This window comes from Odocoileus virginianus, chromosome 3 (assembly GCF_023699985.2).
Source record: "Odocoileus virginianus isolate 20LAN1187 ecotype Illinois chromosome 3, Ovbor_1.2, whole genome shotgun sequence".
Lineage (NCBI taxonomy): Eukaryota > Metazoa > Chordata > Mammalia > Artiodactyla > Cervidae > Odocoileus > Odocoileus virginianus.
This window is the reverse complement of record NC_069676.1, coordinates 93,929,605-94,001,693: the sequence shown is the minus strand read 5'-3', so window position 1 is coordinate 94,001,693 and position 72,089 is coordinate 93,929,605.

The window sequence follows — 72,089 nt, the reverse complement described above, 5'->3', positions numbered from 1 at the left end:
TCCTCCCTAACACCTGGCAAACATTAATATTTTTATTTTCTCAATAGTTTTGCCTTTTCCATAATACTGGAGTCAATCAAAAGCCTTTTCAGATTATCTTCTTTCACTTAGAAATATGCATTTAAGTTTTATCCCTGTCTTTCCAGTTATACTTCACTGTGTAGTTACTGTCACAAATTGCATCTTTTTTGCATTACTTTCATGTTTTCATAGATATATAACTGTTGGTTTATGTATTTATCTTTTAAATCATGCAGAAAATAAAAAGTTATAAACCAAAAGTAAAATCATACCAGACTTTATATTTACTAAATAGCTACCTTTATAGAGTTCTTTACTTCTTCATCTAATTTCAAGTTACAGACTAGTATCCTTTTATTTCAGCCTGAAAGACTCCATTTAGCATTTCTTCTAGAGCAGGCCTACTTGTCAAGAACTCCTTTAGCTTTCTTTCTTATTTTTTATTTTTAATCTCAAGATGTCTTAATTTGTCCTTCATTTTTGAAAGATGGTTTGGCTACATACAAAACTCCTCTTTGACAGGTGTTTCCCTCTTTGCCTTCAATGCTTTAAAAATGCCATCTCACCTCTCTTTAGACTCCATGGCTTGAGAAATCTGCTGTTTATCTCACTGAAGACTTCTTGTTCTCATCCTTCTTTCAAGATCCTCCTTTTGTTCTTGACATTCAACAGTTTAATTATACTGTGCCTCACTACTACAGAGATTTTTTTTGTGTGTTTATCTTTTTCAGAGTTTGTCCTTAAAGAATAGATACATATCTTTGGACAAATTTGGAATATTTCCAGTCCTTGTTTCTTCAAGTATTCTTTCTGGCCACTGTTTCGCTCCTCTTCTTTCAAGATTCTGACTGTTTCTGTTGATTCACTGATGGTATTTCACATGTTTTAGATTCTACTTATTCTTTTCATTTATTCTATTTCCAAGACTGGATAATTTCAAATGGACCATCTTCAAGTCACTGATTGCTTCTTTTGTATGCTCAGATCTACAGTTGAAATCCTCTAGTGACTAATGACTTTATCATTTGAATTATCAAGATTTTCAGCCATAACATTTGTTTGGGTCCCATATAATTTTTTTCTCTTTGTTGATATTCCCTATTTGTTTATATGTTTTTCTTCTGGTTGTCTGTATGCCCTGTTTATGATCTTCTTAACTCTTTGAGCATATTTAAGACAGTTGATTTTAAGTCTCTGCCTAGCAATTTCAACCTATTCTTCTTTGGGTAGTTTTCGTTACTTTATTCTGTGAATGGGTTGTATATTTTTCACTTTTTGTCAATTCCTGTGTTTTTAAATTTGACATTGAATATTATAAACCGGTGACCGTAGAGATTTCCTCTTTCACTGTTGTCTTTGTTGGTTGCTGTAGGCTGTTGCTGTTTCTTTGTTGTGTAACTTTTATGAAGCATTTTTTTTTAAGTCTGTGTTTTTTGTCATGTGTGATCTCTGAGTTATCTGTTCCTTTAGCTGTGTTCAGCTAGTGTTTTCACAGTGATCAGTGATATCATTGATCTGATATATCAGCCAGAAGTGAATGCTTAGGCTCTTCTCTGGACTTTTCTACACATGAATTCTGGTTCTTTATGTAACTAAGTTGAAGGTAGTAACATGAACATTTTGATTGTGAGTGATTTTGAACATAGATTTTTTTCTACATTAAGATTTATACTGAACAACCTAAATATATTTTTTAAATACTCAATGATGAAATACCACCAATATTATTTATCTTCCTTTTTATAATTTTACAGCTGCAATTCATGATTTCTCTTGTATTAATTATTAAACAAATATATTAATTCAGAAGAATTTCTGGATTAATAGAAGAATTCCTAAAACTCTTTTTTTAAAGGAATTGGGACTCCAAAAGTCTTAATTATACAACACTTAAATTATATGAATTATGCTAGTGTTTGGGAAATGACTATATCCTTGTTCGAATAGATAGAATTGTATTTAAGGATAGATGTCTTTTTATTTCATTATATAGTAGACAGTGTAATAAATGTCATGCTGACAAAGCATAGTTTAATACCACATTTCTGAAGAGATTAATGAACTCACTTTCTCATATAAACAGATTCAGTGTATCTTATCTTGTTTTAATCCACCTGTTCATAGATTCAAGTTCATTTACATGGCCAATATCATGCATATAATATACTTTTTTTAACTATTTTTCTGAATATCTGGGGGAACCGGGATGTAAATCCATGGCTAATTCATTTCAATGTATGACAAAAACCACTGCAATGATGTAAAGTAATTAGCCTCCAACTAATAAAAATAAATGGAAAAAAAATAAACTATTTTTCTGAATATCTAACATATATAAATAAAAATGTAAAATTACACATATGTTTACATATATATGTGAGACAATAGTGAATATACAAATAAATGTAGCTATATTAAACATACATACTGTCCACATAAAGTGGTAAAGAACCCTTTTGTCAGTCCAGGAGACATAAGAGACACGAGTTCAATCTCTGGGTTGGAAAGATCCCCTAGAGAAGGGCATGGCAACCCGCTCCAGTATTCTTGCCTGTAGAATCCCATGGACAGAGGAGCCTGGTGCACTACAGTCTAAGGTTCACAAAGAGTCGCACATGAGTGAAGTAACTTAGCAGTCACTTTCAAACTAAAACCAATACCTCAATCACATTTTCTTTGCACTTGTTTTACTAGTTTAAAAATTATATGATGAAATAAAATAATACAGTAAGCATAAAAGCAAAAAAGTTAAATAAGTTGCCTTCAAATGAGTTAAACTGGATGAATTCTCTGTATTCATAGAAAAGAGAACATTTACATTGTGATATTTAAGAACAGGTTTGAGAGCAAGCCAGTTGGTTTCCATGCATCTTTGGAATTGAAGTATGTAAATTCAGGAGTGGTATAGTAGCAAACTTGGCTGAGATCACCAAGAAGCAGAAGTCAATGTGCAGAAAGCAAGAAAAAGGCCAAAAGGCAGAAAGTACATCTAATGTCCGTGATTACTTTCCACCTAGATTCAAAATATCTTAGGAATGATTCGTCTCTTTCCTTGTATTCCAGAAGATACTTCTCTGCTCATGTGGTGACTCCCATAGTTTTAATTTAAATCAGTTCAATATGTTCCTCTAATTTGTAACCAAGAGTGTCTTAATAATATACTGTACTTTTCAAAGATTAAAGTGTGACTGTCTCAAGAAAGTCTTGCTTATCTGTGGGCTCTGTGGTTTGACCCTCCTGTTTCTGGGGCACTCTCTTCTTCCAGGAAGAATCAGCTCCTTTGAATGATCAACAGTCAGAAAACGTCAGATCTGTTTCAGAACCTAAAAAAGCACTCTGATCAAAAATAAAATAACAGCAGGACAACATGTATTTTGAGTAGCTATAGAATTGTTGATGCAGACTCAAAGGCTATTTGGTCCTTTGCTGTCCAGTTCAGTAATAAAATGATGAGCCAAGGGAAAAGAAAAGCTATGGAAATACACTCTAAGTGTGTATTTGCTCTTCCTCCTTCACTGACTTTTATCTCATTAGTAAATCAAGAAGAGTACTGTGTTCACTCAGCATGTAAAAGATACACTCTTGTATATAGTATTTCAATTATATATCTTCTTGAGTTTTCTATGTCATCCCATAGAGCTACAAGGTGACCAAGTAACTAGCAGGGAATTTCACACTACTTATTGATCACAGTATGAAAAGAAAGCAATAAAGACATCAACAATACATGGTACTGGATGACATCTTTATAGCATGGCTAATAAAGGTGATTTGAAATAGCCCATTGACTTTTTCTATGCCCAGAACCTCGAGTAAATATATAATTTAATCTTGCTATCTGGGTTAAAGGCACTTTCTTTCTTTCTTTTTTTTTTTTTTTTAGAATTATGACATTATTCATGTTGTAAAAGATAAGGTCTGCCCCAGCTTTCAGTTTCAAAGCTCAGTTATTAAATTTGGCTTCAAAGTGAAACGTGCTGAAGTAAATGGGAGGGATTGAGAGATTGGAGATGAAAGTTTGGAGCTCTGGTTACAGAACTAAGAGAAATCAACATGTGGAGCCAAAGCATTATGATAGTATCATTTAGCACATATGATTTGGCATGCCTAATGGCATGATTTGGGGGGATATATGTGGAATATCTAACAGATAAGCAGTCATTGGAGAAGAACAACTTTTTTTCACTTCCTTGATGAGTTTTTGTTTAAAAGAGGGATATTCAGTTTTCTCCATCAGCTATTTATTTAATATCTGTCCAATACAGATTTTTGTTGGTGACAGGAAGTTGTGCCAATCCATATGATAAAATACTGGTCTTCTCTATGGAAGTACATTTTGTTTAGTAATATACTCTATTCTTATAAAGGCATCATACAAGAAAGAAAAATCATGCTCAATATTTAAAAGGATGTTTCAAGAAATAAAAGCATCAGAGGTTAGAGGAGTTCTCTGAAATTAATAAAATAAAAGTAATTCAGTGTATTTTTAATGCCACTAGACTTTATTTCCTTGTCATGTAATCTACCTTGAACCAAGCTAAAGCATAATAATAATAAATAAACCCTATATGCATATAATGCACATTTGTCCCGGAAAAAATTTGACCAAGCTGAAACACTCTATGTTGCTTTGAGAAAACTGTTTGTTGAGATGAAGATGATAGAGATGATGGACATACAAGGGCAAAATATTTTTGTTTTAGTTTGTTTGACTTTGAGGGAGGGGCTGAGTAAGAGCCAGCACCCCTAATTTGTATGCTGAGCCGGACAACCTCGTCCCCTTTTCACGTTTCTCTTTTACTGCCTCACTCCTACCACACTCACAACACTTCTGACTTGTGATGTGGGAATGTTTTCCTCACACCAAGCAATTCTGAGACATTAGCTGGCTATCTTACAATTTGCCCCACTTCTGACACTGTCTACTTAGAGCTCCAGACCCCACGGGTGAAGGACATATTCTCAGGAGACTGCTGCCCACTTCAGATATCAGCTGCAAGCTGTAGGTCCAGAGACTGTCCACAACTTCTGTCTACCTTTACTACAATCAGAGGTTCCCATGATCTCCTATCCCTTATATTCAGTTATCACAGAACTCAGGGAAATACTGACTCATACTTAGCAGTTTATCAAAGGGTGTTATAAAAGATACAAGTGACCAGTGAGATGAAGACACACAGGGCAAGGTCTGGGGTAGGAAGTTCCTGAACCTTCATGTCTCCATGAATTTTGGAATAAAACACCCTCCTTGAATGTGGGTGTATTCCACAACCTGGTGGCTCTTTGAATCTTATGCTTTGGGGATTTTTGTGGAAAATTTATTACGCAGACATGGTCGATCACTAAGCCTATTTCTAGCCCTGTCCTCAATTTAGAGAACATCCCAAGCTTCTAATTGTGGCTTTTGTCTTTCTGGTGACCAGTTGCCCTCCTGGAGCCCACCCAGTCACCTCTTAGAGCAAAGGTGCTCCTGGTGCTTTTATCACTTAGTAATTTACAAAGGCTTTAAGAACTCTATGTCAGGAGCTGGCAGTTGAGGTCAACATATATTTCTTACTATTTTGCATATACCATTATGCACATGCAATATACTGGAGATGATGATGGAGGGAGCAGGTAGCTTGCTACTTTTCAGCTTAGGATAGAATGTAAGCATAATCTTACTTGGCCTAAAATATATTCTGACTTAAATTATGAAAAAAATATTAGCAATTCTTAAATTCTAACTCGAGACCTACCTATGTTTCCCAGAGAGTTTGACCATAGAGCCCTCATCTTTCTTTAAATCCTTCAGCCTTTCCTGTCCTTATCATTATTTGGTAATTGTCATAAATTACCTTATGTTGGAACTGACCTTCATTGTGCTTTTCTTTTATTGCCCCCGCTGATACAGTATGATAGAGGACTTTCATGTAATTGCATGGTTTCATATTTTTATCACAGTTTGTACCTTATATCTTGTACATCAAATAGTAATTGGTTTATGAATACATAAAATGCTTTTCTTCTTACTTCGTGTGAAGTTCTGACAGGATTGATGACACTTGAAATCCTTTTCCTCTATAAGTTTCCAAGATACTAAAGTATCACAGAAGAGTATTTGTAGGTTTTGATAAATGTTATTTGCTCTAATTTTCTAGAAACGCATTTAACCTTGAAGTTAGATTAAATAAATGACAAATAAATACAATAAATGATATACAGATAAATGACAAATTTTGCATTTATTGTCTTGTTATATTGGATAGGAGTCAACTTTTGAATTTACAGATACTCCTTCTCTGGAATAAGGTATTTTTAGATCACAGTAATCAGATTCTGTATATGATTGCTAAGTCGCTTCAGTCATGTCTGACTCTTTGCAACCCTAAGGATGGTAGCCTGCCAGACTTCTCTGTCCATGGGATTCTCCAGGTAAGAATACTGGAGTGGGTTGCCATGTCCTCTACCAGAGGATCTGCTTGACTCAGGGACTGAAACCACATCTCATGTCTCTTGCATTGGCAGGCTGGGTTCTTTACCACTAGCACCACCTGGCCCCTTAATATTAGTACAATCCATCTCCCTAATATGACTTCATCTATCAGTACTCCCATGATCTGGTGAATCTACTACATCAATTTTGAAATATTTAGCCCCCACACCACACACCCTCCCCCCCCAAAAAAAACAAACAGAAAACATGTCTATCATAATAACCCATATTTGCTATGTGGAAAATTAACCTTTAATAAACATTCTTTTTAATGGCAAGGAAGAGAAGAAGATAAGAAGAAAGGAGAGATTGAGTGAAGACTAAATTGGAAGAGGAAAGGAGAGAAGGGTTGTTAAATATTTATCTATGACACTTGTTCGAGGCAGACTTTATGCAGGAAACTATCAGGATAGTTGTAGAAACCATTTTAATGGGGTTTTGCAGTCAGGGAGAGAGATTGGGTTCAACTCTGAATACAACAAGGGAAAAATGGGAATTCATAGCCAAGGAGCTGGCAGTGGGGTTGGGATGTGCAGTGGACAGAAAATTAATTAAGATGCAACACTGAGGGCAGGGGGAGGATTCTAGCAAAAGAGATTTTAAAGGCTACTTGCTGAAGGCAGGCTATGGTGATCAGCTATCATCTAGGGGATGGTGGAGGATGAGAAATCTGCCCAGGTATCAAGGGTGAGAAGATATCCAGGGTAGGGCGTTCTGGCTAAACTGACATCACAAGATTTCTGTTAAAATTGGACAATAGAGAGATGAACACAGAAGTCTAAAAGTCATGACCTCATTGCCACAAAGCTCAGAAGAGGCTGATTAGGATTTGGTTAAGCAGAGAATCTTTATCACACGAAAAAAGGAAGGAATACAGATGTAATTATGAAGCCTCTTTACAAATGGCATCCATGAGGTGTATAATGTTTCCAGACGATTCTGGAAAAGGAAAAAAAAAAAAGTCCAAATTAAGCAATTTTAAATTTGAGAGTGTTTGTAGCACCATGATCTTGTGATTTTTGTTTTGCTAGCAGAAATTCCCAATGAACTTGCACCTGCAAACTGCATACTGCAAAGCACATTCAGCATGTCATTCTCTGTACACAAAAGATCAGGAGACATATTTAACTAATTTTGAGGTTAAAGATACTATAATTAATTTATTATTATTATAAGTGTCTGAAAGGCATAAAAATTTGACTTGAAATTCTGGAAGCTGGAAAAGTATGCATGTTGTTTTTGTTTTATTTGCATTTTGTTTTATGCATTTATTTATTATTAAAGACTTTTAATTATTTCTGTCAACACTCTTGCTTTCCAAAATTGAAAAAAAATCATAAATTTGAGTTTCTTATTGGAGACTTGCTTACCCTAGAATATAGCTTATTTTTCTTAATATATGTATATACAAAAATAAACATTTATCTCTAGTAGGAACTACATTTCCATGATCCTGGGTCTGTCTTTTATAATAGCTCAGACAGTTTGGGAGCAGGGAGCCATTATATTACTGATTCTTTGCCAAGTTTCCTGGAAGTATTAGCATATAGAAGTCCTGGCCTCCAGATTAAAAGCGGATTATGTGTTCTGTTCTTTTACTTAAGTTTTACTTAACTCACCCATTAATTGGTCACTTATCAGGAGAATAGCACCAAACTCACAGTTGACATAAAACTTTGCTTTTCCCAAAGCCCGTGAAATTGGCTTAGCTGGTCTGAATATTTATGGAATATTACAATATCCCTCTGGATCTTGATTCTATTTTTTTCTGATTCTTCAGTAGCTAATATATTTTTTTGCATAGCAGAGGAAGATTAATAACTGATGTCCTGAATATTTTAAATGCAGAAGTATCCAGTATGTTTTTGCATGTATGTATTTCCTTTTCTGCATTTGTTTTCAAGTGTTCTTCCTTTCCAATGCATTGAAATTGATATTTCTATCTGTGAAATATATGATAATCATATGGCACTGTGTTATTTTATCCATTGATCCCTAGTATAAGTGCTGTCAAAACTTAGCATAAAACAGTGAAATCTCTGCCTTGCTGGGACACAGATGGAAATTAATTTTTATTATAAGGGAACAGGAAGACAAACTTTGCTTTCAGTCTTGTATGACTATGTATAATATATGGAATTATTAGGGAGTTTGCCTTTATTATAAATGGTAGTATGCTGAGTCACTGCCAGAATAGAAAGTGGGAGATTTTTGTGCCTAAGTGTGTCTTTGGTAAAATCTAATGACATAATCAAATGGAATTATGCCCTCATAAAGAGAGATTTCAGTTGCCTTCCAGTCTAATGCATTTTATAAGATTTCAGAGATTTGTTTTAGCCAAATTTCAGGCTATTGACTTCTTAAAAGTAACTGTTAAGGGAGAGAACATGTTAGGACCGTATTGTCTGCCTGGTTTGGCTTTGTGTTCACTTATCCTCTCCTGAAATAGCGTGAATAGTATACTCACACACAAGCAAATAAACTAGGGAAGTGAGGGGATCTTTGATCATATAATGCACATGGGTAGGTGTCTTGAGTTGAACTGTGTTTCCCCCAAAATTCATATGTTGAGGTCTTAACCTTCAGTACCTCAAAGTGTGACCTTATCTGGAGATAAAATCTTAACAGCAATCATTAGAATGGGCCTCTTTTGGGGCCCTAGAGTACCTTCAACCTGCAACCATTTCTTTGGGCACCAGCAGGATGTCCTACAGTTCAACTCAATTCCAACCCTATCTACTGGAGATATGGTCCGATCCCACAGGATAAGGGTTCAGCCCTACAGACCTGGCCCCTCTCCGGCTACATCCGAAGTCAGTCACAAGTCTAGCTTGTCACTGTGCTTCTGACTCACTAGCTATACATGGGAGCACCCACAAGCCCCTCTTGAGATTTCAGATGCTATGCCCAAATCCAGGTTGTTACCTGTACTTTTAAGCAGCTGCCTGTAAGTCAGAGGTTTCCACAATTCCCTCCTTCCTTGGGTTAGGTTAACTTGCTAGAACAGTTCACAGAGCTTGAAGAAGCATTTTATTTCCTAGATCACAGGTTTAGTAGAAAGGATAATAACTCAGGAACAGCCAGATGGAAGAGATGTTCAGGGCCAGGTCCAGGGAAAGGGTTGAGGAGTTTCCATGTTCTCTCCCGAGGGCAGCACTCTCTCAAAATCTTCCTGTGTTCACCAGCATGGAAACCATTCTAAAGAGGGCAGAGGTTGAGTACTTCCAATGAACTATGGAAAAGCATAGCTATGTGTCCAGATCTCTTGATTTTTCCTGAGAAATCAGAAATATAGATTTTTTTTTTAATTCAAAACCTCCCAAGTAATGCTTTTTAAGTTACGGAATCTGCGGAAACCTTGCCTGTGATGTTGTTTTGGACTAGCGGCTTCCAGTTAGCCACTTTATGCTACCTGTGCTTGAGACCCTCCTTCCCAACACCCCTCAAATTCATGATTTCACCTCTCGTGTACTTCTAAAGTTTGTGGAATTAGTAACGCACACATCAGCTTCCTGGGAGTTTTGTCAGCTGGCTCTTAAATCAGTGAAATCTTCTTGAACTTTTCTGGTGTGGCAGGTGATAATAAGTTCATATAAACACCCAAGCTTATAATGAAAGTGAAGGAAGGGATAAGGAAGTAGTAGCTCTTAATCATCTAACATGATTTCTACGCTGTTCTCATTGACTTCTTATTCATAAAAGGTTTCTGGAAATTTGCCTTTTGAATGCCAAAGATTTGATGTTACCAGATCCTTAAACTGTCATTAAGATATTTCAGGTTATAATGGTTGGAAATATGAGAGGGGGAACAGCACTGAGATCATCAGAATACTATGAAAATTGAATAATAATGTCACATTTTATAAATCATGTATGAATCATTTGCAACCTGAAGGTCTTAATAGAACTTCAAGTCATTCTCAAGCTGCTGTCTACCATCAGAACATCTCTGCTATCCATCTATCTTTTGTTCTTGTCTCCGCAGTGGCTGTCATGTAATGAAACATGCAGATTACAACTTGTAAACCTTTTCTTTTTTGGAAACCACATTACACAGTATCTTTATAACATGGTGAAGTGAGCTCTGGAATATATACATATATATGTATATATATGTATGCATATATGTATATACACACACATATATAAAAGAAGTGACTTATGTATGTGTATTTGTGTATATATGTATTAAAGAGGTGACTTGCACACATAATAAACATTAGTTATATTCATTATGAGTATATTCATCTTTTTAAAAAACATTTTTTTAGCTAATTTGTCCCTTAATACCCTTTTATGTGTAATCAAATGGTATGAGGGAACTAGCTAGTTAAATAAATGGAAATTTAGTTGATGAGTTTCTTTGCTTTGTTTTTTTTATCTTACCATTGAAGCCCTTTACATCCATCTTCTTTAGCTTGAGAACTTTTGGATGTAACCATGATTTATGATCTACAATGGAACAGTAGCCAGTATCTAAAAACATCTGCACTTGAGCCATCTGTTCATGCCTAAATACCAGATGCTATATATGTTGAAAATTTATATTTACTGAAATTGCCTTAATACTTGTACTTGCCTATTAAACAGAAAAAGAGACTCAGATGTATAGAACAGACTTGTGGACTCTGGGAGAAGGCAAGGGTGGGATGTTTCAAGAGAACAGCATCGAAACATGTATATTATCTAGGGTGAAACAGATCACCAGCCCAGGTTGGGTGCATGAGACAAGTGCTCGGGCCTGGTGCACTGGGAAGACCCAGAGGGATCGGGTGGAGACGGAGGTGGGAGGGGGGACCGGGATGGGGAATACATGTAAATCCATGGCTAATTCATTTCAATGTATGACAAAAACCACTGCAATGATATAAAGTAATTAGCCTCCAACTAATAAAAATAAATGGAAAAAAAAATAAAATAAAACTATATCATGGAAAAAAAAATACTTGTACTTGCCTATTAACAACACTGCAGCTAACAACAAAAAAAAAAAACACACAGACTTAGAAATGTTCTTGAGTCATGGATGGATTAAATGAATTTTATTCTCTCTCTCAGAACATTTAGCATAATGACCTGGCAGATAATAGAGGAATATAATGGAACTTTTCTAAGCACTTAAAGGTTGTGGCTGACTGGTAAAAACAATTGGTTCTGTGATTAGGTAAATTTTTCCTCAATAGAAAGCAACAGGGAAGACTCCCATTACCAATAGCCATGGAATTGAAGGAGGACCCTGATAAATATTTTCAACATGTTGACAGGGATTATGTGGGGGAAGAAAGGGTACTGTATTAGATGTATTACAAATTCAAAAGACTTTTTAAAAAAAATTTGACTGTGCCAGCTCTTAGTTGCAGCATGTGCATTCTTAGTTGTTGCATGTGGAATCCAGTCCAGGATTCGACCAGCAATCGAACCCAGGCCCCCTGTACTAGAAGAATGGAGTCTTAGCCACTGAACCTCTAGGAAAGTCCCTCAAGACACCCTTTATCACAGAAATGACAAGTATTCCTATAGGAAATAAAAAGAACTCTTTAAGCCCCACCCCCCCAACTTATACCACATGTATTGTTATTTTATCTCAGGATTCATTTTTTCTCTGTTTCCTGAATAGCTGTCCTAAGCAACTGACTCCTATGGAGTTGATTTTGGCATTTATGTCTCATTCCTCAAATTTTAAATGTCTGCTTTGCCCTTGCACTTGAAAAGCTTCTACAGAGATAATGAAACTGAGAGGGGAGAAGCAGAAACTATGGAAGAAAGGTATACTGGATAATGACTTCTTAGTTGGCATTGTACACAGAAAGATAACTAACCCTCCACATAAAAGAATTTGAATTTAAAAGATTCTCAGGAGGGCTCTCTGTCAAAATAGATTATACTGAGCATCTGTCATTGTTGCCTGAAACTTGAGATTTATTTCTTTAGTTGGAGAGCTAGCTCCAATTAATCTTTAAATCCCTTAGAAAGAGACTGACTAATGAATATTACACCTTAGAATGTCTCTCTGAAAAGACTAGTGGCCTTAATAATATGAGAAAGCAAATCTGTACTCAACAAAAAAATACATGGAAAAATGGTATGTGTAATCATATAACTATATATGTGTATGTGTTTTGCTGCTGCTGTTATACATTGGAGGAGGCAAAGCTCATCTGTTCCAGCTTCATCTCCTGATTTTACATGAAGTTAAGCTGTATTGTCTGAAGTATAGCTTAACCTTTGCAAAGTTGTGGTACAATAACCTCCAAACCATGGACCAAGACGAGTTGAACAACACTCTTTCTTCACTCAGCTTCCTGTATTGTGTGTACATATACATGTGTTATTATGAGCAGGTACATACCAATATTTTTCTAAATATATTCAGATTCAATAATTTTTATTAAGTAGAACAAAAAGGTGAGAGAAAATATGCTAAAAAAATTTAGAAATATTTTATTTTAAAAGTGGAGTGGCAAGAAATAAACTTGAAAAATTATTCCAAACCTTATGTGCTAAAAATAAGGAATGATAATAAATAAATCTGCTACTTTTATACATCAAACTGCATTCTCAAAAGGAGCCAGGGAAAACCATTATTCTATGCATTTTCCTCAACCATGTCACATTTTTTGACATCTTAACTACTCCCAAGATATTTTACTTCAGGGTGGATCGGGAACAAAACAGCAGATGACCAGGAAAATTATTTTTTTTAGTCTCTCTTAAGCTATGTGGCTGAGAAGAAAAAGTTCACATATTTGACTTTCATGTATCTAGGAAAATATTTTTTTCCCCAAGTTGAAAGATTCATGAATAAAATGAAATACAAATTATTGTTTGTTTTGTAATTTATTTTTCTACCTAATAAAAAGACTACTACTGAGAGCATAAATGCACATTACTGTTTTATGTGGTTGTTTCTTTTAAGAAAATAAAAACTCTAGAAACCTACATTTTCAATCAATTCAGTTCAGTTCAGTCACTCAATCATGTCTGACTCTTTGCAACCCCATGGACTGCAGCATGCCAGGATTACCTGTCCATCACCAACTACCCAGAGGGTATTCAACTCATGTCCATTGAGTCAGTGATGCCATCCAACCATCTCATCCTCTGTTGTCCCCTTCTCCTCCCTCCCTCAATCTTTCCCAGCATCAGGGTCTTTTCAAACGAGTCAGTTCTTCACATCTGGTGGCTAAAGTATTGGAGCTTTAGCTTCAGTATCAGTCCTTCCAATGAACACCCAGGGCTGATCTCTTTTGGAATGAACTGGTTTGTTCTCCTTGCAGTCCCAGGGACTCTCAAGAGTCTTCAGCAACACAGTTCAAAAGCATCAATTCTTCAGCGCTCAGCCTTCTTTATGGTCCAACTCTTACATCCATACATGACTACTGGAAACACCATAGCTTTCACTATACTGACCTTTATAGGCAAAGTAATGTCTCTGCTTTTCAATATGCTGTCTAGGTTGATCATAACTTTTTGTGCAAAGAACAAGTGTCTTTTGATTTTGTGACTGCAGTCATTCACTGGAGTGATCTTTGGAGCCCAAGAAAATAACGTCTCTCATTGATTCCATTATTTCTCCATCTATTTGCCATGCAGTGATGGGACTGGAGGCGATGATTTTAGTTCTCTGGATGTTGAGTTTTAAGTCAACTTTTTCACTCTCCTCTTTCACTTTCATCTAGATGTTCTTTAGTGTCTCTTTGCTTTCTGCCATATGGGTGGTGTCATCTGCATTTCTGAGGTTATTGATTTTTCTCCCAGAAATTTTGATTCCAGCTTGTGCTTCATCCAGTCCAGCATTTCTTATGGTGTATTCTGCATATAAGTTAAACAAGCAGGGTGATATATACAGCCTTGACATTCTCCTCTCCCAATTTGGAACCAGTCTGTTGTTCCATGTCCAGTTCTAACTGTTGCTTCTTGACCTGGAAATAGATTCCTCAGGAGGCAGGTAAAGTGGTCTGGCATTCCCATCTCTTATAGAATTTTCCACAGTTTGTGGTGATCCACAGAGTCAAAGGCTTTGGCGTAGTCAATAAAGCAAAAGTAGATGTTTTTCTGGAACTCTTGCATTTCCTATGATCCAAAGGATGTTGGCAATTTGACCTCTCGTTCCTCTGACTTTTCTAAAACCAGATTGAACATCTGGAAGTTCATGGTTCATGTACTGTTAAAGCCTAGCTTGGAGAATTTTGAGCACTACTTTGCTAGCATGTGAGATGAGTACAATTGTGCTGTAGTTTGAACATTCTTTGGCATTGCCTTTCTTTGGGATTGGAATGAAAACTGACCATTTCCAGTCCTGTGGCCACTGCTGAGTTTTCCAGATTTGCTGGCATATTGAGTGCAGCACTTTCACAGCATCATCTTTTAGGATTTGAAATAACTCAGCTGGAATTCCATTACCTCCACTCAATTTGTTCATAGCGACGCTTCCCAAGGCCCACCTGACTTTGCACTGCAGGATGTCTGGCTCCAGGTGAGTGATCACACCATTGTAGCTATCTGGGTCTTTAAGATCTTTCCTGTATAGTTCTTCTGTATATTCTTGTCACCTCTTCTTGATATCTTCTGCTTCTGTTAGGTTCATACCATGACCCCGTGGTATGTCAAGTTTTCTTGAAGAGATCTCTGGTCTTTCCCACACTATTTTTTTCCTCCATTTCTTTGCATTGATCAATTAGGAAGTCTTTCTTATTTCTCCTTGCTATTCTTCAGAACTCTGCATTCAGATGGGGATGTATTTTTCCTTTTTTCCTTTGCCTTTAGCTTCTCTTTTTTACTCACCTATTTGTAAGGCCTACTCAGACAACTATTTTGCCTTCTTGCATTTCTTTTTCTTGGGGATGGTTTTGATCACCATTTCCAGTGCAATGTTATGAACCTCTGTCCATAGTTCTTCAGGCACTCTGTCTATCAGATCTAATCCCTTGAATCCATTTGTCACTTGCACTGTATAATCACAAGGGATTTGATTTAGGTCTTACCTGAATGGCCTAGTAGTTTTCCCCACTTTCTTCAATGTAAGTATGAATTTGGCAATATGGAGTTCATGATCTGAGCCACAGTCAGCTCCTGGTCTTGTTTTTGCTGAATGTATAGAGCTTCTCCATCTTCAGTTGCAAAGAATATAATCAATCTGATTTCGGTATTGATCATCTGGTGATGTCCATGTGTCGAGTCATTTCTTGTGTTGTTGGAAGAGGGTGTTCACTATGACCAGAGCATTCTCTTGGCAAAACTCCATTAACCTTTGCCCTATTTCATTTTGTACTCCAAGGCAAAACTTGCCTGTTACTCCAGGTATCCTTTGACTTCCTACTTTTGCATTCAAATCCTCTATGGTGAAAAGGATTTTTATTTTTTTTTTTTAGTGTTAATTCTAGAAGGTCATCATAGAACCACTTAACTTCAGCTTCTTCTGCCTTAGTGGTTGGGGCATAGACTTGGATTATGTTGATATTGAATGGTTTGCCTTGGAAACGAACAGAGATCATTCTGTTGTTTTTGAGATTGCATCCAAATACTGCATTTCAGACTCTTTTGTTGACTAATGAGGGCTATTCCATTTCTTCTAAGGGATTCTTGCCCACAGTCATAGATATAATGGTCATCTGAATTCAAAATGCCTATTCCAGTCCATTTTAGTTCACTGATTCCTAGAATGTCAATGTTCACTCTTGCCATCTCCTATTTGACCACTTCCAGTTTACCTTGATTCATGGACCTAACATTCCAGGTTCCTATGCCATATTGTTCTTTACAATGTCAAACATTACTTCCATCAGCAGTATGTTTCTCAGTGGTATCACGATAAATTTCCTTTCAGTCATTAACACGTAAACTGGAACTCTTAGCAATAATTCTGTCTTTTAGCTGTCTCTACTGTCACTGTGATAGCAGCTGAACTTAACACACCATTTGTTTTCAGGAAAATGATGTCTTCTGTGCAGCAGACTGACTCAAACTGTGCTTTCTTACAGTTCTAATGTGTTTGCCTTTGTACAGAAATCTCCATTAGTATACTTGCTTTCAGTATTTCAAGTGTCAGATTTTAGACATTTATAAATTGACCAAAACTAAAAACATTTCATCATGTAGAGTAGGACACAGATAAAGAACATAGAAACCTGATTTTAAAAGACTCTATTGTAACATCAGACTCATGGTGTTGATATTTATATATCAAGGCAGCACATCTCTGAGATGTTTCGAGGGAAATGACAGTTCCAGGGTGAGGGAAATATTATTCACATCAAAGAATATGTTACTTCAGATGTCAAAGCCTATATGACATTGTCATCAACTATTAAGTATCAGTAACCAATCTGAGATACCGTGCTGAGAAATGAGATATCCTCTATGGTGATTTGCACAAGATTTAATGGGGCTTCCCAGGTGGCACTAATGGTAAAGAACCTGCCTGCCAGTGCAGGAGACACAAGAGATTTATGTTCAATTCTAAGTTGGAAAGATCCCCTGGAGGAGGTCATGGCAAACCAGGCCAGTGTTCTTGCCTGGAGAATCCCATGGACAGAGGAGCCTGGCAGGCTAGACCAGGGTCTCATAGAGTCGGACACGATGGAAGCAACTTGACATGCACACACAACATTTAAATTTGTCTTTGGTAAAGAAATCAGTTCCTTCAGAGGGCACAAATGTTCAGGCACAAACGCATTGGTAATCACCCCAGTACACAGACATGGGTGCTTCTATGAGAACTTGTTTTCCTGTTTGTACCAGTAAGGTTAACTTAGGCAGTCTATCAATGTGTCTTAAAATTCAATCATAGAACTTTCTAAGCAAATCCTGAAAAGTTTTTCTGCTGTGACTTCATAGTAACAGTGACATGAAGAGTTTTGCTTTTTTCTTTTCTTTTTTTTCTTAACTACAGAGAGTTAATCTGATTGATGAAAGAGAGAGAGGAGTGGCACTCACATACTAAAGCATTTATGTCAATAAGTCATAATAATAATAACAATAATAACAGCATTACTACAACAACCCTCTTAAGTCACTGTTTCCGTTTTTACAGTTTGAGAATATCTAGGAGGAGGCAACCTTACTACCTTTGCAGTCCGAAACCAGAATGTGTCTAGAACAATGATCATTTCCCTGAGATTTTGGAATTGATTCTCTAACAATAGATTATCCCCTTTAACCATTTGAAGATTATAAAAGAACAAATTAAACTAGGTGTCTTGAGATTTATGGTTCTATTTTCTTTCTAAAGGTTATTATTGGTCTCTCTATAGCACTTACTGATCAGATATCACTAACTTGTAGGCAAACGCCTGAATTCAACCCTCACAACTTTTTGTCTTCACCTCCAATAAATCCTTTAAAATAAGCTATTTTCAATTTGGTATTCTTTCATTTTTAACCTAGTTCCTTTAAAGCTATAGAAGTCTCATAAAGTAAAATGCCTACTCTAGCAGTAAGTTAAAAATATGAACTTGGTGTGAGGCAGGTTTATGTTCAAATTCATACTCGGGTTCTGAACCTGAGGGTTGTTTGTGAAGTACTTACCACTTGGTTTCCTTATAAAAATGAGTATAACAATAACCCTAGCTTATATATTTAAAGAAATTCAAATTTAAAAATATAGTAAAATCCTCTGCACAGCACACTCACAACTCAACCAAAAATTGTAATGCTAATAGTAATGAACACTCTAAAAAATACTCTAAAAAAATTTCTGAAGGGTTTGCCAAGTTCCATTTGTTATTCTTTACACTTTGTTTATACTGACTATTATATTCTATGACTTTATGAGACTGGTGCTGTTATCATCTCCAAAGTGCAGATTAAAATCTAAAGAACAGGTTCATTAGGTCACTGTTGAAGGCCTCATAGCTAATATACATTACAACTGGAACTGCAACTCTTTCTATAGAATTTTAACCAGTTTATAGAGCTTTGATTCTTTGCTATTATATTACATGTCTCTCCACTCTTGTGCCTGCTACTAAGCTATTTTTATTTTCTCTATTGCTAACTAGAAGCAATAAAATCTGAAAATACTAGAAGTTGTCATTATAATCCCTGTTTTAAAAAATGTTAAAATCTAGAGGCAAGACAGATGATAAACAGAATACAGTGGAAACAGAATGAAATAGGAGAAAGGGTTTGATTATTAATAGCTACAAAATAAAAATTTGTCAATATTTCTGAATATTGCAAGAAAAGTGTGGATTCCAACCAAGAATTTACCCATAATATAGAAGGGTTTCGAAGTACAGTGATGACAAAAAATGAAATTACTTTCTTATATCTTATCAAATTAGATCAGCAATTAAACAACTTATATATACATTATACATTTACTCCTGACAAAAAGCTCCATGAGGAGGAAAGTAAGATTTAAAAGATTCAGTATCACACCCATGATCAAACAGGTTTCAAGTCATTAAGTTAGAAATTGAGATAGAGAGCTATTTCAACAGCCTCAGTGACAAAACTGAGACCTTGAATTAAGTCATCCTTGGGGAGACAAATGGAAAGACAAAATGACAAAAAACAATAAAAAACTTGGAAAAAGAGTTTTTAGTATATGTTGTGTGAATATAGGAGGTGGGTTCCATGACTCTTCACAGTGGTCTTAGATACTTTCATGGCACCTAGGATTTAGAAAACCACTAATTTGAAATGACTGCAAATGTGGCTGCTCACAACTATGAGAGAAGTATTCAAAAATAAATACACAAGTTGTTTTCTAGAGGTTTGGGGTTTTAGACTGCAAAGAGAGGCCTATGTTCTTTGTTAGGAACCAGCTGGAAAGAAGGTACTATGGACACTGCTTTTGGCAAGGATGAGCACAATTTTCCAAGTGGTGCAAACATATCCTAAAAAAATAAATAAAACAGATAATCTAAGGCACTTGGATGAATTTTTTAAAGTTGAAAGGAACTTAGATAGCCATCTCATCTTTGCTTATTTAAGGAAACCAAAGCACAGATATGACATACCTTTATCCAAGTTCACAGGGGTGACCTTCTCTTTAATTAATGAAAGACTCAAGGCTTGGAATAAGGTCTCTTCTTCATCACATATTGTGCTGCCTTTGAGATTTGATCAACAGTACTTGGTCTTACAAAGTTGCTTCAAAGTTCAGACTGTCTTATTTTTCCATCTGGACTATTTAACATGTAGGATTGATTCAGCACTCTGATTGTGTAGGACTCTGATGCCCTTATAATTAACACCTTAAAGCTGAGCAGTGGTTATTTGGACATTTGATGTAAATCCAAAAGCAGCAGCTGTAGGAATTTCTTTCTATAACTCAGAAGATCATGAAGGAACAGTGACTGAGGTAAAGTGGATTTTTAGCATGGGTTTCACCACTTACCTCCTGGGTCAACTATGGAAATAAGACCCTAAAGAGTTGTTCATTCCTTATTTGCCAGAAAAATGGATATACAAAAATTGTAGTCTGTGTTTCTATACTTTATCTTGTAGTTGAAACTCTGTGGGTCATTAAAACTTATGGTTATTTTAGTAATAGTGCTTGTCAATATACAATTCAACAATGTGGCAAAATATTGAGCATATATATGTGATGTGTATGTTTGTCTTTATGTTAAATATATTGGTCATTGTCCTTATCTTAATTCTTTCAGACTCACAGTTGATACGGTTAGCAGACAAGTTGAACTTTACACTTAAGTTTACTTAACTTACTTAACTTACACTTAACATACTTAATTTACTTATTTGCTTAACTTAAACTTAACTTACACTTAAGCTGATATCAAGATCTATTTTTAATATGAGATAGATTGATCGGGCTGGGAGTTTGTCCTTTTAGAACCAAACTTCTCACTTTAAGATTTTTCCCTTTTTCTGTCACTTCTGCTTTTCCTTTTTTTGTCTTATCTTTATGAAGGCAGAATTAAGGATGCTTTTCTGTTGGCTGGTAGTCACCTTCAACATATCCTCTTTATTTACAACAGTAAATATATAAAATTAAGCACAATAGTGTTAATTATCATCATAAAGTCACTTAGGAATAGAGAGACTGATTCATATCATGAGAGCTAAAATGATAATTTAGTTGTTCCTAAATCCTAGCTTGCCCAGGGGAGTTCTACTTTGTGCATTTCATTCAAGCATAATTATTTACAGTTCTCAATTTTATTCTTATGGTTTGGGAAAATATTTATAAGGTCTCTCTAAATGTACGTAATTCAGCAAGCGACCAGAGGAGATCTCTATTGATGGTGCTAAAATATCCAGAGAATTGTCACAGCTTGGTTCACATTGATTTTTCTCTCCTTATTTAAGTGCTTTAAAATGGCCTCAGTTGTGTTTTCAGGACTCTGTCGTCCCCCTTCCTTATCCAGAGCAAAACAAAGCAAAACAAAAATAATAATAATTTGCCTAGTTTTTAAAAAACATTTTTAAAATTAAATTTTATGTAATTTTAGAAATAGCCAATCAGTGTTTTTATGAAAGTGAAAGAAAGTGAAGTTGCTCAGTCATGTGCAACTCTTTGTGATCCCATAGACTGTAGGCTACAGGCTTCTCCATCCATGGTATTTTCCAGGCAAGACTACTGGAGTGGATTGCCATTTCCTTCTCCAGTGTATCCTTCCGACTCAGGGATCGAAACCTGGTCTCCTGCATTGCGGGCAGACGCTTCACCCTCTGAGCCACCAGGGAAGCCCTCTACTTAGATGAATAACTGTTCAGTTCAGTTGAGTTCAGTCACTCAGTCATGTCCGACTGTTTGCAACCCCATGAACCACAGCATGTCAGGCCTTCCTGTTCATCACCAACTCCTGGAGTTTACCCAAACTCATGTCCATTGAGTTGGTGATGCCATACCAACCATCTCATCCTCTATCGTCCCCTTCTCTTCCTGCCTTCAAACTTTCCCAGCATTAGGGTCTTCTCAAATGAGTCAGCTCTTCGCATCAGGTGGCCGAAGTATTGGTTTCAGCTTCAACATCAGTCCTTCCAATGAACACCCAGGACTGATTTCCTTTAGGATGGACTGATTGGATCTCCTTGCAGTCCAAGGGACTCTCAAGAGTCTTCTCCAACACCACAGTTCAACAGCATCAATTTTTCAGTGCTCAGCTTTCTTCACAGTCCAACTATCACATCCATACATGACCACTGGAAAAACGATAGCCTTGACTAGATGGACCTTTGTCGGCAAAGTAATGTCTCTGCTTTTTAATAAACTGTCTAGGTTGGTCATAACTTTCCTTCCAAGGAGTAAGCATCTTTTAATTTCAAGCTGCAGTCACCACCTGCAGTGATTTTCAAGCCACAAAAAATAAAGTCAGCCACTCTTTCCACTGTTTCCCCATCTGTTTGCCATGGAGTGATGGGACCACATGCCATGATCTTAGTTTTCTGAATGTTGGGCTTTAAGCCAACTTTTTCACTTTCCTCTTTCACTTTCATCAAGAGGCTTTTAAGTTCCTCTTCACTTTCTGTCATAAGGGTGGTGTCATCTGCATATCTGAGGTTATTGATATTTCTCCTGGCAATCTTGATTCCAGCTTGTGCTTCCTCCAGCGCAGCATTTCTCATGATGTACTCTACATATAAGTTAAATAAGCAGGGTGACAAACTACAGCCTTGATGTACTCCTACTATTTGGAACCAGTCTGTTGTTCTGGGTCCAGTGCTAACTGTTGCTTCCTGACCTGCATATAGATTTCTCAAGAGGCAGGTCAGGTGGTCCAGTATTCCCATCTCTTTCAGAATATTCCAAAGTTTATTGTGATCCACACAGTCAAAGGCTTTGACATAGTCAATAAAGTAGAAATAAATGTTTTCCTGGAACTCTCTTGTTTTTTCCATGATCCAGCAGATGTTGACAATTTGATCTCTGGTTCCTCTGCCTTTTCTAAAACCAGCTTGTATATCTGGAAGTTCAGGATTCATATATTGCTGAAGCCTGACTTGGAGGATTTTGAGCATTACTTTACTAGCGTGTGAGATGAGTGCAATTGTGTGTAGTTTGAGCATTCTTTGGCATTGCCTTTCTTTGGGATTGGAATGAAAGCTGACGTTTTCCAGTCCTGTGGCCACTGCTTAGTTTTCCAAATTTGCTGGCATATTGAGTGTAGCACTTTCACAGCATCATCTTTCAGGATTTGAAATAGCTCAACTGGAATTCCATCACCTTTACTAGCTTTGTTCGTAGTGATGATTTCTAAGACCCACTTGACTTCACATTCCAGGACATCTGGCTCTAGGTGAGTGATCACACCATCGTGATTATCTGGGTCGTGAAGATCTTTTTTGTACAGTTCTTCTGTGTATTCTTGCCACCTCTTCTTAATATATTCTGCTTCTGTTAGGTCCATATCATTTCTGTCCTTTATTAAGCCCATCTTTGCATGAAATTTTCCCTTGGTATCTCTAATTTAATTGAAGAGATCTCTAGTCTTTCCCATTTTGTTGTTTTCCTCTATGATCACTGAAGAAGGCTTTCTTATCTCTCCTTGCTATTCTTTGGAACTCTGTATTCAAATGGAAATATCTTTCCTTTCCTCTTTGCTTTTTGCTTATCTTCTTTTCACAACTATTTGTAAGGCCTCCTCAGACAGCTATTTTGCTTTTTTGCATTTCTTTTCCATGGGGATGGCCTTGATTCCTGTCTCCCATACAATGTCACAAATCTCTGTCCATAGTTTACCAGGCACTCTATCAGATCTAGTCCCTTAAATCTATTTCTCACTTCCACTGTATAATCATAAGGGATTTGATTTAGGTCATATCTGAATGGTCTAGTGGTTTTCCCTACTTTCTTCAATTTAAGTCTGAATTTGGCAATAAGGAGTTCATGATCTGAGCCACAGTCAGCTCCTGGTCTTGTTTTTGCTGACTGAATAGAGCTTCTCCATCTTCAGTTGCAAAGAATATAATCAGTCTGATTTCGTTGTTGACCATCTAGTCATGTCCATGTGTAGAGCCTTCTCTTGTGTTGTTGGAAGAGGGTGTTTGCTGTGACCAGTGTGTTCTCTTGGCAAAACTCTATTAGCCTTTGCCCTGCTTCATTCTGTACTCCAAGGCCAAATTTGCCTGTTACTCCAGGTGTTTCTTGACTGCCTACTTTTGCATTCCAGTCCCCTATAATGAAAAGGACATCTTTTTGGGTGTTAGTTCTAAAAGGTCTTGTAGGTCTGCATAGAGCCATTCAACTTCAGCTTCTTCAGTGTTACTGGTGGGGGCATAGGCTTGGATTACTGTGATATTGAATGGTTTGCTTATCATTTTGCCTTGCCATACTCTTCATGTGGTTCTCAAGGCAAGAATACTGAAGTGGTTTGCCATTCCCTTCTTCAGTGGACCGCATTCTGTCAGGCCTCTCCAACATGACCCAGCCATCTTGGGTGGCCCCACACGGCATAGCTTAGTTTCATTGTGTTAGACAAGGCTGTAGTCCTGTGATCAGACTGGCTAGTTTTCTGTGATTATGGTTTCAGTGCGCTTGCCCTCTGATGCCCTCTCGCAATACCTACCGTCTTACTTGGGTTTCTCCTGCCTTGGATGTGGGGTATCTCTTTACGGCTGTTCCAGCAAAGTGCAGCCACTGCTCCTTACCTTGGACGAGGTCACCCCTCTTGACCTTAAACGTGGAGTAGCTTCTCTCGGCCCTCCTGCTCCCACGCAGCCACCACTCCTTGTATGAGAGGTTGCTCCCCTCGGCCACCGCCCCTGACCTCGGACGTGGGGTAGCTGCTCTTGGCCGCTCCTGCACCATCACGATGAGATCTCTAGTCTTCCCTATTCTATTGTTTTCCTCTATTTCTGTGTATTGATCTTTCTTATCTTTCCTTGCTATTCTTTGGAACTCTGCATTCAGATGAATATATTTTTCCTTTTCTCCTTTGCCATTAGCTTCTCTTCTTTTCTTAGCTATTTGTAAGGTCTCCTCAGACAACCATTTTGCCTTTTTGCATTTCTTTTTCTTGGGAATGGTCTCAATCACTGCCTCCTGTACAATATCATGAAGCTCCATCCATATCCTTCAGGCACTCTTTCTATCAGATCTAACCCCTTGAATCTATTTGTCACCTCTACTGTATAATTGTACAGGATTTGATTTAGGTCACACCTGAATGGCCTAGTGGTTTTCCTACTTTCTTCAATTAAGTCTGAATTTGGCAATAAGGAGTTCATGATCTGAGCCACAGTCAGCTCCCTGTCTCATTTTTGATGACCGTATAGAATTTCTCCATCTTCTGCTGCAAACAATATAATCAATACGATTTTGATAGTGACCATCTGTTATGGCCATGTGCAGAGTCGTCTATTGTGTTGTTGGAAGATGGTGTTCACTATGACCAGTGCATCTTGGCAAAACTCTGTTAGCTGTTTCCCTGTTTCATTTTGTACTCCAAGGCCAACCTTGCTTGTTACTCCTGGTTTCCTTTGATTTCCTACTTTTGCGTTTGAGTCCTCTATGATGAAAAGTACATCTTTTTTTGCTGCTAGTTCTAGAAGGTCTTGTAGGTCATCATAGAACCATTCAGCTTCTGTTTCTTTGGCAATACTGGTCGGGGCATAGACTTGGATTACTATGATATTGAGTTGTTTGCCTTGGAAATGAACAGAGATCATTCTGTCATTTTTGAGATTGCACCCAAGTACTGCATTTCGGACTCTTTTGTTGACTATGAAGGTTATTACACTCAGTCATTAAGAAGAATACATTTCTTCTAAGGGATTCTTCCCCGCAGTCATAGATATAATCATCATCTGAATTCAATTTGCCTATTTCAGTCCATTTTAGTTTACTGGTTCCTAAAATGTCAGTGTTCACTCTTGCCATCTCCTGTTTGACCACTTCTAATTTGCTTTAATTCATGGACCTGACATTTCAGGTTCCTATGCAATATTGTTCTTTGCAGCATCGAACTTTTTCCATCACCAGTTACATCCACAACTGGGTGTTGTTTTTGCTTTGCCTCCACCTCTTCATTCTTTCTGGAGTTATTTCCCCACTCTTCTCCAGTAACATATTGGGCACCTACTGACCTGGGGAGTTCTTTCAGTGTCATATCTTTTCGCCTTTCATACTGCTCAAGGGGTTCTCGAAACAAGAATACCAAAGTGGTTTGCCATTCCCTTCTCCAATGGAACACTTTTTTTCAGAATTCTCCACCATGACTGGCTCATCTTGGGTGGCTCTACACAGCATGGCTCATAGTTTCATTGAGTTAGACAAGACTGTGGTCCATGTGATCAGTTTAGTTAATTTTCTGTGACTATGGTTTTTGTTCTGTCTACCCTCTGATTAATAAGGTAGGAGGCTTATGCAAGCTTCCTGATGAGAGAGACTGACTGAGGGTGAAACTGGGTCTTGTTCTTATGGGCATTGCCTTTCTTTGGTATTGGAATAAAAAATGATGTTTTCCCATCCTGTGGCCACTGCTGAGTTTTCCAAATTTGCTGGCATATCAAGTACAGCACTTTAACACCATCATTTTTTTTTAGGATTTTAAGTAGCTCAGCTGTAATTTAATCATGTCCACTAGCTTTTTTGGAAGTACTGCTTCCTAAGGCCCATTTGAATTTGGACTCGAGGATGTTGGCTCCAGATAAGTGACCGCATCATCGTGGTTGTTTGTGTCACAAAGCCTTTTTTGTATAGTTCTTCTGTGTATTCTTGCCACTTCTTATTCTCTTCAGTTTCTGTTAGGTCCTTATCATTTCTGTCCTTTATTGTGCCAATCCTTGTATGAAATGCTCCCTTGATATCTCCAATTCTTGTGAATAGATCTCTAGTCTTACCATTCTATTGTTTTCTTCTATTTCTTTGCATTGATTCATTTAAGAAGGCCTTCTATAGCTCCTTGCTCTTCCCTGAAACTCTGCTTAGCATTGGATATATCTTTTCCTTTCTCCCTTGCCTTTTGTTTCTCTTCACAGCTAGTTGTAAGGCCTCCTCAGACAACCATTTTGCATTCTTCCATTTCTTTTTCTTTGGGATGGTTTTGGTCACCACCTCCTGTACAGTGTTAGGGACCTCCATCCCTAATTCTTCAGGCATTCTGTTTACTAGATCTGATCCCTTGAATCTATTCATCACCTCCATTGTATACTCATAAGGGATTTGATTTGGGTCATACCTAAATGGCCTAGTGGTTTTGCCTATTTTCTTCAACTTAAGTCCAAACTCTGCAATAAGGTGCTCATGATATAAGCCACAGTTAGCTCCAGGTCTTGTTTTTGCTGACTGTATAGAACTTTTTCTGGAGAAAGTAATGGCTACCCAATCCAGTATTCTGACATGGAGATCTCCACTGACAAAGGAGCTTGGCAGGCTACAGTCTGTGGGGTTATAAAGTGTCATACACAACTGAAGCGACTTAACACAGCACAACACATAGAGCATTTCCATTTTGGCTATAAAGCGTATAATCAATCTGATTTCAGCATCGACCATCTGGTAATGTCCATGTGTATAGTACCCCTTGGGTTGGTGGAAAAGGCTGTTTGCTATAACCAGTGCATTTTCTTGGCAAAACTTTTTGGCTTTGCCCTGCTTCATTTTGTACTCCAAGGCCAAACTTGCCTCTTATTCTGGGTATCTCTTGATTTCCTACTTCTTCATATTTACTAGACTGGTTCCAAATAGGAAAAGGAGAACGTCAAGGCTGTACATTGTCATCCTGCTTATTTAACTTACATGCAGAATACATCATGAGAAACGCTGGGCTGGAGGAAGCACAAGCTGGAATCAAGATTGCCAGGAGAAATATCAATAACCTCATATATGCAGATGACACCAACCTTATGGCAGAAAGAGCCTCCTGATGAAAGTGAAAGAGGAGAGTGAAAATGTTGGCTTAAAGCTCAACATTCAGAAAATGAAGATCATGGCATCCGGCTCCATTACTTCAAGGCAAACAGATGGGGAAACAGTGGAAAGAGTGGCTGACTTTATTTTTGGGGCTCCAAAATCACTGCAGATGGTGACTGCAGCTTGAAATTAAAAGACGCTTACTCCTTGGAAGGAAAGTTATGACCAATCTAGACAGTTTATTAAAAAGCAGAGATATTACTTTGCCAACAAAGGTCCATCTAGTCAAGGCTATGGTTTTTCCAGTGGTCATGTATGAATGGGAGAGTTGGACTGTGAAGAAAGCTGAGCGCCAAAGAATTGATGCTTTTGAACTGTGGTGTTGGAGAAGACTCTTGAGAGTCCCTTGGACTGCAAGGAGATCCAACCAGTCCATCCTAAAGGAGATCAGTCCTGGGTGTTCATTGGAAGGACTGATGTTGAAGCTGAAACTCCAATACTTTGGCCACCTGATGTGAAGAACTGACTCATTTGAAAAGACCCTGATTCTGGGAAAGATTGAGGGCAGGAGGATAAGGGGATGACAGAGGATGAGATGGTTGGATGGCATCACCGACTCGATGGACATGGGTTTGGGTGGACTCCGGGAGTTGGTGATGGACAGGGAGGCCTGGCGTGCCGCGGTTCATGGGGTCGCAAAGAGTCGGACATGACTGAGCAACTGAACTGAACTGAGCCTATTAGGTGTGCAATGGCTTATGTCTAAAAAAATAAGGTACATTCCTTAATTAAAAACATACGTTATTGGTCAAAAATGCTGATCAAAATCTGAGCTTTCAGTAAGAAGTAATCTTGCTGCAACGGTAACATCAAAGATTCGAGATCACAGAACACTGTAAGAGAGATAATAACCATGAAAAGCTTGAAAGAGTGTGAGTGTCACTAAAATGTGACACAGAGAACGCAACGTGAGAAAAAAGCTATTAGCAAAATAGACGTCCTCAATGCAAGGGCCTCTATAAAACTTCGATTTGCAAAAAGCACAGTATTTGTAAGCACAATAAAGGGAAAAGCAGCGAGGTATACATGTGAAGAACACCTGAGATCTGTGTGACAGTATTACATGATCTGACTTCTGTGAAATCAGAATCCCAGATGAAGAGCAGAGAATACAGCAGAAGAAATAGTTTTTAAAAAATGGAAGAGAATTTGCCGAGGTCTAAACTTTTCAACTTTCATTCTCTATTGCATCCAGACTCACAGTACCCTCTGCTAATTCAATTTCCTGAAATTTTATTTCATCTGATAAGAATTCCATTTCCAGTCATACCTTACATATACTGTAAAAAGCAAAGCCTAAAAAAATCAAATATTTAAATGACTCAATAACATAATAAACACACACATGCAAACTCTAAGAAGTATGCTGTATAATCCATAAGTGCACTTTCTGAAAAATATTAGAATTAACTAATGAAATAAATGGTTCTGCATGGCTGAATTAATGAATATAGGGAAATTAGGGTTAATGTTCTTCTAGAAGTAAAGCCATTGGTTAAGCTATTAATCCTATAATGTGCTTAAGTTAGTGATTTAATTTTACTGATTTGACTTTAAAACCAGATAAGAAACATTAAGAACAGAAGGTGGCAGGGCTGTCTTTGAAATGCGTTCCTGTTAATAATTGTTTGGATCATCCTTAGAATTTATTTCTGCATAATATATACAAAAAGGATCAGATTTTCATGTTCAGTGCTGCAGATATTAAAGTGACACTTTAATCACACTAGATTAATCATGCCCTTGTAACCATGACTTGTTTTATAATTCTTGGATATATATTTCCCCAATTTTAAACTACAAGAAACAAACAAAAAAAATCCTACTATTTTAAGTATTAAAAATATTTGCCAGGGGTGACTTCATATCAGTGTTAGAATGGCATGCCATCTGCAGATTTTCCCCTTAAAATCTTAATATTTATTAATAGCTTTGACAAAATGACAATCTTTTAATTAATGACTATATTTATTCTGAATAGAAAGATGGATTTCTTTCTAATGTAACAGGTATAAAACTGGCTTAACTGTGAAAATATTCCTATCACTATAACTTAGCTTATATTTTAATATAATAAAAGAAAGTTTTCTAGTTTTATAATAGCTAAATGGGTGAAATGCTGTGATTTTAGTGAGGGCTATTTGGAACAGATATGTCCTCTAAATGGGTTATTAAAGCTAAAATAAAGACAGGGCTGGCAACCTGAATAGTCCTTCTATTCATTCTAAATGGGATAAGAGGGAGGAAAAATGACAAAAACTATAATGCAGTTTGCATTAAGCAAATAATTAGCCATTGCTTTGAATATTATGCACCTCACTTTCCCTTGATGTTTGCTTAAAAGCAAAATATTTCTACTTTACTCAAAACAGCCATACTTTCTATAAATTTCTGATTACTTCTTTAATAGCATTATGTTTAACTCTGAAAAAAAGAATAATTCTGGTTTTCACATACTATAGCTCTAAATATCTGAAGTGATGAGCACTTCATAAATCTCAGAGAAAAGGTAGCCTAATATTTGGCTCTATGTATGATTTCTTCATTCTCTAACTTCATGCACTCATTTTATGAATATTCAGTCATAATTCTTCTCCTTACAACCAAGGTTTAAACCAGTCTAAAGCATTGCCTAAGAATGAGGTTTACACTGAATTTATTGCACGAATTTTTGAAATCAAAAAGGGCAACATAACTGCTGAATCTATCACCTCAGAGAAACTGTTCATTTCTCTTACTGAAGAGGATATTTAAGAATGTTCTGAATATATAAATAATAAGATGATTATTAATGCCTTAAAAGTGTCTGAAAGCTTGAGGGGGAAAGAAACATACAGACAAGGTTAATTTATAAGGAAATATTCTCATACTGATGTATTGAAGTTCTTGCAGCAAAAGGCTGTTCATACAACAGTTGTAACTGAATATACAGTGAGTCCCCTACATGCCAACCTTCAAGTTTCAAATTTTCAAAGATGGGAAGTTGTGTTCACATGTCTAATCATGTAAGTTAGTTCGAATGTCTGGTGTACACTGTCAGGACTCCCTGGTGGTTCAGGCAGTAAAGCGTCTGCCCGCAATGCAGGACACCTAGGTTCCATCCCTGGGTCAGGAAGATCCCGTGGAGAAGGGAATGGCGATCCACTCCAGTACTCTAGCCTGGAAAATCACATGGACGGAGGAGGCTGGTGGGCTACACAGTCCATGGAGTCGCAGAGTCTGACACGACTGAGCGACTTCACTTTCACTTTTCACACCGTCGCATGCATGGATCCTCCACAAGTGGTTGTGCTTTTGTGTACCGTAGTGTATAGAGTACTATATAATACACTATCTATTTCAAACTAGATCTGCAAAAGGACGACTTCATTGAACTCCTTGCTGTGTAACACTCAGTTCAGTTCAGTTCAGTCGCTCAGTCCTGTCTGACTCTTTGCGGCCCCATGAACCGCAGCACGCCAGGCCTCCCTGTCCATCACCAGCTTCCTGGGGTCCACTCAAACTCATGTCCATTGAGTCGGTGATGCCATCCAAGCACTAGGAGCTTACTAATGAAGACGTGAAAGAGAAAGGTGGAAGAAAGAAGCCCAGATAAGAATGAAGAGAGATAAGAGGAAGAAGCAACTGAAAAACTGAAGAGATGCAAGACAAAATCCCAACCTGTCTTTGCACTGCCTTTACTGTAGTAATATTTTTAATTCCAATAAATATCATACCTAAATTTACCTACCTGTTTCATCAACTGTCTTCATTCAGCCATGCTTAACCATGCCAAGGCTGCATTCCCTTTTATTTGCTCCAGTTACATTCTCAAAATGTCTGCTCAGGTCTGCATGAAACTCCTCATTAGTCTAAAAATGTCTGATTTTTTGACTAATTTTGAGCAGGCCCTTGATTTGAGAAGGCACTGTTAGTTTTTGAGACATAGGACCATAACCTAGAACAGTACATGAAGGTTGCGGCAGCCTTTCAGAATGCAGTCCAGTGCTCCCTTGTTATTTATGGTGAGAAAAAAGAGCAACTACCCAGACATCATACATGATAACACACCACCTGACCTGCCTCCTGAGAAACCTGTATGCAGGTCAAGAAGCAACAGTTAGAACTGGACATGGAACAACAGACTGGTTCCAAATTGGGAAAGGAGTACGTCAAAGCTGAGTATTGTCACCCTGTTTATTTAACTTATATGCAGAGTACATCATGAGAAACCCCGGGCTGGAGGAAGCACAAGCTGGAATCAAGATTGCCGGGAGAAATATCAATAACCTCAGATATGCAGTTTACACCACCCTTATGGCAGAAAGTGAAGAAGAACTAAAGAGCCTCTTGATGAAAGTAAAAGAGAAGAGTGACAAAGTTGGCTTTGTAATTAGCCTTCAATTAAATAAATTAATTAAAAAAGAAAACTCAACATTTGGAAAACTAATATCATGGCATCTGGTGCCATCACTTCATGGCAAATAGATGGGGAAGCAATGGGAACAGTGAGAGACTTTATTTTCTTGGGCTCCAAAATCACTGCAGATGGTGACTGCAGCCATGAAATTAAAAGACGCTTGCTCCTTGGAAGAAAACTATGGCTAACGTAGACATCATATTAAAAAGCAGATACAGATTACATTGCCAACAAAGGTCCATCTAGTCAAGGCTATGGTTTTTCCAGTGGTCATTTACGGATGTGAGAGTTGGACTATAAAGAAACCTGAGCAATGAAGAATTGATGCTTTTGACTGTGGTGTTGGAGAAAACTCTTGGGAGTCCCTTGGACTGCTAGGAGTTCAAATCAGTTCATCTTAAAGAAAATCAGTCCTGAATATTCATTGGAAGGACTGATGCTGAAGCTGAAACTCCAATACTTTGGCCACCTGACACATAGAACTGACTCATTTGAAAAGACTCTGATGTTGGGAAAGATTGAAGGTGGGGGGAGAAGGGGATGACAGAGGATGAAATGGTTGGATGACATCACCGACTCAATGGACATGAATTTGAGTGAACTCCAGGAGTTGGTGATGGACAGGGAGGCCTGGCGTGCTGCAGTCCATGGGGTCACAAAGAGTCAGACATGACTGAGCAACTGAACTGAACTGAACTCATCCAGACATCACTGGATAGTTTTTCAAGAGGGTAGACAGAATTGAAGCCAGCATGGAACCAGAATCTGTACCATCAGCGTTAGGCATGAATAAAGTTTCAGCTTGCTGTTCATCTCCTATTTCTCAGGATCTTTTGGTTCTGCCTTCTCCCACCCTTCCCCCCCACTCCATCAGTAAGTCTTCTTTCCTGTTCACTCAATACCTGTTCTGTATGCCAACTGTTGTACAGTATACTGTACTTTCCAAGAGACTGCACTGTGGGATTGAAAAGTTTGCTTTATTTTTTTATGTTTGTCTTTTATGTATTAGTTATGTGAAAGTATATAAACCTATTACAGTACAATGCTATATAGCCAGTTGTGTTAGATGGGTACCTCAGCTAACTTTGTCAGACTTTTGAATAAATTAGGCTTACGAACACACTCTTGAAATGGAACTCGTTCATATATAGGGAACTTACATAGTAGCAATTATTTGCTTTTTATTTGATTGAAAAAGTAAAATGTCTATATAGGAAATGTGGAAAATTAATATCAGTGTTAAAAAGTAACAAGAATTAATTGCTATCTTGCCAGAATAATACCAACTTTTAATAATATCATTTTATTTCTTTCATTTTATCAAAATTTCTACTAATCTCTAATTTTAATAAAAATTTAATGATTTGGGGGAAGTCTTTAAAATCTAATAAGTAAAGAAATTTTTAAAAAATGAATTGCAAATGCCATATGACACTGTTATTACATATATCCATAAAATTATTAAAACAAATTTACATAATTTATATGATGATTTCCCCTATTACGGAGACAAAAAACTGGCATAAAGAGAGATCAAGTTGTATAACCAAGGTTACTGAGTTAGTAAGAAGTTGAAGGAGGCTTTGAAGCAAAAGGAAAGTCCTTTTCATTTAGAATAGTCTGAAGACCTGAAATGAGTCACAGTGAGCCAACAAAACAACAGAAATAACTTTCAGAGGTACCCTGTTGCCAGTCAGGTTTAATTGTCAGAAAACATAACAAAATGGAAATTCTTTAAAGAATGGTAAAACTTGGAAGCTTGGAAAACAGTGGAATACTTATGGAAATTTAAGTGTTTAGGTGCTGCAGAGAAATTTGTTTTCACTGTGAAAAAGAAGTAATATTGTGACTTGATAGAGGTGTTCTCTAAGGCTACAGTGGTAATGGGATTGCAATATATAAATGTATCAGATAAGGCATGTTTTACATCTTAAATGTTCACAGTGTTGCAAGTCATGTATTTGCGTCTCAATTAAGAAAAATAAAATAGCATAAGTTGCTTATATCATACCTTATTGCCCAGTATAAATAAGGCTTTTTTATAAAATATTTTTCAAATGAAATCCCAACTTGTCTTTGCACTGCCTTTACCATAGTAATATTTTTTATTCCAATAAATGTCAGTCTTAATCTTACCTACTCTTTTTTAATCAGCTGTCTTCATTCAGCCATGCTTAACCATGCCAAGGCTGTATTCTCTCATATTTTCTCCAGTTATATTCTCAAAATGTCGGCTCAGGTCTGCAGTGAAACTCCTCGTTAGTCTTAAAAATGTCTGATTGTTTGAGTAATTTTCCACAAAGAAAGAAAACATTCTTATATAAATGTTTACTGATGCATCATGACATTATTCTTTCCAAGGACATTATTTATGTTTCTAAAAAATTCTAGGTATTCTCATTTTGGTGCTCAGTGTTGAGTATAGCATTGATTCTTTATTTCCATCAGTTAGAATGTTTTTTAAACTTCACCTCCATTTTCATTGTGTTTTAAAAACATTCTTGTTTTTATTTCATCCTGAATAATTTATTTTTCAGCCCCCACAAAGGTTCTATAATTGGGCAGAATATCTTATTATTTAAGCTATTTTCTCTTTGTGTCTGCTTAAGCAATGTTGCTTTCATTATTTCTTTTTGATAGTGTCCTTTCTTTCTCTAGGTCTTTTCTGAATCTAAAAAAGCAAGAAAGCTTTTTGCTTTAGCTAACTATATTTATAGTTGACATCCAGATGTTTTCATTCTGAGTTCTGCTACAAGTGAAGGAAAATAATAATTGCATTTCACATTTGGATAGTACTGTGGGATTTCAAAATATTTTTCCTGACACCTTCAAAACAAATCTGGATAGAAATGTATATAATTTATACCGTTTCCCTTATGGCTTTCCGAGTGTTGTGCTGCAAGCAAGGGCTGGAAGAATTAGGTGGCATATCCACGGCTTCATATAGCTTGAATGAGGTACTGTTGGTCCATCTCTCATGTACTTTTTCTGTTTGTTGTGTAGTCGCTAAGTCATGCCTAACTCTTTGAGAGCCCGTGGACTTTAGCCCATCAGGCTCCTCTGTCCATGGGATTCTCTAGGCAAGAACACTGGAGTGGGTTGCTAGTGGGCTTTGCTTTTGACCAAATCTGACAACATTTTTTTTTTAAATATACAGTATGCAAAGACTTTGATGTATTTGAACTAGATGCATGTCAAGGTTGCTTCAAGCCATAAGATTGCATATGTATTAGTGCATCTAGAGAAAATGAGGAAAATATACCAGGACTTATTATCATTAAACTGTGTTCTTTTTTCCCCTCTTTGTCTTTCCTTTTTCTTCCTCTGTTCATCTTTTTTTCTCCTTTCTCAGCCAAGAACCAGGGGAGAAAGCTGGGGCTATCAGGAGGTCACACTCGGCATGATCACACTCTGTAGACTGCCATACTTCTATACCTTCTTCCACCCCTCAGGGCCCAGTTTTAAATGACAGCCATGATGTTTTTGGTACACTGATGGGAAAGTTTGTGGGAATCTGTCTGCTGTCCCGCAGTAACTGCAATAGGGTGTACTAGGCTGGTGGAGAAGGAAATGGCAACCTGCTCCAGTACTCTTGCCTGGAGAATCCCATGTAGAGAGGAGCCTGGTGGGCTACAGTGCATGGAGTTGCAAAGAGACACAACTGAAGAGACTTAGCATGCATGCACACACTACGCTGGAATCCAGTGCATGGTTTCTCTGCTCGACTTGAATTTTAGAACTTAGGCTATGCTTGCCATTTTCTGTTAGGATATAGCAACTTAAAGTTGGTATAATAGAGTATGTGGAGCTCTGCTCTTTGAACATATGAGAGAAAGATCCTAATATTAGTAGTCTTTCAAGTGGCATGAACAAAATTCGGTTTACCTGGTTTTTAGACTCAGTTATTCCCAAAATATTAATAATAGGTAATATATTTTTGATGATCTCTACAAATACATCACTATGCTGACATGCACGAACTTACAGATGGTTTTTCTTTCTGTAATTTTTAATTAGTATATTGCCCTGCTTTTGTTTCATTCACATGAATAAGTGTGGATGAATAAGTCAATGAATTTTTGAGTGATGATAAGTAGAAAAAAACAGATGGCGAAACTGACAAAAAGTTTAGAGCTATTGTAAATTGAATAGCATAGGTCAAACTATTTTAAACTAAAGTATTTTGTTCCCAATATGATTTCAGCCACTTCCAACAAAGCAAGTTCAAATGCCTTTTGTCCTCTGCCAGTTCTACTGAAAAATACATTTCAGTACCACAATTACTGTTTGATGATGTTTAAGAAATATCTACATTGACTTTCTAAAATTTGAGAATGAAAATCAGTTTTGCAACAACTTGGAATCTTTTATGTTAATGAAATTCTACATAGATCTTACTTATTGAGTGATATTTATAATTTTTATCTGTAGATTTTTCTAACAAAAAGATGATTGGGGTTCTAAGTGTATAATAAATTTAAATCTCCCCCATTCAAAAGAGATCACCTTGAGCTCATGAAGTAGTCATATTTTTAAAAAGTATGAGAAGTGCATAATATAGAGGAAGGATTTTAACAGTGTTTGTTATAACCAATCAGTAACTAGAAAAATGAGGCAAACGTGTGTACCAATTTGATCAGCAATATTATAGTTCTTGATTATCAGTATTGTGTGCTAACTGACCATGAGAGGTGAGTAGGCATGGAAACCTCAGACATATTCTGCTTCTAGGTCAAAGAGACCTTGAAAAATCATAGGCAAACAAAAAAATGCACCAGGACATTGATTTATGATTTACCTTTTATGAACAATGATCCTGATGATGTTTTACTATCTCTCCTAAATTTTAGACAGTAATCCTGTGATCAAAGCAAACTTGTTCTAGCTAGCTCATGTGCAGAGCAAAAATATAAAAGTTAAAGGACAGATTGGATATGTTCTTACTGTATCATACTTGACTAATTGGTCAACATTGTTAATTACTTCAAAGAAGTTTATGAAACAAACATGGAAATTTCTTGAAGCAAGTTTTATAAGGCTGAAAAATATTGTCAAATAATCAATGGCCACTATAAACCCAGACCATCAGAAAGATGGATACATAAATTCCTTATTATTCTACCACATAGGATGTTGTTATCTAGGCCTGACTAACAGCTTGGCCATGATTGAAAACCTAGTGCTAAGTCTGACAGCAACTCAGCCATGATTAAAGACCCAGAGCTAAGTCTGTTAACCAGCCACCAAACCAAACTTTCCTATATAAGAGATAAGTTGCAGTTCTACCCCATTATTTTTCTGCTCTGTGATTTCAAAATTATCTCCTTCCATCTATCAACTTCTGTCTAGATCCTAACTACATTCCCATCAGTTTTATATTTTGATAAATAACAGTGGTATGCCATTTCAAAGTTTGCTTCACGTATATACATCCATTAACTTGCATGGACTTTGTGAATGCGGATAGGGAAAATACTGTTATTGGTTCCTTTTATAGTTGCACAGAACCCATGTTCATGGAGAGTATAAATCTACAGTGAAATCACATAGTGATAGAACTAAAAACACAAATCTATGGCTACTGAGTCCGATTGTCATTGTCTTTTCATTGTACTGTTAGTTTTCCAAGAAAAAAAGTGTGGCTCTCTTGTACTTGACCATATATAAAGAATTATATTTCTCAAAATCTAAAATAAGAGTATTTTGATTAACCAGAGAATGTTCTGCTTTCTATGAGTTAACACCAATTTTTAGCAAATGTAGGGACTAAAAATTCATATATGTAACATAATTTGTTGCTGTTAACACAGATATCTAACTGCTTTGCCAAGCACAGCTCAGCTCAGAACCTGCAATTGACTTTTGGGGTTATGGTCTTTTAGAAATATTTGTTTTATTAATACATTTAAATCATGGTATCACTTTGCCATTTTTACCTAAGTAAATTAAAAGTGAGTATTTGGGGAAAATAATATGACTCAAGAGAAACACTATTAAAGTCTTCAGATTATGTATACGCTGGAAAAGCAAGAAACAAGGACCTGAAGGACAAGATAGCTGAAAATGAAATTGGCAGTTGAAGCTGGAGGGAAAGATGAACTAAAAAGGGACAAATTAGCAGGTGGGCTGCATGATGTTTTGTTGTTAACTATTGTGGCGTGTAGAGCCCCCTTGGTATTTGTCTCAGGAAAACAGCTGTTTGGGGCATTCAGCCTGTTCACTGTTCAGAATATAAAGTACTGAGAGAAGGTAGGACTGAAGCTGAGCCATCTTAGTGTTCCCATTCTTACATGCTCCCTTTCCCCGTATCTTCTTTCCTTGGGGCCTACACAATTCCAAATGAAATTAGCAATTCAACAAAGCAACCTGCACACACATACCCGTAGAGTCCCTTAGGCTTTTAAATATTTTTTTACACACATTTTGGAGATTTCTACTAATACTTTTAAATAGTATGAAGGTGGTTGCTGAAGGTGATTTGTCTCTTGGCAACTCCCTTGATCAGATCAAAGTCTAAAACAAGGTCAAGCAGGAAAACACAGGGTGGGGTGGGCAGGGGGAGGTCTGGTTAGCTACTTGGCAGAGAATCAGGAGGGACAAAGAAGCAATTTTCTTTTCAGCATTCTTCGAGGACCACACAAATAATCATTCTCATTAAAATATTTTCAAATGGTTTGATTTTTCACAGATTTTTCCAGCTGTTCCACAGTCTTCTAAAAGAATATGCTTGACTAGCATAAGATGATAGATATTATTGACTTGAAAAGAATCTTGTGCTATAAAAGAATTTTATAAAAATATAAAAAGAAATGATTCTATTTGAGCTAAGTCAAGTATGAGTCTATATTTTAAAATAAACACAGTTGTACATTAAGGGAAATGTGCTGAAAATTGCACCTGTGAAAACTGAGAACTTTAAGTGGCTTCATACTATTCTAAATGTCTACCTTTCTTGGGAATACAGCATCAAGTATCCATAATGAATTGTGGCTTGAAGACATTATTTCTCAGTGGTAACATACAGGCAAATGTTGATTTTTGAGAAGTATTGAAAGCTACAAATTACAGTCACATCATATAAATAGAGCATTATAAATATATATCTGAATGGCGTTCCCATTCTCACCGCATACCTAAAGTCAATAATATTAAGCAATAAGTCATGTAACTCTGAATCTGCCTAAAAAAATTGAAGGACTTTGTATTTTTTTCTTCGCTTCTCTTCTCTGTGTCAAAGACACAATAGCTTACAAATAACTTTGTAGTTTCAGCCCTTAAAAATGAATCTAGACATGTTTGCATTTCTGACTTTAGAATTAGTGATGAAATAAATGAATTTAATGATAAAGCTCTCCTTCCTGTATTTTTGATAATTCTTTAATAATCTTTTCTGTACTTAGCTCTTTTTCCCTGAGGGTATAAAGCAACATGACATTGCTTAAAGCAGCACTCTCGAGCCTACTTTATTTCCTGCTCCTTTCCAGTGATTCATCTCTTCGTTATGTAATGGTTTTTATGTGTTTCTGTTCTACCCCAGTTTTAAAATGATATACATATACCATACACTCTTTTTAAAGAACATTAGTAGGTGTGACAAAGTATGGATTCCTTTGTGAATTGAGTCTATAAAATATGGGCTAGAAAAGGTTGAACAGGTCTCCTGACTCCAGATATCTCAGAGTCTGTAACATACAAGTGAGTGATATGATCTCCAAGAGAAAGATGTAGCATGCCAGTATGTGAATCATTCATTGGAATTTTTCTGTGTAGCTAAAAGTAGGAAATGAGAAGCCTGGTCCTGAGGTTAACACATCAGTTATTTAGTTTTGGTGTTTTTGGTGTTTGGTATATACTTACGGCAGAAAGTGAAGAACTAAAGAGACTCTTGATGAAAGTGAAAGAGGAGAGTGAAAAAGTTGGCTTAAAACTCAACATTCAGAAAACTAAGATCACGGCATCTGGTCCCATCATTTCATGGCAAATAGATGGGGAAACAGTGGAAAGAGTGGCTGACTTTATTTTCCTGGGCTCCAAAATCACTGCAGATGATGATTGCAGCCATGAAATTAAAAGACACTTACTCCTTGGAAGGAAAGTTATGACCAACCTAGACAGCATATTAAAAAGCAGAGACATTACTTTGTCAACAAAAGTCCATCTAGTCAAGGCTATGGTTTTTCCAGTGGTCATGTAAGGATGTGAGAGTTGGACTGTGAAGAAAGCTGAGCACTGAAAAATTGATGCTTTTGAACTGTGGTGTTGGAGAAGACTCTTGAGTCTCTTGGACTGCAAGGAGATCCAACCAGTCCATCCTAAAGGAGATCGGTCCTGGGTGTTCCTTGGAAGGATTGATGCTGAAGCTGAAACTCCAATACTTTGGCCATCTCATACGAAGAGTTGACTCATTGGAAAAGACCCGATGTTGGGAGGGATTGGGGGCAGGAGGAGAAGGGGACGACAGAGGATGAGATGGTTGGATGGCATCACCGACTCGCTGGGCATGGGTTTGGGTAAACTCCAGGAGTTGGTGATGGACAGGGAGACCTGGAATGCTGCAGTCCATGGGGTCACAAAGAGTCAGACACGACTGAACGACTGAACTGAACTGAACTGAACAGACACAAAGACAATTTGCTCCCTGAATATATTTTGGTCAGATACAATGTATCTATAAAACAAAGTAGGTTCTAAGGATGTAGTTGCTGAGAGTTTAAAAGTTCTCATTACAAGAAAAATAGTGTAAATATGTATGGCGATGGATGTTAACTATACTTATTGTGGTGATCATTTTGCAGTATACACAAATACCAAATCCTGTTGGACTAAAAATGTGCAGCATTTTAGATCAATTCTACAAATACAAAGAGGGCTTATGCAGTTTGTTTTCTCAAGGCAGTCCAGTAAAGACATAAACTGCAAATCACACTTTAGGTAGTATAGATAACACCTAGTTCCAAAATTTTAGTTTCATGATAGTAATATAACTTTCAGTAGGATTTATAATATGTTAGTAAGTTCCATGATCCTAGAATTTTATGTTTGTCATTGTCAATAATGAGAAATCACAAACTAACTATCCATTTCTGGTGTGTTAATTATTTTGAATAGTACTTCTCTTGAAAATTTCACTCACAAATTTTTTTAAGCAGTGTATCACCTAAGTGATTGTTTTGTAGAGACAAAAAAAGTTAAATGGTAAAAAGTGATTTTTCATATGCAATTGTATTTTCCCTAAGCAATTTCTATCTGTAAATTACACGGAATGCATAGTGCAGGCTGCAGTACTCATTTTCTGGATCTCAGCCTGGGACTCTACCCCTAGGTGGAGCTCTGGTTTCTTACTGAGCCAGGAATTACTATTACTATTGGATTTGCAGGGAACACAACAAAGGAAAGAATAATCACTAGAATGAATTAATAACTGAAGAAAAGGTAGTCTAAGGAATTCTAAAGGAACTCTAAGCTGTTAGCATCTTATTACATCATGGTGACACTCAATTGAATATTATGAATACATTTTTAGTATATTTCTAGAAGGCCTTTAACAGAGGGGCTAATATAAGACTACCTTTTATCTACTTTTTTACTTCAGGTATGTTACTGAAAAACCTAACCTAAAACACAGAAAAACAATGATATAAAAAAACTAAATATGACATAGGTGAAAACTGAGTAAAGAAATGTGACTCTACAGTTGATTCTAATATTGAATGTTGGGTTCTGCATACTATTTCTATTAACATTAAAACTATAATTGTTTTGTTGGACATATATGTATCTATGTAATATTATATTAGATAATTAAATATTTGTTATGATAGTAACATCTCTTAGATGTATGTGATAGATATATTGGATATATAGATATACTTTTTAATATTTATATTTATATAAAATATAAAAATACATTAAGAATAGGTTTCTTTACTTGTGTGTTTGAAACACAAACTGAAACACATTTGACTGCATTAGAATGAAATTGATATTTTAGGATTTTGATACTGTGAGCTACTTACCTCAAATCTACTGAATCAGAATCTATAACTGAACAATTTCCCATGTGATCTATGGAAACTAAAGATTCTCTCAGCTTTTTTAAAGTATTATTTACCAACAAAATTTGCCAAAATCTAAGCTATCAGGTTTTTTTTACCTGTGTTTGTGACCTTTTGTCCCATGTAATAATTACTTGTCTGTTTAAAAAATTCTATGTGATATCAAGTTATAGTATTTTTAGTCATTTTGTATCAATACAGACAAATTTACTACTAATTGTGTGTAATTAGGCCTTATTTTCCAATATATTCGACTAGCATACAAGCTTCCTGTGAACAAACTTAGTCACACTTGTTTACTGAGTATCCCCAGTGTAGTAACAAGGGAAGACAAACAAACAAATAAAAAACTGGCTGGGGAGTGGCAGAATCCAAGGATAACAGAAGAGAAAAATGAAGTAACATCATCTCGAGAAAGGGTGCAAAAAGGGACTGAGAAGATTCATCTTGGAGAACATCTTTAAACTGCTAAACATAAATGCATATGCATTTTATATGGGCTTCTCTGGTTGCTCAGCTGGTAAAGAATCTGCCTGCGGTGCAGGAGACCCTGATTTGACTCCTGGTTCTGGAAGATCCGCTGGAGAAGGGATAGACTACCCACTCCAGTATTCTTAGGCTTTCCTGGCGGCTCAGCCAGTAAAGAATTCACCTGCAGTGGGAATGATTGGATTCCATCTTTGGGTTGGGAAGATCCCCTGGGAAATGGAATGGCTTCCCACTCCAGTATTCAGGCCTGGAGAATCCCATGGACAGAGGAGCCTGGCAGACTACTCTTCAAAGAGTCTGACACAAAAAGTCTGAGGGACTTCCACTTTCGCTTTTCACACCCTCAACAGTAGGTGAATGGGAGCTCCTGTAAGAGGTAAGTTTGTTCATACACACAAAAATACCATAAAGGAGTTAGCAGAGATTTCAGAGAATGTGGCGTTAATTTCTGGGTAATCAGAGAAACAACTAATCTTGCTTATTTGTTCTTTCATTGCACAACTACTTTAAAACCCATACTATGTACTACCTTCTGAAGATACACAGGTGACAAATGAGGGGCCCTGCAATTAAAGGTGTTATTGTCTTGCAGTATGCTACAGCTTCTTAAGACAGACATGATATTAAAATGATGAAATCATATTTTTGAGAAATGAGTGGTTATGACATTTTAGAGGGAAAGACAAGGAAGCAATTGAGTTATACAAGAGCAGTTTATATGGTCCCATGTACCGTGGGCTTTGTTCTGAATAGTTCAGTTAAGTATGGATAAATCATGTGCCAGTCTTTCCAGAAAGCTTGAAACAAACATTGGCTATTCCTTTGTTCAATCACTTATTACTGAAAATACAATCAAAGTGTGACCCTTCTGATCACATAATGAAGCAAAGCCCATAGTAAAAGCCCATTTGCTTCCAGGTATGCAACTGCAGTGAAGTTAATATTTGACTATGTATGATTTGTCACCAGTCATTTGAAATTCAGTTCCAAACTTCATGCGTGGATTACTAAATAACGTCAAAGCCTTCCCCACTGTCTGAAGGTGAAAGTGTTACAATTTTGGTTTCAGAGAGAAGACAGAATTATTGATACACCAAATATGCAGAACTCTGGCAAAATTCCAGTTTAATTTTTTTCCAGGTCCAAACTATGCATTGTTTATGATGCTCAATTTTTGATTCACACATTTAGATTGTGGCTCAGAGCAACGTAAAAGGAAGCAAGGGATAGTCAGTGTCAATTTTGAAATTTTAACAATCCTATGAAACAAGTAAGTCTTCCTTTGAAGTTCTGCCTATAAGCTTTTCCAAATTAATATTTTTGAGTTTGACTGTCAATGAGTTTCATAAATACAGAGTTGGCATCTTTTTAATATTGTAATGGCTTGTATATTTAAAACACAATCAACGTCTTGTTATACTCTGCAAGTACTAAATTATTCTTTTCATTAAATTTAGCTCATATCCTAAAATGAAGTCATTGAATAAATGAATAATAAAATTACAGCGTGATTTCCAACTTAAATTCATACTACTGATATTTCCAGTTCCTTAAGTGCTTCTTTTGTAGCCTCTGTATATATTTCAATTATTTCAGGATAAACCATTATTAGTAAGGAGTGCTTTATGTCTCAGCCAGTGATGACATGTCAAATGTATACTGACATCTCTCTAAAGTGGATTTATAGAAAAGAAATAATTACTTAAAAATATTAGTGTGGTCATGATGGCAGAAGTCAGAAATCAGTAGGGGATATAGTAGGGATTTTTACAGAGATTTGCTTTCCATAACTGTGGGATTGTTGTTGCAGTATTCTATGCTGAAGCTTGAAATACACAAGACAGACATGAGGAAAGGAAGATCACCAGGCTGATAACCATAGGCTGACGGTCACCAATCTTCTTGGTACCAAGGACTGGTTTCATGGAAGACCGTTTTTTCAGAGACCAGGGGAGGGAGGGCGGCTCCAGGATTGGTTTTTATTTCCATACTGCCATAGGCAGTAGTAGCTGGAATTCCAAGTGAGTGAAAGTCACTCAGTCGTGTCCAACTCTTTGCGACCCCATGGACTGTAGCCCACCTGGCTCTCCTCTGTCCTTGGGATTCTCCAGGCAAGAATACTGGAGTGGGTTAATTCTGAAAAGATGGACTAAAATCTATACTCATTATGATTGCCTTTGACCTTGGTGGCAAAGTTATCTGGAAGAAATCAGGATCCTACTCCAGGGCCCTTCACTGCAAAACTAAATCCACACCTGGTCCAGAAGTTAAACTGAAAGAAGAATCTAGGTAGGATGGAGCAATTGCGAATCCACTGCTGCTCCTTACAACAAAGTGAATCAGCAGATACACAGCACGTGTACCCACATGTGTGTGCACACGTAGGGACAGGCCGACCATGGTCACTGCTGCCTCTGTTCTGTGCATCTAGCAAGGATGTCTCCTTTGTTCACCGCCCCCCAAATGGAAACATACAGGAACTAGGTTCTGTGAAATGGGGTTCAGCCTAGCCAAGCTGACCCATTCCAAAGCCATCACAGTGATGCTGACATCTAAAAAATTTATAAATATATAACCTATTGCGAAGTCACATTTTTTTTTGAACAGAGATCTCTTCTAATGATTAACGTTTAGCCCATGCTTCATGTAGTTTAAACAAGACCCTGCTTATTTAACTTATATGCAGAGTACATCATGAGAAACGCTGGGCTGGAAGAAGCACAAGCTGGAATCAAGATTGCCGGGAGAAATATCAATAACCTCAGATATGCAGATGACACCACCCTTATGGCAGAAATGAAGAGGAACTAAAAAGCCTCTTGATGAAAGTGAAAGAGGAGAGTGAAAAAGTTGGCTTAAAGCTCAACATTCGGAAACTAAGATCATGGCATCTGGTGCCATCACCTCATGGGAAATAGATGGGGAGACAGTGGAAACAGTGTCAGACTTTATGTTTTTGGGCTCCAAAATCACTACAGATGGTGAGTGTAGCCATAAAATTAACAGACACTTACTCCTTGGGAGGAAATTTATGATAAACCTAGATACCATATTAAAAAGCAGAGACATTACTTTGCTAACAAAAGTCTGTTTGGTCAAGGCTATGGTTTTTCCAGTGGTCATGTATGGATGTGAGAGCTGGACTGTGAAGAAAGCTAAGCACTGAAAAATTGATGCTTTTGTACTGTGGTGTTGGAGAAGACTCTTGAGAGTCCCTTGGACTACAAGAAGATCCAACCAGTCCATCCTGAAGGATATAAGTCCTGGGTGTTCATTGGAAGGACTGATGTTGAAGCTGAAACTCCAATTCTTTGGCCACCTCATGAGAAGAGTTGACTCATTGGAAAAGACCCTGATGCTTGGAGTGACTGGGGGCAGGAGGAGAAGGGGACAACAGAGGATGAGATGGAAAGATGGCATCACTGACTCAATGGGCATGAGTTTGAGTAATCTCCGGGAGTTTGTGATGGACAGGGAGGCCTGGTGTGCTTCGATTCATGGGGTTGCAAAGAGTCAGACACAACTAAGCGATTGAACTGAACTGACTTATGATTCTGTTAATACCCTCATCACTGATTTCTGTATTCTTTACATAGGTGGGAGTTGGGGGGGTCAGATGGAAGGAAATAGAATTATGTTTCTGTCTCATAGCAATTATTTTTCTGAAAATGAAATTTGGAACTAATTCCTGGTCTCAGTGGCCATATTAGTTAATTAAAATATGTATGACTAAGTTAATTACCTATGTACAACTCATGATTCAGAAATCATTTCTTACCCTTTATTATTTAACATAGTTAAAGATTAAGTTTATTGTTAGAAATAATTGTGAAATCACACACATTTGTAAGCAATACTGACAGATCCTATGCACACTTGACCCAGTTTCTCCAAAATGCTTCCAGAAACTGTTTTAAAATATCACAATCAGAATGTTAACATCGATACAGTTCACATACTGGGTACTTGTGACCACATAGTCTCCTTAATAAGTTCTCCAGCTTCAGAGTGGTATTGATATCTTGCTATCACTCATCTTCAGCTCCTTTCCACATCCTCTGGTGACTTCTTGTTTTCTCCATCACCCATGTAATCAATTTTCTGTATTAAGTATCCTCTGATCAAAATTCTTAGGATGGTTTGTGTTTTCTCAATTAGAAACTGTCTTGTCTGTTCCTTTAGGATTTTTCCATACCCTATTCAGTTCAGTTCAGTTCAGTTCAGTTGCTCAATCGTGTCCGACCCTTTGAGATCCCATGAACTGCAGCATGCCAGGCCTCCCATCACCAACTCCCGGAGTCCACCCAAACCTATTTCCATTGAGTCGGTCATGCTATCCAACCATCTCATCCTCTGTCGTCCCCTTCTCCTCCTGCCCTCAATGTTTCTCAGCATCAGAGCTTTTCCAAGGACTCAGTTCTTCGCATGAGGTGGCCAAAGTACTGGAGTTTCAGCTTCAGCATCAGTCCTTCCAATGAACACCCAGGACTGATCTCCTTTAGGATGGACTGGTTGGATCTCCTTGTAGTCCAAGGGACTCTCAAGAGTCTTCTCCAACACCACAGTTCAAAAGAATCAATTCCCTTCTTTAAGACAAATAATGATTAAGAGTTCTTTTTGATTTAATGCCTTATTTTTGTTGTTGTTTTTCTTCCTAAAGCAATGTGAAAGGGTCCCCAGGTGGCTCAATGATAAAGAATCCATCTCCCAGTGCAGGACACATGGGTTCAATCCCTGGGTCGGGAAGGTTCCCTGGAGGAGGCAGTGGCAATCCACCCCAGTTTTCTTACATGGGAAATCCCACGGACGGAGGAACCTGGGGTCACAGAAGCGTTGGACACGACTAATCAACTGAGCAACAGCAAAGCAATATCATGGACTTCTCTGGTGGCTCGGCGGTAAATGGCTTAGCACCTAACAACAGGCAAGCAATGTGATAACACTGAGTCAGTTTGTACAATGAAGTTGTTTTTGTATCTGCTTTCTTCTGACATTCTATATACTTGTTCTTATTTGGGACATTTGGACAAGAAGAACACATTTCCGCCTTGCTAGCTCATGAATATTGTAAACCCATCAAAAGGATAGCCAAATAACAATCCCTCTTGTCCTGAGCAAATATTTGCTTAAAGTTGATCCTTACTGTCAGGCTTTTGAATTATTTGTTTATTCTTATGTTTTTCTCCATTGTTGTTTTTAGTGAGCTAAAATTATTTTCACTAAGTAAAAAAAAAAAAATCACAATTGAAGTAAAAGGGCAATAAAACAATAGATAAATTATTTCTTAGACATACCCATCTATAATTATAGAAACCAAACTATCTGTACCTACACCTGATGTCTCTAATATTGTTGATAGTAATGTGAAATCATCTTTCCACACCCAGATGTGGCTGTGCATATATAATGAATTCACATATTAAACTTCCAGAGAGAAGCTCAAACTTAAGTTATCCTGAAATTGTGATTCTAAGCAGAAAAAGAAACCATAGTGAACAAAATCAGATATTAACTCAAATTAGTATGAATTTTTCCCAATAATGCAACACAACATGTCAAAGGAGCCTGGCAAGCTGCAGCCTAGTGGGTAATAGTCAGACGTGACTTACTCAGAGGGCGCTGGTGGGAAAGAATTCACCTGCTGGAGCAGGAGAGGTAAGAGACTCGGGTTCAACCCCTAGATCGGGAAGATCCTCTGGAGAATGGACTGGCAACCCACTCCAGTATTCTTGCCTGGAGAATCCCATGGGCAGAGGACCCTGGCGGGCAATGGTCCATAATTTCACAAAGACTCAGACACAGCTGAGCTGACATTGCACTGGCACTAGCAATGCAAAGTTTAAAATGTTCAAATAGACATTCATTGAATGGGATAATACTAAGAAAATTAGAAGACTCCATAATTCCTGAGTTCCATATTACTCTTGTTAACATTTTGTAGAAAGGGATTTTCCATAACAATAATAAATGAAAATTTATATATACTACCAAATATAACAAAGCTAGCTGTAAATATCTTGAAATATATTCCTTATTTTCACAGGTTTCTCCTTTAAGAATAATGTGCTAGGAAAAAAGAAACTAGTCTTTTCTTGTATCAAAAACTTATGCTATCTATACATTTTTCTCTTGCATTTTTTCAAATATTTTCTTAATTATTCCTCTGCTTATTTTTTCTTCCCTCCCTCTTCTCTTTCTCTTCTTTCCTCCCCTTCCCAAGCAGAGAAATAAAATATGTAAGATACTTTGTTTATTTCTTGACCAGGTACAGGAAAAAAATGTGTAACATAAACCTTCACTCTGCTTTTTTGCTTTGGAAAAAAAAAATTCTGGAAAATGTGAGTTAAAAGAGGTACTAACTTTTTATAACTTTTATTAATCCCTATCTGTTAATAAAATTTGATGAACTCAGAGAAGTTTGTTCTTTTTGATAATTAGTAGCCTCTGTAAGCACCTGTTTCTCTTTACTATTCTTGACTTAATTCTCATCTTCCCAGAACCTCAAAACAAAAAGCTGGTCATCAAAATCCATGAAGTGCAGTCTAGAAGTGTATGTGGGCTCCTATTCTGGGGCCAGTAGCTTGGAAAAGCTTCCTTAGCTGCCTCATAAAATAAATTTTGAGAAATCTTTCTTCTTACTCCAAAGCAATTTCTATTTAACTCTATACAAACATCTTGGATAAATGTGTCATTCCTCTCTCTCTCTCAGGGAAGTAAGATGAAACAGATGAAGAAAAGCAGTATAAATGTAACCACAGAAGGTGAATGATAAAATCTCTCTAAGAAACTAGGATCTGAAAAAACAAATATCCATATTCACTGTCTGATTTGAGAGCCTACATTCACTATCTTCTGCTATGTTAAGAAATATTGTGAATTGTCCATAATCCCCTTTTCAAAATGGCAGTTTCTACCAATTTCTTAATGATTTTTTTCAAGAACAGTTTGAACTGAAGATCTGTATCATGTCAATGTATGACAAAAACCACTACAATTTTGTAAAGTAATTAGCCTCCAACTAATAAAAATAAATAGAAAAAAAATAGAAGGTGAATAGTTGCTAGTGACTCAATGATGTGATGATATAGTGATGGAGTGTCTCCTGATGATTTAGAAAAGGCAGAGAAACCAGAGATCAAATTGTCAACATATGTTGGACCATCAAAAAAGCAAGAGAGTTCCAGAAAAACATCTTCTTCTGCTTTGTTGACTATGCCAAAGATTTTGACTGTGTGAATCACAGCAAACCATGGACAATTCTTCAAGAGATAGGAATACCAGACCACCTGACCTGCCTCTTGAGAAACCTGTATGCAGGTCAGGAAGCAACAGTTAGAACTGGACGTGGAACAACAGACTGGCTCCAAATTGGGAAAGGAGTAAGTCAAGGCTATATATTGTCACCCTGCTTATTTGACTTATATGCAGAGTACATCACGAGAAACACTGGGCTGGATGAAGCACAAGCTGAAATCAAGATTGCCGGGAGAAATATCAGTAACCTTAGACATGCAGATGATACCACCATTATGGTAGGAAGTGAAGAACTAAAGAGCCTCTTGAAAGTGAAAGGAGAGTGAAAAGTTGGCTTAAAACTCAACATTCAGAAAACTAAGATCATGGCATCTGGTCCTATCACTCCATGGCAAATAGTTGGGTAAACAATGGAAACAGTGAAAGACTTTTTTGGGGGGCTCTAAAATCACTGCAGATGGTAACTGCAGCCATGAAATTAAAAGATACTTGCTCCTTGGAAGAAAGGTTATGACCAACCCAGACAGTTTATAAGCAGAAACATTACTTTGGAAACAAAGTTCTATCTAGTCAAAGCTATGGTTTTTCCAGTGGTCACGTATGGATGTGAGAGTTGGACTGTAAAGAAAGCTGAGTGCAGAAGAATTGATGCCTTTGAACTGTGGTGTTGGAGAAAACTCTTGGGAGTCCGCTGGACTTCAAGGAGATCCAACCAGTCCATCCTAATGAAAATCAGTCCTGAATTTTCTTTGTAAGGACTGATGCTAAAGCTGAAACTCCAATACTTTGGCCACCTGATGCAAAGAACTGACTCATTTGAAAAGACCCTGATGCTGGGAAAGTTTGAAAGTGGGAGGAGCAGGGGACAACAGAGGGTGAGATGGTTGGATGGCATCACCAACTCTATGTACATGAGTTTAAGTAAGCTCTGAGAGTTGGTGATGGACAGGGAAGCTTGGCATGCTGCAGTCCATGGGGTCACAAGCGACCAAACTGAACTGATCTATTGTTTATAACCCTAAGTTAATATGCCAAACTTTTATGAGTAAACATTACCTTATTACCCTCATGACACAAAGCTTCTTTCTGTTAGCTAATTGAAAATTCAATCTGTTGCTAAGTTCACAGAGAACAAGTTACTACATTTAAACTGATTTTGCAAACTGGACATTTTGTTCATACACCCCATACACACAGAGGCTTGTGTTATACATACCCACCAACTGAGTTCCAAGTTCCATTATCTTCTTTTTTTCAGTAACAATAATGCCACATTCTCTACTATCTGAATTACCACAGGATAATATTTAGTTGAAATATTAGTTTTTTTTATTAACTCTGATTCTTCTTTCATCTTTCACAGCATAATAATGTGAAATTATATTTTAAACACCCATCAGTACATAAAATGTAGAGTTTTAAGCATTGAACTTTGTTGAAATGTGTAAAATGTGTAGAAATTTGAGACTAACATCAAAGGTTTTGAAAGTTATTTATAATGATGTTATCAATGAGGAATTAACATTGAAAACAGAGCATTTTAAGAGAATTAACAAAATTGTTAAAACTAAAATTTTCAAACTTTATAAATTTCAGTCTGTGAATAAATATGTAAGTCAAAGATTGCATATCTTCGTAAACTGTAAAAATCCCAATATTTGAAGATAGGTATTGGGAGAATTAAGATCATTTAAAATTAAATGCAAATTGGAACCATATGTTCCCCTTTATTGTTATTTTCTGTTTGTACTTATGGATGTAGTGGGTCATCAAAGAACCTAATATTTTAAATTTTCATTGTTCAAATCACTATTAAATAATCTTTTAATATTCATAGGAACATATATCCATATATTTTCTCAGTGGTATGAATTTTTAAGTTATCATCTTGTTTTCATTTATTTGGTCTTTCATCTAAAGAAAAATGTTTAAAAGAACAGGTAAAGCTTTTTTAAAGTATAATATACTTGTAGTAAACTCAATTCAAAGAAATTTAATTCACGCAGATTTTCTTTCAAACTCTTCAGAGTATGTGAAGAAAATGTAAATTACACAGATAGAAGGAAATATTTTTCTAATTGATAAATTTGTTAAAATTGAGACAAAATCTGGAAACTTTTGAAACTAACAGCATATTTACAAAAAATGAATATTTAAACTAATTTGTTTTAATTTACCCAGAATAGTACCTATGTCTTGATTAGCTTCTGTCTTCCTAAAATGAAAGCATCTTTTCCTAAAAGTAGGCTGATTTCCATGCATTCAATGCATATTCATTTCAATTATTACATCTAAGTTGAATGTGGTTTATTCTTTGGCAACACAGCCATTTGTTCACATATAAACAAAATTCTGTTTAGTTACTAAGTACATTTTCTTGCTTAATGTGCATAGTTTATTTATTACCTGACATAATGATATTCTGGAACTTATGAAAATCACACATCTGTTTTTCTTTTATATTGTTTTTCAATGAGTCCATTCAGAGTGCCGGTTGAGTGAACAAAATATATAAACAACAAAAAATATTTTTATGGAAAAAGAAGAAACTCATCAAAGAATTCTGTAATTACAACTCTCATATCAATAACTGTTCCCCTGCTGCCTGCCACAGTTTATTTACTGTTGTAATTTGGTGCAGGTAATTTACATCTATTGCTCTGTTTAATCCTTACAATGATATAGCATAATAAACACGTTTAAAACATTGTAGCTTTAGTTAAATTGAAGCTCTGCCAGTTCAAGTGGGAAGTATGTAGGGAATAGTGGATATAATCCCAGTGTTGGCAGAGTCCAAACACCACACACACACACACCTGCACGCATGTCATTTCCACTACATATACATTATGGATCTTTCAGGAAATAAAAACTACTCCAGGTGTTTCAATAAAAGTAATTTAGAAACAATAATTAAGTCTTACACTGTCTCTGGACTTGCTTGAGAAGTGGCATTTGCTTTAAACGTCAATGCTGTCCTAAACTAGCAAGAGGAAGCTGCGACTGCTGTTACCACGGCAGCCACCACAGAGACCACAGGCTTGCCGAGCTGGTGATGGGACCTGGAGCACGCCAGCTCCCCGCGGCCTGCTCTCGCATCCAGCCTTGCTCACCAGCTGACGCAGGAAGGGTTTTGGTCTCAGAGTTCTTCCAACCCAGCTCTGAAAGAATAAATCTCACTGGCAGAAACTATATAAACAACCATAATTCTAGACACAGAAGAACTGGTGGATACAGTTTTTAGCTTTGTATGCTCAGTAATAATCAGGAGAGTCCTGCTTTGGTGACCCAGGGATAAAGGAGGCCCCTGCCAATGTAGGAGACACAGGAGACACGGGTTCAATCCCTGGGTCAGGAAGATCCCCTGAGAAGGAAATGGAAACCCACTCCAGTGTTCTTGGCTGGGAAATCGCGTGGACACAGGATCCTGGTGGGCTATAGTCCATGGAGTCGCAAAAGAGTTGTACATGACTTAGCCACTAAACAACAGCAATAACTGGGAGAACATAGAAGTGGGTGGAAATGCTGAATTATAATGGTCCTTGTGGAGCAAAATATGTTATGCATTTTCTTAGGTGACATTTCTAGTCCTAGAGGACAGGGAAGACAAATGTAACACAAATTCTGGTACCTGGTTATATGTGCCATTTATTTTGTTGAAATAACTGTGTATAAATAAACATTAAGACTGTATGACAAGGAGAAAATTTGAGACTGGCGTACCTACAGTGTATTTGATTCAGATTTTTTGAATTTCATGCTGATATATGAAGGAAAACGGTCTTAGCATATGCCAATGAAGAAGCAGGAAGACATCCAATTTCTTAGTACATCTCAGATATGTAAATACCAGAACTTATTTATTTTTGAGGGAAGTCTGTGATTCAATTAGCTGAAGAGGGTTGTAAAGTGGAATAATCTATCGGAAATGGTAGATGTAATAACTTTTACCTAAATCTGCTAAGATTCAGCAATGTTTTAATACCTACTTCATTATGGAGCACTGCTAGAGTTATCATGGGGATGAAGCAATGATGTCTTTATCGTTCAAGAAAGTGTTTTATGTTTTTGGCTGCTTGATCATGTATAACTTTGGAGTTCATCTAAATGATTGATACAAAACATGCAGAAAAGTCAAATTGTATGGAGAAATTTTCACAAGCTGCTCAGTAAAAAGAAAAAGTAATTTACATAGGAAGAATACCTTGAAATTAGATTTCTCTTCTGTTAACAGTGGAAAATATAAGAAAAAGCAGCCTTAAGTACAAGCTACCAAGAAAGTAATATTGTAACCTATCCTATATTCAGCCAAACTATTGTTCAGCTATTCAAGTTAAAAGCTTTAGACTGTGTTACCTGCATATTTAGTCTTAGGAAAGTACTTGAAAAAGTACTGTAGGAAAAAGTTAAATAATTCAGAGAGAAGACCTCATTACAGAGGAAATGAAGCAAGTAAAAAGAAAAAAGATGAGTAATGAATCTTGAATTATGTGTAGTTTAAATCTAAATGGCTGATAATGATTAACCACTGGAAATGTAGGACCAAAAATACATTCATATAGAAAAGAAGGATGTATTTTAAAGCTAGATGAAGTCATATTCTTTTAAATTTGAAAGTTATTTACCCAGAGATTTTATTTTTAGTAGCAAAAACAATTAGTTTTTACTAATTGAAATCAGATTTATTATATTCTTTGCAGGCAAAGATGGAGAAGCTGTATACAGTCAGCAAAAACAAGACTAGAAGCTGACTGTGGCTCAGATCATGAACTCCTTATTGCCAAATTCAGACTTAAACTGAAGAAAGTGGCAAAAACCACTAGACCATTCAGGTATGGCCTAAATCAATCCCTTATGACTATACAGTGGAAATGAGAAATAGATTTAAGGGGCTAGATCTGACAGAGTGCCTGATGAACTATGGACGGAGGTTCATGACATTGTACGGGAGACAGGGATCAAGACCATTCCCACGGAAAAGAATGCAAAATGGCAAAATGGTTGTCTGAGGAGGCCTTATAAATAGCTGTGAAAAGAAGAGAATTGAAAAGCAAAGGAGAAAAGGAATGATACTCCTATTCGAATGCAGAGTTCCAAAGAATAGCAATGAGAGACAAGAAAGCCTTCCTCAGCAATCAATGTAAAGAAATAGAGGAAAACAATAAAATGGGAAAGACTAGAGATCTCTTCAAGAAAATTAGAGATACCAAGGGAACATTTCATGCAAAGATGGTCTCAATAAAGGACAGAAATGGTATGGACCTAACAGAAGCAGAAGATATTAAGACGAGGTGGCAAGAATACACAGAAGAACTGTACAAAAGGGATCTTCACAACCCAGATAATCACGATAGTGTGATCACTCACCTAGAGCCAGATATCCTGGAATGTGAAGTCAAGCGGGCCTTAGGAAGCATCACTACGAACAAAGCTAGTAGATGTGATGGAATTCCAGTTGAGCGATTTCAAATCCTGAAAAACAATACTGTGAAAGTGCTACATTCAATATGCCAGCAAATTTGGAAAATTCAGATGTGGCCATGGGACTGGAAAATATCAGTTTTCATTCTAATCCCAAAGAAAGGCAATGCCAAAGAATGCTCAAACTACCACACAATTGTACTCATCTCACATGCTAGTAAAGTAATGCTCAAAATCCTCCAACCCAGGCGTCAGCAATATGTGAACTGTGAAGTTCCAGATGTTCAAGCTGGTTTTAGAAAAGGCAGAGGAATCAGTGATCAAATTGCCAACATCCACTGTATCATGGAAAAAGCAAGAGAGTTCCAGAAAAACATCTATTTCTGCTTTATTGACTATGCCAAAGTCTTTGACTGTGTGGATCACAATAAACTGTGGAAAATTCTGAAAGAGATGGGAATACCAGACCACCTGATCTGCCTCTTGAGAAACCTCTATGCAGGTCAGGAAGCAACAGTTAGAACTGAACATGGACCAACAGACTGGTTCCAAATAGGAAAGGAGTACGGCAAGGCTCCTGCTGATTGTCACCCTGCTGATTTAACTTAAATGCAGAGCACATCATGAGAAATGTTGGGCTGGAAGATGCACAAGCTGGAATCAAGATTGCCAGTAGAAATATCAATAACCTCAGCTATGCAGATGACACCTTATGGCAGAGAGTGCATCAGCTATGCAGATGATCCTTATGGCAGAAAGTGAAGAGGAACTAAAAAGCTTCTTGATGAAAGTGAAAGAGGAGATTGAAAAAGTTGACTTAAAGCTCAACATTCAGAAAACTAAGATCGTTGGTAGCTCAATAGGGATTGCATTGAATCTATAGATTTCTTTGGGTAGTATAGTCATTTTCACAATATTGATTCTTGCAATCCATGAACACGGTATGTTTCTCCATCTGTTTGTGTCCTCTTTGATTTCTTTCATCAGTGATTTATAGTTTTCTATGTATAAGTCTTTTGTTTCTTTAGGTAGATATACTCCTGAGTGTTTATTCTTTTTGTTGCAATGGTGAATGGTATTGTTTCCTTAATTTCTCTTTCTGTTTTCTCATTGTTAGCATACAGGAATGCAAGGGATTTCTGTGTGTTAATTTTATATCCTGCAAGATTACTGTATTCATTGATTAGCTCTAGTAATTTTCTGGTAGAGTCTTTAGGGTTTTCTATGTAAAGGATTATGTCGTCTGCAAACAGTGAGAGTTTTACTTCTTCTTTTCCTATTTGGATTCTTTTCATTTCTTTTTCTGCTCTGATTGCTGTGAACAACACTTGCAAAACTATGTTGAATAGTAGTGGTGAGATTTTTCACAGAACTACAACAAATACTTTCACAATTTGTATGGAAATACAAAAAACCTCGAATAGCCAAAGCAATCTTGAGTAAGAAGAATGGAACTGGAGGAATCAACCTGCCTGACTTCAGGCTCTACTACAAAGCCACAGTCATCAAGACAGTATGGTACTGGCACAAAGACAGAAATATAGATCAGTGGAAGAGAATTGAAAGCCCAGAGATAAATCCACATACCTATGGACACCTTATCTTCGACAAAGGAGGCAAGAATATACAATGGAAAAAAGACAACCTCTTTAATAACAAGTGGTGCTGGGAAAACTGGTCAACCACTTGTAAAAGATTGAAACTAGAACACTTTCTAACACCATACACAAAAATAAACTCAAAATGGATTGAAGATCTAAATGTAAGACCAGAAACTATAAAACTCCTAGAGGAGAACATAGGCAAAACACTCTCTGACATAAACCACAGCAGGATCCTCTATGACCCACCTCCCAGAATATTGGAAATAAAAGCAAAAATAAACAAATATGACCTAATGAAACTTAAAAGCTTTTGCACAATAAAGGAAACTATAAGCAAGGTGAAAAGACAGCCTTCAGAATGGGAGAAAATAATAGCAAATGAAGCAACAGACAAAGGATTAATCTTAAAAATATACAAGCAACTCCTGCAGCTCAATTCCAGAAAAATAAATGACCCAATCAAAAAATTGTCCAAAGATCTAAACAGACATTTCTCCAAAGAAGACATAAAGATGGTTAACAAACACATGAAAAGATGCTCAACATCACTCACTATCAGAGAAATGCAAATCAAAACCATAATGAGGTATCATTACATGCCAGTCAGGATGGCTGCTATCCAAAAGTCTACAAGCAATAAATGCTGGAGAGGGTGTGGAGAAAAGGGAACCCTCTTACACTGTTGGTGGGAATGCAAACTAGTACAGCCACTATGGAGAACAGTGTGGAAATTCCTTAAAAAACTAGAAATAGAACTGCCATATGACCCAGCAATCCCATTCCTGGGCATACACACCGAGGAAACCAGATCTGAAAGAGACACATACACCCCAATGTTCATCACAGCACTGTTTATAATAGCCAGGACATTGAAGCAACCTAGATGCCCATCAGCAGATTAATGAATAAGAAAGCTATGGTACATATACACAATGGAATATTACTCAGCCATTAAAAGGAATTCATTTGAATCAGTTCTAATGAGATGGATGAAAATGGAGCCCATTATACAGAGTGAAGTAAGCCAGAAAGATAAAGACCAATACAGTATACTAACGCATATATATGGAATTTTAAAACATGGTAATGATAACCCTACATGCAAAACAGAAAAAGAGACACAGATGTACAGAACAGACTTTGGGACTCTGTGGGAAAAGGCGAGGGTAGGATGTTCTGAGAGAATGGCATTGAAACAAGTATACTATCGAGTGTGAAACAGATCACCAGCCCAGGTTGGATGCATGAGACAAGTGCTCAGGGCTGGTGCACTGGGAAGACCCAGAGGGATGGGATGGAGAGGGAGGCGGGAGGGGGATCGGGATGGGGAACACATGTAAATCCATGGCTGATTCATGTCAATGTATGGCAAAAACCACTACAATATTGTAAAGTAATTAGCCTCCAACTAATATATATAAAATAAATGGAAAAAAAAAAAAGAAGAAAGTCAGAAAACTAAGATCATAGCATCTGGTCCCATCACTTCATGGGAAATAGATGGGGAAACAGTGGAAACAGTGTCAGACTTTAATTTTGTGGGCTCCAAAATCACTGCAGATGGTGACTGCAGCCATGAAATTAAAAGAGGCTTACTCCTTTGTAGGAAAGTTATGACCAAACTAGATAGCATATTAAAAAGCAGAGACATTACTTTGCCAACAAAGGTCCATCTATTCAAGGCTATGGTTTTTCCCATGGTCATATGTGGATGTGAGAGTTGGACTATGAAGAAAGCTGAGTGCCGAGAAATTGATGCTTTTGAAGTGTAGTTTGGAGAAGACTCTTGAGAGTCTGTTGGACAGCAAGGAGATCCAACCAGTCCATCCCAAAGGAAATCAGGCCTGGGTGTTCATTGGAAGGACTGATGCTGAAGCTGAAACTCCAATACTTTGGCCACCTCATGCAAAGAGCTGACTCATTGGAAAATACCCTGATGCTGAGAGGGATTGGGAGCAGGAGGAGAAGGGGATGACAGAGGATGAGATGGCTGGATGGCATCATCGACTCAATGGACATGAGTTTGAGTAAACTCCGGGAGTTGGTGATGGACAGGGAGGCTTGGAGTGCTTCGATTCATGGGGTCGCAACGGGTCAGACACGACTGAGCAACTGAACTGAACTGAACTAGTTTAATGGGTATCTGTTAATTTCTCTGGCCTTCACTGCTGTCTGAGTGGTAAAGAATTTTCCTGCCAGTACATGGGACATGGGTTTGATCCCTGGTCTGGGAAGATCCCCTGGAGAAGGAAATGGCAGCCCACTCCAGTGTTCTTGCCTGGAGAACTCCATGAAAGCCATGTGTGCTCCTGGAGACCATGAGGTTGCAAAGATTCAGACACGATTTAGTGACAGAACAACAACAACAGTGTTGATTTCTCTACCCAGTATCCCTGATAACAACAACTTGGATTTCCTTTAGGGAACTATTATGACCCTACAAATACAGTTTTGTTGGGAGTAACAACCAAAATACAACATATATTTTAATGGTCAATGACCAAATGCACCTGACCGCTCATCTTGGAAATTATGTTTGCAAAAAATATATGTACTTAAAGGTCTTCAAAATATTCAACAATAGGTAAAGCCTTGGCTTTCCCTTGTGGCTCAGTGGTAAAGAATCTGCCTGCCAGTGCAAGGGACACAGGTTCAATTCCTGACCCAGACGTATCACACATGCCACGGAACAACTAGGCCTGTGTACCACAGCTATTGAACCTGTGCTCTGGAGCCCGAGAACCACAACTCCTGAGCCTGTGTGCCACAACTGGTGAAGGCCACATGCCCTGAAGCATGCGCTCTGCAGCAAGAGAAGCGACTGCAATGAGAAGCTTGCACACCACAAGTGGAGAATAGCCAGTCCAGCAATGGAGACCCAGTGGAGGCAAAAATAAATAAATATTAAAAAAAAAATTAAATCCTATAACATTACCATACAAATATTACCCAACTGTGTCAACTTCTGAATTTCTGGAGCCATTGTTTCTAACACCTACTCACTTAGCTTTTCTTACTTCCTTTGACTCTGGACCATCCTATATTTATCCAGTGAATTTATTTTTCTGTTTAAATTAGCCAGAAGTGGTTGCAGTTGTTTCATTAGAAACAATATTTGTCAACAAAGGTCCATCTAGTCAAGGCTATGGTTTTTCCAGTGATCATGCATGTATGTGAGAGTTGGACTATAAAGAAAGCTGAGCACCAAAGAATTGATGCTTTTGAACTGGGATGTTGGAGAAGACTCTTGAGAGTCCCTTGGACTGCAAGGAGATCCAAACAGTCCATCTTAAAGGAAATCAGCCCTGGGTGTTCATTGGAAGGACTGATGTTGAAGCTGAAACTCCAATATTTTGGCCAACTGATGCAAAGAACTGACTCATTGGAAAAGACCCTGATTCTGGGAAAGATTGAAGGCAGGAGAAGAGGACAACAGAGGATGAGATGGTTGGATGACATCACCAACTCAATGGACACGAGTTTGGGTGGACTCTGGGAGTTAGTGATGAACAGGGAGGCCTGGCGTGCTGCGGTTCATGGGGTGGCAAAGAGACGGACACGACTGAGGGACTGAACTGAACTGAACTGTACTGATTAACTTACTTAGAAAAAAGTCAGAAAGCTTGGTAAACAATCATGCATATAACTAGCACGTAGCAATTTTTAAAAGCAATGTTAACCATACCTTGATTTATGTCTGGAAGGTTTCAAAAAGATAGTTATGAATTCACAGAATATTTTCTTGATTATTCCTAACTCTAACAAATGAATTATCAATCCTTATCATTGAAAGTTTTTAGAAGTAAATAATGTTTGTTTCAAATTCTGGGTATTAAAAAAAATGTAAGTTTAATCATTTTTCAAATCAGTTGCATAAATGAGACAATCAATGAAAAACAGTTGCAAGCTATACAAAAATGTGATTATTTATAGTTAAAAGAATGGATTAATTGTAATTATTATATGGCTTAATGGAGGTGTTAGTTACCACTACTGTGGTAATCATATTGTGTACATATATAAATGTAACATTAATGTGTAACAAGGAAATATTCTTTTGTTTTTTTAGGAAATATTCTTAAATGTTTAGTTAATTTATTTTATTTCAATCACACCATTTAAGAAAACTATGAAAATAGCCACCAGACATTCATTGATACTTAGCTGGGGTCATTGTATTTTAACCCAGAAGTCAAGACCATGGACTTTGGGGTTACATGTATCCAAGATAGATTCTTAGCTAGTTCTTTCACATTTGAGAATTTTGGCAAATAACATAACATTTATAGTCTCCAATTTTCTCCTCTGAATACAAAATAATGATAATAGAAATAGGAGTAGACTTATAAGAATTGACAAGTGACTTATATGAATATAGAGGGCTTTGTACTGTCCCTGGCATTAAGTGTTATTTTTACAGAGATTATTGTTGTTGCTATTTCTTAGAGAAATTATAGGCATCCAATTTGATCTTTCTTTGTGGATTGTACCAGAATTTAAAGATCTACAAAGTGAATATAGATTTTTGACATCATACAACTGTAGGTTTTAATCTAAATTTCCCAATTTGTGTGCAGATTTTTTAAATGTTCTTTTAAAAGATATACACAAATGTATATCTAAATAAGAACTTATTTGTGAAATCTTAAGCCAGGGGAAAGCATAAATATGAAGATATAAAAAATGACCCTCTTTACTCCGATAAAGCAGTTTGAAGCCGTGTCAACAAATCAAAATTGTTTTCCGTAAAGAATCAGAGATGGGTTTTTAAAGATCTCTCTCTCATATTATGTGCAGAATGTATCTTATTGGTCATAAAAACACCTATTTATCAAATCATGATGTGATAAAAAATAAGTTAGAATGGCATATAAATATCACCATATCCAGTCCAAACCTATAAATTTTTAAATGTTATGATCAGTTGGAATAATGTGGCATAAGGCTAATAACATTACAACCGTGGCTCATCACTGCAAGAGAAGAAAAATTATCTTTTTTAATCCAACAATGGTCATGTTAGTAACCACAGGAACTTCTAGTGAAGTTCCAGAAAAAATATTCCTATGCAGAACCACAAGAATCACTTACCACTGAATTACATTAATGTGTGAGGTATAGACATCATCTTCCAGATGGTATAAAGGTAGTGTTTTCTTCACCATGAAGTTTATTAGTGTCAATCTTTGGATGCTGCTGCTGCTAAGTCACTTCAGTGGTGTCGACTCTGTGCGACCCCATAGATGGCAGTGCACCAGGCTCCCCCATCCCTGGGATTCTCCAGGCAGGAACACTGGAGTGGGTTGCCATTTCCTTTTCCAATGCATGAAAGTGAAAAGTGAAAGTGAGGTTGCTCAATTGTGTCTGACTCTTTGCGACCCCATGGACTGCAGTCTACCAGGCTCCTCTGTCCATGGGATTATTCAGGCAAGAGTACTGGAGTGGGTTGCCATTGCCTTCTCTGAATCTTTGGATATCTGGTTGATAATGATAACTAAAGAAGTTTGACCTAAATCTAGAAAACCCAAAGAGAATAGCTAGAGATCAGAGCCCAACAGTCAATATTTTTGTAAAATATCTTATTTTTGAAATGAATTCAGTGATTTCAAGACAGAAAAAAAAATGTTGCTAAAATTTGAAATAATGATCCAAAGCAGTAAAATTCCTCAGGATCCTAACTTGTAGTTTTTAGATTCAACAATACTATGGTAATTTTAAGATGATAAAGGAGAAAAAAAATTGGGACATAATGAAGCTTTCGGAGTTCATTAATTTTCAAAATATTGCTATACGACTTCTTTAGCAGATAAAAGAAGAAATTATTTTAATAAAAGGAAATAGAAATTGATGCAATAGAGTAGCCTGAGCATAAAATGAGTGCTATATGACTGGGTTGGTCGCATTTAAGAGTGTGGGTTTAAAGTAGACCAAGGGTTCTGATAAAAATCTAAGGAAAGTAACCATGGTACAGTTTAAAAGTAGCACAAAACTTCTGTGAGAAACAGTATTTATGTTACCGCTTCCTTTGGTCAAAAGAAACATGGGTTGAAAATGCCCTGACCTCAATGATAGCTATCAGGCCTCTGTGAAGCATACTGTGAAAATGTATGGGAGTCAAAAAAACAAAGCAAACAAACCTAAAGAAAAAAAAAAAAAAAACCCTTAAGCAAAACTATGTCACATCTGTGATATTTGGATGTGAAATGGTTCTAAATGTTCAAACCAGAGCTCTGGAAGACCTGTAACTTTATCTTAGCTTTATTATGGCCAAGATGTCTAAATGAACTGATTCTCCATTTGAGAGAAAAGTGGTTGTTATCATCATGTTTGAAGGGTTTTGTGACACAATCTGTAAAAAATAGTAACTTTTGTTACTAAACCTGTGCTTAAGCCTCGTAAAGTACTCATTTTTGAAGTCATGACTCAGTGCATAAAAGTTTACTGCTTACTTTTTTTAAGGCTGTACATGCTGCGTGTCTATATATACATGTGTGTGTGCCAAGTCACTTCAGTCATGTGCGACTCTTTTCTACCCCATGGACTGCAGCCTGCCAGCCTCCTCTGCCCTGAGATTCTCCAGGCAAGAATACTAGAGTGGGTTGCCATGCCCTCCTCCAGGGGGTCTTCCCAACCTAAGGGATCAAACCCACCTCTCCTGTTGCTTCTGCCTTGCAGGCAGATTCTTTACCACTGAGACATCAGGGTAGCCTGAGTCTATATACACAAGATGTAAATTATAAATATTGCATAAATTTAAAATATACACATAAAACTATTCTAGGAAACATGTTCATTCACATTGTCATAAGATTGGTCACATTCATAAATAATTAGAATTTATCTCACTGTTCTTCATTTATGATCCTTTATTCTCTGCCTTTTTGACATTTACACTTCCAACCAGAAAAATTGATACATGGGCAAAATAGATGCTTCTAAGTATCACTTTTTCTCCAACATGTTTTCAGAGGACTCAAAGAAGTTTGATAATATGAATAACTCTAAAGCGTTCAAGAGTTAACTCATAACTCATAACCTGTTTGGAAAATGGCCAGTATGAATAATTCTTCAACTTAAAATACTCTTTCTTGTATCCTATTACCATTGAAGCACTTAAGGTTATGAATATTTTATATACAAAGAGTGATTTTTTATGTACAAAATGATGCAGTTAAGTTTCTGATCGCATTTCTAACCTGCCCCAAAGAAGGAAGATTTCAATGGAAGGAAAATTGTAGATGAGAAAGTAAATTGTCCCTAACATAAAAGAGAAAATCTAAGCTCTCAGAATCACCTTAGATCTACCATGGCCACTTAGCTTGCCTACACAACATCGCAGAGTTCTGATTTTTAAAAACAAATATTTAATAACCACCCGTATTTCCCTCAGGTGATTTTCAACTCTTAAGATGTGAACCTAGTAGAAATCCACCATTTCTCCTGTACTTTTCCAACATGCCCTGAAACAAAGCATCATATAATTTACCAAACTTGGATACAAGTACAGAATACATATACCACAAATCCAGTAACCCTAGTGTAAACTTAAAAGAGTTACTTTGCCTGGTTTATTCTTAGTGAAATAATCATAGTGGTCATCTTCTTTTTCTATATTAACTGTCAGTTTAATATGCTATGCAAAAATGTTGGCATGCAAATTAAAGTTGAGAAGAGTGTCATTTCTAGGATATCGATAAACCCCAGATATAAAGTATAGACATTTTCACCATCTTTCATTTGGGTAACTCTCAATCTCCATAATTTCTCAAAAATTGTTTAGAATGACCTCTGGCCATGACAGATTCACTGTAGCTAATTTCCCCTCCCAGGGTAAGCAACAACAAAATGAACAACAACAAAAAGATGACACGTTTTTGGACATTGTACCTCAGATAGAGGAAATAATAGAATGATGCTCTTTTATCAACCTAACTTTCTGCTTAGAGGCAGTTCTAGGTCATGGTACTAGGGCAATGCCTCCACAAACAGCATGTGAGTATTGCTGAATTGAAGGGAAAAAAATATCAGATTTGAGAAAGATAATCAGGTTTGATAGCCTGAAACAGAAATTGCAGGGCAGAAAACAAGAGATGGTGCAGCTATGCATATGAAAAACTCCAGGAATCTGTATATGGATATAAGTAGTGAAAGTCCTCAGTGATGTCCGACTCTTTGCAACCCCAGGGAGTGTAGTCTGCTCTTTGCAAACCCATGGACTGTAGCCTGCCAGGCTCCTCTGTCCATAAAATTCTCTAGGCCAGAATACTGGAGTGGGTAGCCAGTCCCTTCTCCAGGAGATCTTCCCAACCCAGGCATTGAACCCAGGTCTCCTGCATTGCAGGCAGATTCATTACCATCTGTGCCACCGGGGAAGTCCCTTATGGACAGGAGTAAGAAATCTAGTTATTCACCTCAGGAAGTCAAGGAAAGAAGAGCAAAGAGGATATAACAAAGAATTGAGCAGAAAAAATTGAAAGGGTATATGAAAGAAAGAAGGGAAAATTCAAAGAGAACACTGTTGATTTTTTTACAGTATCAATAATGTTGTTAAATGTATCACTAAATTGATCAAGGAAAAAAGATTATAAATCAGCAATATAATGAGGGACTAAGTAGACAGCACTACAGATTTCACAACATTAAAATTTTAAGGACATATTATAAATAATTTTACTTCCAACAAATCTGACAAAATTTAAGAATATTTTGAAACTGAAATTGTGAAAAACACAATTACCAAAACAGACTCAAGAAGAAATAGAAAACATGAATAGTGCTCTATCTATTTAAAAAGACGAATTCTTATAGTATAAACCCCTTCCTACAAAAAAAAAATCTTCAGACACAGATGACTTCACTAGTAAATTATAGGAGATAATATTAATCCTACACAAATGATTTCAGATGCTAGAACAGGAACAAAAACTTCCTCGGTAATTATACAGCTTTGGATAAGAGAAAAGATGACTGAGACTTGTCAGGGTACACTCATGTAATGTTTTAATGAAGGTAATAGACTTGGTGAACAGATGAAATGAATAACAGGTAAACATCACATCTGGCACAGCTAACCTTGGTTCTTCTCAGTTACACAAGACAACTTCATCTTCCTATTTTGAACCATCAAGTATATGTGAAACAACTTAGCTTAAGGGGATGCACAATCTCAAGCAAAGAAAATGTTTTTATACTCTTCTGATCATGTAACTGAAACCATGCTTCATGATAAGGCTCAATATCAGGAAAAAAGAATACATGAAGAAAACAGTACAAAATAGCAATCAGTTAAATGCTGTTCAAAAGGCATAAATTGTCCCTGATCTACTTCATACCCTAACACAGCATTGTATTAATCACTTAATAGTACATTTATTTCAAGTTTAATCAAGAGTTAGCACTATGACTTCAGGTTGCCCAGGAGATAAACACAATTTGCAGCAGGCAAACTGAGATCAACTGTGTTTGCATACAACTTGCTAACTCATGTTATGCAGTCAGCATCACCCTAATATCATACCTAGATAAATATATTACAAGGAAAGACCTTTACAAGCCAATATGCTTCATGAACACAGATGCAGAAATCATTAACAAAATTTCCAGTTGAATCTAGCAAAATATAATCAATACTGCAAATTAGAACCAAATGACATCCTAGAAATTTAAGGCTGATATGACATTTGAAAATAAATTAATGCAATCACTATATAAATGGCATAAATAATAAAGGAATAATTTCAAATTTTGATCAAGACTACAACTTAACAGATGCAGAGAAATAATCTATAAAGATTTACATGTCTTAAAGATGCATAGAAATAATTTGAAAAAAATAAACACTAAATCATAAAAACAAAATCTCAGCAAATTAGAAATGGGGGTGGATTTCTTCATTCAGATTAAGGACATAAAAGAGAAATCTACATAGAGTATCATCAGTTCAGTTCAGTCAGTCATGTCCGACTCTTTGCAACCCCATGGACTGCAGCACACCAGGCTTCCCTCTCCATCACCAACTCCCAGAGCTTGCTCAAACTCATGTCCATCAAGTCAGTTATGCCATCCAATCATCACATCCTCCATCATCTCCTTCTCCTACTGCCTTCAATCTTTCCCAGCATCAGGGTCTTTTCCAGTGAGGCAGTTCTTATCAGGTGGCCATAGTACTGGAGCTTCAGCATCAGCCCTTCCAATGAATATTCAGGACTAATTTTCTTTAGGATGGACTGGTTGGATCTCCTCGCAGTTCCAGAGATTCTCAAGAGTCTTGGCCAACACCACAGTTCAAAAGCACCAGTTCTTTGGTGCTTTCTTTATAGTCCAACTCTCACATCCATACATGGCTACTGGAAAAACCATAGCCTTGACTAGACGGACCTTTGTCAGCAATGTGTCTGCTTTTTAATATGCTACCTAGGTTTGCCATAGCTTTTCTTCCAAGAAGCAAGCGTCTCTTAATTTCATGGCTGCAGTCACCATTTGCAGCGATTTTGGAGCCCAAGAAAGTAAAGTCCGTCACTGTTTCATTGTTTCCCCATCTCTTTTCCATGAGGTGACAGGTCCGGATGCCATGATCTTTGTTTTTTGAATGTTGAGTTTTAAGACAGCTTTTTGACTCTCCTCTTTCACTTTCATATCTAGTGCTAAAGCAGTGAATACCTTTCAAGATCAGGGAAAGGGAATTTAAATCTCAGTTCTTAAAAGAGTAAGTTTGTAGTGAATAATGTATGTAAATCTAAGGTAGAAATATTTCATAGAAACACACACAAACGATTGCAAATACCATTTGTGGTAGAAATGGTGGTGTTGTCGTAGAAATTGGTATTTTAGTAAAATTTGCTGTCTAGTTATTAATAGTGCAACATTGTTAACTTCCTATTGTTGATAGTGTTCTATTATTATGCAGACTGCATTAAAGTCATTAAAGAAAGAGGCCATTAGACTGAAATAGTTCTGATACCTTCATTGTCTATGTAAGAGCATGGAAGCCAGAGTCAGTGCACTCATTCCCAGGAAAACCAAATTTAAGAACAACCAATCACATACAGCCCACTAGCCTTTCTCAAATAAGGTAACCTTAAAAAACTAAAGCCAACCAAATTATTTCCTTACTTTGCTTCCTTGTCTGCTGTATAAAAACCTTTCTCCAGCTCCTTTCAACCTAACCCCTTTCAGCTTGGCACTGCCCAATTCAAAATAAATGTGTGTTCAAGTAAACTCTTGAAAATTTTAATGTACTTCGGTTTGACATACTTAATAGAAGCTACATTGGGGAAAGCTGGGTGGAGAGTGTGTGAAACTTCTCTGTGATACGGTTGCAACTTCTTGTGTGACTGTAGTTGTTTCAAAGTAAAAAGTTAAAATGAGAGCATCTTGTCATTGTACCTGTCCATTCCTCCTCTTTGGTCCTTTATAAAACACTGGGTAATCTGTCTGCTCTGGAGGTTGCACTGTCCACATCAAATTTTGGACTTGAGTTTAAAGCAGGCAGGGTTTGCAGCAGTTACTGTTAGTGTTGTTCATTTTAAGTTTGCGGGTTTCCCTGGTGGCTCAGCTGGTAAAGAATCCCTGCAATGTGGGAGACCTGGGTTCGATCCCTGGGTTGGGAAGATCCCCCAGAGAAGGGAACAGCTACCCACTCCAGTATTCTGGCCTGGAGAATTCCATGGACTATATAGTCCATGGAGTTACAAAGAGTTGACATGACTAAGCAACTTTCACTTTCACATCATAAGTTTATAATATTTAAACATTGTGTGAAATACCTCTAGAGAAAAGGAGAATGCATTCAGAGAACTATATAGAGAGTAAAGATACTATCAAACACCAAAATATTTTTCTTCAGTCACTTTTTCTTTAACTAATAGCATAATTTTTATAGATATTCATTTTAAGTATGGAATAAAATAGAATTACTTAAAATATGAATGGTTTACTTTAATATCAATTATTTTTACTTAAAACTCAGAGCTCACTTTAAAAAGCTGGGTTACATTTGCAATAAAGCCCTTTAATTATAAAGGAGTACATCTATCCCTATCTCTCAAAAATAAGAAATGACATCTGAAAAGCAATGCATTTGTATAACATTTAAAATATATATTGAAGTAGATTTCCTAGAAAAAACTCAAGTTTGATTGTATATTTTTATATTTCCTTCTTTTGCTGAACACTGAACTTTGGAGGGTTAGGGGAATGACAATGACTTGACTCTTCCAGAATCTGACCTGTGTCTTTGGAACTTATGATTTTTAATGCGTCCACAAAGGTCAGCCAGCCCTTGCTATTGTGAATCACATTTATATTTATGCTCAGTCATTAAATGGCCTCTTTTAGTTTGTATCTGTTCAACTCAAATAATTCTATGTTCAGATATGGGATAGACTAATATTTTTATTATAAATTCAAAATTTTACATTTTATTCAATGAAAATTCTGTCTCCTTAGATATAAAATGGATAGTCTTACATGTTTGCCTTCTATAACTATACTAGTTACTGTATGCATTTAAAAATTTTTTTAATCCCTTGGAAAAATTTTTATATTCAAAATACCAATATTTTCTGTGCAAATTTAGTGGAGTGAGTTCCTACCTAAATAAAAAAAATATTTCGACATGATATTGCAACGAACAACAATGAATATGTGCTATGTTGTCCTATATGTGAACCAAGATGAGCAGTTTCAATGGCTTAAAGCCTGTAAGATCCAAAAGTGATTATTTTCATTTCAAAGATTTTTATCTGTGGCATGTGTATTTTAGCAATTTGGTGTTTACTTTTAGTTCTAGATCAACCAGTGATAGAACACGCATGCTAAGCTTTATAAATTTTAATTTTCTACAGTCTAATATTTATTTTTTCACTGTAGACAGGTAAGGAACAAGTTCAATAAAATAGATAATAATCACAAAAGGACAAGAGGAATCACAGCCAACTTTGGGCCCAAAAGTCTCTGGAGCAAATCCCATACTGAATAAGTCAACATATTTGAATGTGATGCTTGATTTAAGAATCATTTCTGGTAAGCCCACAGTATCCTTTAAAATATTATCTCCCCCTTTACCAAAAACATACCCATGTGAAAAACATTGACAACTATACTTAGCCACTTAATTTGTTGAAGCATTTGTTGTTTTGAATACTAATTATTTGGGGGTTCATTATACAGCTGCTTCATATTCTTCAATGTCTGCCTTGATCTATTAAAGGACTACACTGAATGGTACACACCACATGCAGGGAATTAGTACAGTTCTTTGTCACTTTTATATCTCAGACAGGTCAACTGCAGATCTCAGAAGAATAATTTAAAATCTCTATCTTACTGTAGTTTCTTGGCAGAATGCTCTTGGTGGTGGTATTTGGGAGTGGAGTGCATGAAGCTTGTTAATTAAGAAAAATAATACTAATCTGTTTTCTTTGAAAAGGGTATTATAGAAAAGTAAAGCAATGTAAAATGTTTTTCTCTTAATAAAGTATAAGATGAAAATTTAAAGAGAAATTAATCTTATGAAATAAAATTTTGAGTAGAAATATAATTGTATATGGATTTTAATAATAAATTTGAATAATAAAAGGAAATATACTAATGTTCATAATAAATTTTGAATTAGCATAATAACAAAAGTTATATTAAATTATACAACCATCATTAAAATTTGTTTTATAATAATTGTGTCTAAATTTGAAATTATATTAAATACTAGCTCAGGGAGAACAGAACTTTGAATATTAGTTCCATTTAACATGTTGTACTAGTATGCACCATGTATGTATCATTAGAGTAATTTCTGTATAGTATGGTAAGAATTGAAGATTTACAGAGTTATGGAGTTAACTTGACTAATTATCCTAATGATTTAAAATAGCATTTTTTTTTCATTTATTTTTATTAGTTGGAGGCTAATTACTTTACAATATTGTAGTGGTTTTTGCCATACATTGACATGAATCAGCCATGGATTTACATGTGTTCCCCATTCCGATCCCCCTCCCGCCTCCCTCTCCATCCCATCCCTCTGGGTCTTCCCAGTGCACCAGCCCTGAGCACTTGTCTCATGCATCCAACCTGGGCTGGTGATCTGTTTCACCCTTGATAGTATACTTGTTTCAATGCTATTCTCTCAGAACATCCCACCCTCGCCTTCTCCCACAGAGTCCCAAAGTCTGTTCTGTACATCTGTGTCTCTTTTTCTGTTTTGCATATAGGGTTATCATTACCATCTTTTTAAATTCCATATATATGCGTTAGTATACTGTATTGGTCTTTATCTTTCTGGCTTACTTCACTCTGTATAATGGGCTCCAGTTTCATCCATCTCATTAGAACTGATTCAAGTGAATTCTTTTTAATGGCTGAGTAATATTCCATTGTGTATATGTACCATAGCTTTCTTATCCATTAATCTGCTGATGGGCATCTAGGTTGTTTCTATGTCCTGGCAATTATAAACAGTGCTGTGATGAACATTGGGTTGCACATGTCTCTTTCATATATCTACCTAAAGAATTGAAAGACCTATACATAGAAAACTATAAAACACTGATGAAAGAAATCAAAGAGGACACAAATAGATGGAGAAATATACCGTGTTCATGGATTGGAAGAATCAATGTTGTGAAAATGGCTATACTACTCAAAGCAATCTATAGACTCAATGCAATCCCTATCAAGCTACCAATGGTATTTTTCACAGAACTAGAAGAAATAATTTCACAATTTGTATGGAAATACAAAAAACCTCAAATAGCCAAAGCAATCTTGAGTAAGAAGAATGGAACTGGAGGAATCAACCTGCCTGACTTCAGGCTCTACTACAAAGCCACAGTCATCAAGACAGTATGGTACTGGCACAAAGACAGAAATATAGGTCAAAGGAAAAAATTAGAAAGCCCAGAGATAAATCCATGTACCTATGGACACCTTATCTTTGACAAAGGAGGCAAGGATATACAATGGAAAAAAGACAACCTCTTTAACAAGTGGTGCTGGGAAAACTGGTCAACCACCTGTAAAAGAATGAAACTAGAACACTTTCTAACACCATACACAAAAATAAACTCAAAATGGATTGAAGATCTAAATGTAAGACCAGAAACTATAAAACTCCTAGAGGAGAACATAGGCAAAACACACTCTGACATAAATCACAGCAGCATCCTCTATGACCCACCTCCCAGAATATTGGAAATAAAAGCAAAAATAAACAAATATGACCTAATGAAACTTAAAAGCTTTTGCACAATAAAGGAAACTATAAGCAAGGTGAAAATACAGCCTTCAAAATGGGAAAAAATAATAGCAAATGAAGAAACAGACAAAGGATTAATCTTAAAAATATACAAGCAACTCCTGTAGCTCAATTCCAGAAAAATAAATGACCCAATAAAAAAATGGGCCAAAGAACTAAACAGACATTTCTCCAAGGAAGACATACAGATGGTTAACAAACACATGAAAAGATGCTCAACATCACTCATTATCAGAGAAATGCAAATCAAAACCACAACGAGGTACCGTTACACACCAGTCAGGATGGATG